This window comes from Protopterus annectens, chromosome 2.part0, assembly GCF_019279795.1.
Source record: "Protopterus annectens isolate FY-2018-M chromosome 2.part0, PAN1.0, whole genome shotgun sequence".
NCBI lineage: Eukaryota > Metazoa > Chordata > Ceratodontiformes > Protopteridae > Protopterus > Protopterus annectens.
The window spans coordinates 1602953444-1603025532 of NC_056728.1; positions in this window are offsets into that span (position 1 = coordinate 1602953444).

The following is a 72089-nucleotide window of genomic DNA, read 5'->3' on the forward strand; positions in this document are numbered from 1 at the left end:
AGATCATGGTCCCTTTACCAACACAGTAACCTGAATAGATAACTGTAAATGCACCCCAAAAGTTCCACCCAAATCTGACCTGCCTAACTGTGTACTTACCATATTAACTGTAAACACTGCATATGAAGGATAATTTCAATACCAAAATTTACAGAAGTCAATTAGTGATTTCTATACAACCTATAAACACTGTATGGGCCCAGTTAACTCCTATTTCAATGATCCTAAGAACATTTCCATAAACAAGCAATACAATAAAATCTCCATGCAATCAGTCTAACTCAAATAACAGTTTAAACATAAAGTCATATTTCTCTAAAACTGTGACCTTGGCAACCCCTCCAGTTTTCGGCTTGATCTGCAAATGGCTGTAACTATGACATTAACTACAAAGAATTCCAAAGACATGCATCTGGAGCATTTCTCCCCGGGCCTCCGCTGAAAACAGGCTCTGTGGAACCAAGTCGGACTTTCCCGGTCAACAAATGTTAAATAAAAAAAATAAAAATAAATAAATAAAAGAAACCTAAATACCTCCCTGCCCATACCTCTCAAGTATACCTCGCCTTGAGGAATGTCCCTCACCCGCATCATAAAGTCATGTTCCTCAAAGTTCCATATCGAAAAAAATCTGGCACCCATTCCATTCTAGATGTAAGAATTAAAATTTAGCTAGCTTACCAGTGGCCTCAGAGTACCCATGATCTTATTATGATTGGACTCCACCCCACCTGTGAAAACTCCAGTCTCCCCTTAAACAATCCCCCCTCCCTAGATTACCATGTCCCAACATGCCTCTCCTTCAACTTGCCCCTACACTGCCTTGATAAACTCCAACCCTGCTGTGCCATCAATAGCACAGACTTAGGATTACCTGCTAACCCACTATGTGGCACTCCCGTAATCAAACATCCCCACAATCCATTACCTTCCAAAACCATTTCTGACAAGGCACTGACCACTGCTCACTGTGTACTTCCTTGTCTGTGATCTCACTGTGCACCACTCCAAATGATTGGGGCATCCATGAACAGCCTCCATCACCTCCAAGTTCCCTTCCTTCAGGTCATCAACTGATGCCCACTCAGTTTTTGGACCTCTGCAATCTGCAAAAGAAAACAGATTAAGCACCTTGCCCTTACCAGAACTGAAACTAAGATGAGTCTCAAACCCTATACCTTGTGCTATATCCACCCATTTAACATCTAAATTAAGTTATCTGACAGATATAGAACCCCAAAGGTTTATGAAGGATCTCATCTGCCTCCTCAGGATAGCATAGTCCACTTCTGCAAAACAGCAGTTAAATACTTGCCTCTCAATTCCACAGAAACTCCACTCAATACCCTCTCAATTCCACTGAAGTAAATGTCTAAGCAAAGCTATAAGTAACAGCAGGACAACGACCCAGTATAAGGGGAATTTCTAAAATATTGCTCTTTATAAACCTAGAAAGTTGATAGACAACTGTTGTGACTTCAACATAAGTCCCCACTATTGCTATTATAAACTCCTGTCATCCCTATGTTAACACCCAGGAGTAAAGATTTGCCAGTATTTTGCCAAACAAACACAATTTTAAGAAAATGGATAAAATTATAAGGCAACCAACATATGAAAAACTGAAGGTTCAGCACATCCCTTGTAATGTACTGGAGCAGGCACCCAGGTAAAGCCAACGCAACAAACTGCCGATCCTAGCACCCCCTTCAAAATGGCCCCAGAAACATATAAGCTGTCTGAAGGGGACCAACGTTTGACTTATTTAAAGTCATATCCACTAATGAAGCAGGATCCCTACCTTGTAAGCAAGTTAGAAAATTAAAGTTATAAAACAACTAAAGCTAATACCTCCCAGATTTTTTTTTTATATTAGCCCAATCTAGTTGGCTTCTGAACATTCTGGGAAAATCTTGACCATCAAAAGACATGTCCGTACCAGCTACCCATACAATTCATGTGTACAAAAGCAGCTGCTAACTCACAGGTAATGAGAGACCACCTTTCCCATCCCCTCAATGATCATGTGTGACTGCTGGGCATCACTCGTGTGCCCCCCAGAAGCCCAGGAAAACTTCACAAACTGGGCACCCGCAAAAATGTACAGTCACATGGGTCACCTCTCACAGCTACCGAGCACCCTAATAAGAAGATGCCCACAACTATACTCCTCTACCTCTTACAGCAGAAAGCATGACAGTGCCCCAAATTAAAACAAAATGCCCTAAACTGGAGTGACTTTAAATATTTCTCCCACAGACTTAGAACATTGTTAGAATTAAAAGTTTGGCTCTAACATGAACACCCTGTAGAGCATGCATTCTCAAAACACCATCAATTTACTAAAAGGTTTTGCAGTTTTGTTACCAGTGTATTAGAATGTCCAGAGCACTCCATCTCCATTTTAACACATTAATTTTATACCTAAATTAAGAATGCATCCAGAATCACCAAAATAAAAACAATTAATACATAAAAGGAACCAAACTAATAACTCCATTATTAAAATTACACTGTAAAATACATTCTTGTTAACACACTATTAAAATCAGTTTAATAAATAGGCATTTTAAATGATGACCCCAAAATGAATTTTTCTACAAATAATAACTGTACAAAACATTTAAGCATAAATTATGTCTCACCCTTTTTACCACCAGCAAACTATTACTACATGACTCTGCCTCTATTAATGTTTTCATTCAACTACTGCCTTACCTGGTATTTATTTATTTATTTTTTTCTAGACTGAGCATGTGCACCACTGAACTGTCACCAGAGCATGCCTCAAGACTGAGAAAGCAGACAAAACACATATCAAATGACTGGCACACAGCAGGCACTGAAAGGAACATAACCCAACCGCCATGCCTAGCAAGCAACTGCTGCCCCAACAATTGCCATCTTTTTTTTTTTTTTTGCAGCTAACAAAATATGGCCAGACCTAAATGTTGCCTCCTAAGACTAGAAAGGTGATGAAGCAACAGGAAGGCACCCCCCACCCCGCGAAGAGTAACCTGCACAATTTAAAGCCCGTCTTGTATCAACTGCAAACTCAAGAAAATCACAAACTCTATGTGAGGAACCGCCCAAAACATGAGTTACACCTGGACACATACCTCTCAACTGTCCTGCTTTTGCTTCATATCCCTCGTCCATCCCCAGCAAAATCTTCAGTTTTCAGGCAAATCATCAAGATGACCTAAGGATTGAAGTCAGCAAGCAATGCCATACATTCCAGTTTCAGATCTCATTTCCTTCAGAAAATGCATGTTAAGACAAACACTGTTATTTGAGCACTCCGTAAGTCCCTCAGGGCACTATTTACAATCTATCCCTATCTTCGGACCTCTGTCTAGGCTCTGTCCAGATTTCTTGCTCAAATAGGTTGAAAGGTATGCCTGGACATTCTATAGAACTCAGTACCATTGAGAGACATGACGGCCACAATCCTCTGACTGTCACTGCCACCATGCATGCATGGCAACAGTCACACCAACTTATTCAAAGCCCGCGAAAACCATTCACAGCTTCACTGAGGAAAATACCTCAAAATGAGCATGGTAGATTAACCTCACCAGAGAATCCTGAACCCGAATGAAAGCCACAAAACCACCACGACTAATGAGTGGAGAACCTCCATCATAAAATAAATAACATAAATAACAGGTGATGGAATCACATCTCTTTTTTTTTTTTAATCAAGGTACACAGAGCATGCGTGCTTTCCCCACTGTCACAAGGGGGCACCTCAAAAAAAAAATGCACATGAAAGAAGTGCCGGCACAGATCAAGAACTAACAGGACAGCAGCCTGGAAACACATATCCACACACCACCAATGGAGGTGGTCATTTAAGCATCAGTATGGCGATAATAAAATTCTGCCCCCAAGACCCAAGAACCAGGACCCATTCACCTGCTTCTCTTACAAGGTTAGCAAACCAAATGAAATGCCTAAGCTTCTACAGAAAGTCAGTAAAATAACAGATCTGCATTAGCATTACTCTCCAGACAGATAACAGCTGAACCCATGAAACAGAAGTGCCCTTCTCTGCCCATCCTTACCCCTGAGAGGGATACTCTGCTCACTATCCCCCCAACTGCAACCCCAAAGGAGTTCTACACCAATGTAGACCACTCTCACCTCAGTCCCCTCTGAAGAGCCAGAAACAAAAGCAAATAAAAAAAAAAAAAAAAAATATATATATATATATATATATATATATATATATATATATATATATCAATACCACCAATCCCTGTCATTGAACATCACTCACCTCTTCCATACCCAACCATTCCAAGGCCTACCTGACCACTAATACCTGCAGGTTGTCATGGACAATGCACGTTCACGCCAAAAATGTGTTTCCTTAGCCAGTTTCACTTGCATAAATCACTTCAGCACCTCCCTGATCATATCTCATTTCCCCCCAATCATCTCTCCCTATTTAACCCTTACCTCTCCCCACCCTCTTTATTCCTACTAATATATTTAACTAACCCCACTCTGAAGATGTCCCAGGACAAATTGGTTTGTTACCAAACCTCATATGTCATTAGCTAGTGACTTCAATCCTTCGTGATATGCTGGAAAACCACAAATTATATGTGAAACAGACCAAAACTATTAGACTAAATCTGGACAATGGAGAGGTATGTTACAACACACACACACACACACACACACACACACACACACACACACACACACACACACACACACACACACACGCGTGCGCGCGCCCACACACACCTTCCCTTTCACACACCAATAAATGGTTGTTTAAGTTCCACAGTCACCTACTCACTCACACAGCAACACATGCACGCGCATCTTCCCGCACACATACAGCTTCTCTGAGACTTTGAGTCTGAAATCTATCTTTCAGTTGGGTAATGTGCCTGAAATGCCTGTTTCAGCAGCTGATTGCAGTTAACTTTCAGCTTTACTCCTGTCATATCCTTAAAGGCACAATACTGTCTGTGCTCAGACATTACCACTATGCAACAGTACATAGAATGGCACACACTTTTGCAATATTTTAAATAAAATAAAAGTAATGAGAGTGAAACAACAAATTATATGCCTATATATGATTACTATTTTGAAAATAGAATGAGATGGCCAGACGGCTGACACCAAATTTCTGCTTGTAATTCAGTTACCCTGAATCATTCAGAGAATTGAACAGTAGAGGGATACTACCATCCATCATTTCCTCCTTCTACCCATCATTCATTCCATCCATCCATCCATCCATCCATCCATCCATCCATCCATCCATCCATCCATCCAGCCAGCCATCCATCCAGCCAGCCATCCATTTATCCATCCATTTAAGACACTTTTGCTGGTGATAGTTGCAGTTGTAGCAAGTGGAGTAAAACAGACCAGTGATCTCTATCTCCAATAACTGCCTCCATCTCTTCCTGTGGAGCACCTAGGCTTGTTCAGTCCATTTTAGAGATAGACTCCCTCTAGTGTGTTCTGAGTCTGCTCTTGGAACTCTTCCAAGTGGGTTGAGCCTGGTGTATGTCTGAGGGGTGTGGTGACCAAGGATCTTTAGGTGTCGAAGTCACCTCAACTGGTTCTTCTCTTTCCAGAGAAGCATTGGCTGTACTCCCAGATTCTTCAGGACTGTTGAGGTTCTTACCCTGCCATGGAGAGGGATAAAGGGAATTTAATCCATTATCTCAATCTTGATTTAATCCTTTCATTCACTACTCCAAAGCTCCTGACTATAAGCGAGGATAGGGACACAGCTTAGTAAACTGAGAAGTTCATCTAGTAGTCAGCTCCTTCTTCAACATTATAATCCAGCACAATGCCAGATATTCTGATACCAGTACTCCCACCTACCCATCTAGTTTTCAATCTACTCTAAACTCACCCATGAACCTGACCCCATGGTATTTAATTATATCCACCTGTTGTGGTTGCTTCACCCTCACCCGTACAAAGCAATGTTCTATCTTCCAGGAAAGGATCATGACCTATCATCTGGAGGCACATATTCTCATTCTGACTGATTTTTGTTCAAAAGTGAGCCATTGCAGTGCACAATGAAACAATGGAAATCACAGTAAACTAATGCTAAGAAGATGAGGACACCATGTGCCATTTACTCCCTCTATTTGAAGAGTGATAGTTGTGCCACCATCATTGATATTAAGTCAGCTACATTCAAGGTGGGCATAGAACACTGCTAAGAGTGCATCTTGGCTCCATTCTTGTTTGTGTTTTTTCTGTGCAAGACATTAAGGTGAAGGCAAGGTTTGTAAAATACATGCATACATACATACAAATGTTTCAAACATGGTTGTTTAAGCCCATACAGCTTAGACTTTGAGTCTGAAACCTACCAAGCTGGAATGTCTCCTAATCCATCTTCAGATGCCCAAATGTCTTCTGATTTAATGTAATTTGGTAGTCAGAGAACCAATTAGTACACTTCTCATTCCTATAGAATCTTCTACATAGGTCGTCTGATGATTCTCTAGTACATTTTGTTAACCCCAAACATTCCAAGAGGTAGTTGTCCCTAAATGCCCTATATACCTGAATAAGATCTCCTCTTAAATATCTGTAAGAGACACTGTACAAGTTCAGATATTTTAGTCTTTCATAATAACTTGAATTTTCACATTCATGGATTCCCTTGGTATATTTCCGCTGTACTCTTTCCAGTTTACTCATGCTTGTTTTCTTACAGGGTTTTCATATTGTTATTCCATACTAAAGTTTGGGTCTAATGTAACTAACAAACAATGACTTCATTATTTTTGATTTCCTAGACTTTATAAATCTTTTTATACATCCTATAGTTCTATAACTATCATTAGCCAGTTGGATGATATGATTAGAAAAACTCATAGCTGAATCTACCCATATACCCAGGTCCTTAAATGAGTCTACAGTTTCAATCACTGTGTGCTGTATTAAATATTCACCTTTCAGTTTATGTTTCCCAAATCTCATATGCTTATTTTTTGATGTATTTATCAACATATTATTCTTCTTTGCCCAAATTGACAATTTAATCAAATTATTTTGCAGACATGCCTTATGTGTAACACTTGTAATCAGTTGACCCAATTTCAGGTCATCACATATAGACTGCAGAACATCTCAGATGAAAAAGTAAGGTCTGAAAGATACAATCTAAACAAGTAAGGGCCTAGTACAGAGCCCCGTGGGACACCTTGAATGTAACCAAGGATTTTGTTTGTCCAGTTGGTGTGGGGTATTTGCCATGTCCTATTTGTAAGCCATGCAGCTATCCATCTTATCAGCAGTACATCAATAGCTAGTTGTACTAATTTACTGATCAGTGTTTTGTGCATGACCCTGTCAAATGCTGAAGTTAAATCTATATAAATCACATCACAGCACAATTTTTCATTCATAGCTCTTATTATATTGTTATAGAACATCATGCCATGTGCTCAAGCTTAATGCCAAGAAATGTATAGTTATCACCTTTGGGAAAAAACATGTACCCATAAAATTATAACATAGGTGGCAGTACACTAAACACCGAAAATGTGATGAGAGACTTAGGGACACAGGTGGACAGTGGTCTCACCTTCGATAACCACATTGCCACAACAATCAGGAAATACTTCTATGTGGCACACCTCATCACTAAGGGCTTTTTATCCAGAAAAAAGGAGGTCATTGTCCCACTGTACTCATCCCTCATTAGACCCATTATAGAGTACAATGCCCCATTTGGTATGTACCTCACAGGACATCTGCAACAGCTGGAAAGGCCACAGAAATACCTCACTAAAAGCATCACAGGCCTAAAGCAGATGCCCTATGCTGACGTCTAAAAAAACTTCAGCTATACTCTGTGGCATATCGTCTACTCAGAGGAGATCTCTCCTTAACATATAAGGCCATGTCAAACCCTGAGCTGTTGGACATACTACACTTAAAGAAATCCTAATCCCTCAGAGCCACATTCTCCAGGGATCTAAACCTTGTCATCACAATGAACAAAACATGCTGGAGGGATAGGTTCCTGACTCAGAGACTCCTCATACTCTAGAACAGACTGCCCATACATGTCAAGCAGAGTGCCTCCTTGGACATCTTGAAAAAAAAACATGATGATTGGATGGGAGATAAGAAATTCACCCTGGGGATCACGTCAGTCGCCCTGCTAGACAGGTCCCGGGAAGTAAATATTGCGGGAAGAAATGTCCAGGGAATTGTTATGGCTAGGCTTGTATAGGCCATAGGGCCAATAGCGTAGTACCAACCTATGAACCTATGAACCTGTGTTACAGTTGGTAATAGATCTATTTTCAACATATGCATGCTGATATATTGTTTCAAGTCCCAACCTATCCAGTTCTGACAATAACTTATCCAGTATTACCTTCTCCATTATTTTTCCACAACATGAAAGTAGACTTAAGGGTCTATATGATTCTGGGTTTGTCCTACTCCCCTTTCCCTTAAAGACAGGTTTAATAAGTGCATGTCTCCAATCTTGAGGAATCTCCCCATATTTATATGACCTAGTGAATAATAGATGTAATGGCAGTGTAAGTTCTTGCTGAAGTGTTCTCAGGTCATTGTTACTTATTCCGTCTCCTCCCTGCACTTTGTTTGGATCCATTTTGCACAGTTCTTTTTCAATATAATCTAATCTGATTCCAGTATCTGGGGTTACCTGGATGTCACTAGGACAATTTACCACCCTTTTTGTGGAGCCAAACGGTTTTGCATAAGCTTTTGTAAATATATCTATAATCTGTTGTGTCTGAGAATAAATTTTAGAATCTGCACACACTTTATCACTTTGTGTATCTTTACTCCTTCCACATCTTATGTATCTATAAAAAGGTTTCCTATTATGCTCAATATCTTTATATAAATTTTCTTCAAATTTTTCTTGATCTTGTCTAACACTATGCTTAATCTGTTTGTCCAGCTCATTTATTCATTTATTTCATTTTTCAAAGTTGTAGTTTGACCTCTCTTCCATTTTTTATATTTTTTGTCTCTTACCTTAATCAGGTATCTTGTTCTTATGGAAATATACCCCCCTGATGTTGCGTGCCTAGCTCCTGATGTTAAACTTTTTTTTTTTACTTTTTGCACTCAGACAATTTTTCTTTCAAAACTTTTCACATTCCATCTGCAGTTTTTCCACTGAACACCTCACTCCATTTAGTTTTATATAGTAACTGTTTTGCTTCCTTATAACCTGTAATTAACCTTCTGTGCATTGGCTTAGATTTCAGTTTGGCAGAAATATCTAGCAATAAATTAACCTTTATGACCCCATGATCACTGCACATCAGTGGTGATAAAACTTGACTTGAAGTTTTAGTAATTTATTTGGGAACACAAACAATATCTAGTATATTCTGTCCCCTGGTAGGTTTTTTCACAATCTGAAGCATTTCTTGTTCCTGAATATAATCTGTGAATAATTTATTTACTAAAGTTGTTGAATCAATATTATTCCAGTCTGTTTCTGGTAAATTTAAGTCCCAGCTAATATTATTCTTCCCTCCTGTGTTTCATGTAAGAAATGTATAAATTCCTCTAGGTCACCTGCACTTGACTTTGGTGGTCTGTACACTCCAACAATTGTTATATGTTCCAGGGTTGTCTTTATTGTCACAGCACAGTCTATAGTATTGGTGTTATCACTGAACACATAATAATCACAAGTCTCATAGCTATCTTTAATCCTTATCATAACACCTCCACCTGATTTTTGTTAGAATGTCTGTTACAGTAAAAACATTTATAACCTGACAGAACTGGTTTCCAGTCATTGTTCTTTAACCATGTTTCGCAAACTATAACAACATCAATCTTGTGGGAACGTAGCAAAGTTTCTAATAAAAAAAAAACTTTATTATTAATGCTCCTAGCATTAACAACCATCAGAGATGCATCAAATGTTGCTATTTGTGAAATGTTACATTTTTGACTTGGCAAAAGTCCTGGCTAGTGTTTGTCAAATATTGCAAAATATCTGCTGCAAAAATTATCTTCCCTGATCTAGACAAATGCACACCATCCTGTCTGTGCCCAAAAGAAGGCTTGGATGCTCTACACATTTCCATTTTTTAAAACAGGACATTTTTTCCATGTAGGTGTTAAAATATTCATTTTTGGGATATGGTGGCTGCACGTTTGCAGACAAACATAACCTGCTCTCTGTAAATTAAAAAGGATGTTAATGAATAGACTAGACAACCAAGAGATTTACTGGAAATGCACATACTGTACACCTAAGCGCATGAGCTCTTTAAATAGTTGAACATTTGTAATATTGAATGTTTGTAATGCCAGCACAAGTGATCGAAAATTATATGATCATGTCTAATGGTATTAATGTGTGGGAGATTGCAGAGCAGCAGTGAGTGGGGATTTTATCTTACCCCTCACTTTTGTGATTTCAGAGTTGCTCTATACAGTTAGCAGAGGGTATGGGGGAAAGGCTACAGAATGCTTTTATGCAAAGATGTTCCTCCAGAGATTTCCACATATGGGGTGTAAAGATCTTGTCCCCCTGCAAAAATCATGAGTCTTTGTGTGTGTGTGTGTGTGTGTGTGTGTGTGTGTGTGTGTGTGTGTGTGTGTGTGTGTGTGTGTGTGTATGTGTGTTGAATTTTTTGGACTGGTGTTTTTAAGTTCAGTATGTTGATACATATTTCAAAGCACACCCCTGAGCATATATGGTTAGTGGCATAAACATGTACTGACATCACCTCATCATTCTTTTAATATAGTATTAAAGTATCAGTGAAACCAGCTTTTATTAGCTGAATGCATGTCTAAGCATGTGTCCTTTACATATAATGTTAACTAATAAGTAAAAGTGAACCTCAGTTTAAACCTATTTTTGGCTATTTTTAAATAATTTTCTTGTTTTTTAAAGCGCCGCATGTTTGCGCGGTGCTACGCTACCCTTAAACATCGGAGATCGGGGGAAAAAAGTTAGATTTTAATAATTTTAAACATTTATAAATGCCAATGGCCTTATATTTGGCCATTGACATGCTTCCGCAACTGTATGCATCCTTTATTTGGAGCTGTCATAGCTCCGTTTAGCTATTTGCAGAACGGTACACCGTTACCAAAGGAGTACATTTCTGTAGATAATACTAATCTTCCACAGACAGGTTAGTGTTTCCTAAATTACAAATTTACCTCATTTGCATAGCTTTCAGCAGCAAATTAGGTAATTTGCATACCATGATGCTGTCTGTGCAAGAATAGCATTAGCAGCTCGCTTGCACGCCCCTGCTGGCTGTACCTGGATCGCATGGCAGACATATTGCCTCTGTGAGCTCCTACACTCTTCTTGCACTCCGTGCAAGCTTTCGTAAATCCGGCCCATTGTAAAGACTTCAGAAAATTAAATAACTTGTCTAAAATTGATTCATATTCTATGTCCTGAGTTGGTGAACTGATTGAAAAATTAGACAAGGGTAGGTTTCTGTCCATTTTGGTTCTATCAATGGTATTGTCAAATTCAACTACACCCAGAAAGCAAGGAAAAATGTCATTTTCCTCACCAGATGAACTCTTCCACTGTAAAGACCTGCCTTTTCCTGGAAACACCTGCAATAGTCCAGAGGCTGACAGACAAAATTCTTAGACCTCACTGTAGATATACACCAGTGTGCTTGTAAAATGTAGTAAAATTTCATGAGGACTGTTAAAGACTTCTTCCCAAAATACAAGTCAGTATAATTTTGGTACATCAAGCTGGAATGTCTCCTAATCCATCTTAGTGTAACGTAAGTCTGTCAGATGCCCCCCTCCCCCCAATCTGGGATACATAATAGGCCAAGGATTAGTGAAACCACATGCTGAAAAAAGTGAGGTGGTTCAGAACTGGCCCACACCTACCACAAAAAAGCAGGTTAAAACTATTTTTAGGCCTGGAGGGTTACTATCACAAATTATAGGTTCATAGGTGTTTACTTGGCTAATGACCACAAGGGGCATTTTAAGTCTAGCCATGCATCCCAAATCTCTGACAGGTTCTGATACCCTTGATAAGTGTAAGCATGGGCCTGTTACATGAATTTTTTACATTACCTCTGTCCATTAGAGACATAGGGGCCAAACCAGGGATGAATTTCCAGTTCCCCACCCAACTGTCCTAGTTACACTTAAATTGGGTTATGGAGGAACTCTGCTTCACATGTATGGGGAGCCTGTTCCATAACTAGAATGCATACCTATACCTATCTCTTCAGCAGGTCCTATTTATATCACAGGAAATGTTTAAGTCTTTAGACTATGTATTTCTGGTGATGTTTGTTTTGTGGATATGCAGGAGGTCCATCAGAGTGGGGTTTGACAATGCTATGTATGCCAGGCATAGATCTCCTCTCAAAAGCATGTAGGAGGCAGAATACAGGGATAGGGCCTTGAGCCAGTCTGCATAGGACATATTACTTACACCCTGTATTCTTTTAGTGAGGAACCTCTGTGGACGTTCCAATTGTTGGACATGCCTGGTTAGTTACATACCAAAGGGGGCATTGTACTCACTGATAGGTCTGATGAATGCCAAATACAGTGGAATAATGACTTCCTTAGACTTAGATGCCATAACTTTGTTTATAAGTTCCGCAGCATAGAATGATTTTCTCACCAATGTAGACACATGATGATCCAAGGCTAAACTTTACTACTGACACTTGCCCCATGAGTGACCTATCCAAGGGTAAGTGTCCTTTGCAAGTTCTATGGACAGCTGAAGCTGAACAAAACATTTAGGGATCTAAGAATTCTGCAGTATTTGGAAGCTATATTGAAAGTTCTTGACTTCTGCAAGCATTCCATTGTATGCACCAATGTCTCTGAAGTGAAAATTGGTGCAATGTTATCATTGAAGGTAGAAGGGAGGAACATTCAATGTGCAACATTCATAGAGACCTCAGCAGTGTTAAATAATACAATTCAGTGATAGAAAGAGAGTGCTTAGAAATCAAATGAACCCTCACCCTGATCAAATACTATTTCCTAGGAAGAGAGACCATACTTGTTACAGACCATACCCCTCTTCAATGGCTTGACTGATAGATAAACAGTAACTTTAAGCTGTCTAACTGGGTATTAATTCTCCAGCACTATACCTGTAGAATTAAACATTGTCCAGGCTACAGCCAGCTTTATGTGGATCGGTTATCTCAAGAGTATTGTCCATCTGCTGAGATCAAACCTGTGGTTCTACACTAATGGGATGCATCATGTGACATAGTATTGGGTGCTGCCAGGCTACCCCACTTAATGTGGATCAGTTATTTCAAGATTAGAGTCCATCTGCTGGGATCAAACCAATGGTTCTACACTGGTGGGGTATATAATGTGACACAGTGGTGGGTGCTGAACATACACAGCACTAAGCCTTTTTTGTCAAAGACAGGGGTGAAGGAGGAAGGAAATGGGAATAGGCTACAACAAAAGGTGTTCCAGGCCAATTACCTTGTTATGAGGTGCATTTCAGATTCTAGATCTGAGGCTTCCAGCTTAGATATAGTCTGGTGAGGAGGTTGTGATAAACTGTATATGTGAGGCAAACTGTCCCTAATCCTGATGGAAAATTAAGTTTATTAACCTATGCTGAATCCTGCATGAAAAGCAGGAGTGTTACCACATGTTGATAGGTAAAAGAGCGATAGGACACTACCTTTGTATAGAAGGACTAGTGACTTTATCTTTCTTGTGGAAAGGGAAATAGACTTTGGGGCATAATTTGAACTGTGAAAATACTACCTTGGGCTTTGGAAATACCTTATAAAAAGAAATACTATAATTGTGAATGCTGGATGTTCTGATAATTATTAAGTTATATATTGTCTGCTACAAAAAAGGTATTATGATTAACATGAAAATGGGAAACACTGTCACAAATTTAAGTCTCTCCTCTTTCTTAGAAGAGATCCAATATCAGTTTGTATATATCAATGTACTTTAGAAGGGATTCTAGCCTCCTTTCTGTATTCATGGTATACAATGATATGAATGCATAAAAGACAAGAATGTTTTTTTCTGAGTACAAAGATTGCACTTTAGTTTGTTACAACAGAAGTAGGCCTGTGCCAGACTATGTCGTTTGTGACAATACTTACTGAATGGCCAATGTAGATCATACTGATAAAACAGGCAGCAAGCAATGAGTAGTAATTGTAAGCCCCTTGCTTTCTACCTCCTTATCCCTTGCTGCTCTGTCCCAAAGATTTTGACTGCACCTTTTAAGTCTAGCCTAACATAGCGTTCTCAGGAACACTGAACAATGCACATTCTCAAAAAAAAAACTGCTTGGAAAGTGTCTTGTATCTGAAATGTAAAATGTGCAGTTGTGCAAATATTCATTAACAAAAGAGACAAGAACAAAACTCTCTTTCAGAAAAGGCATGGACATTTTGCAATTCAAAATTATAATCAAACTGAAAAAGTTGTATAAGAAAAGATAGTGTTAAAAAGTTTGAATGCAGCATGTTTTCCTATGCCTTTCTATCTGTCTTGATGGCATTGTGAATGCAACTTATTCAGTTACAAAGATCACAGAAGGAAACTATAACACTGACACTAACAATAATCAGATCCTATATTTATAGAGGGTAGTTGGAAATAAAAGTGCACCTCACTTAAGAAAGGTAAGATGTGATATACAACCACCCCATCTACTAAGTGAACTTAAATCCAGAGACTTCACCAATTCAATTATGTGAGTAGAGAAAACATTTGCACAACATTTATGGTTCCTTCACATCAAAGAATGTGGCAGTCAGCTTCATGGTTTTGTAGAATTGTCATCTTTTTCTTAATTTTCAAAATATCCATGGCATTTTAGTGTTGTGTACCTGAAGCATGCAAAAACTAATCACCATTTTCTTTTCCTGGTACATGATTGCAATCATAAACTACTTCTGTTACTATTAGCTTTGTGTGTGTGTGTGTGTGTGTGTGTGTGTGTGTGTGTGTGTGTGTGTGTGTGCATGTGCGTGTGTGTGCATGTGTGTGTGTGTGTGTGTGTGTGTGTGTGTGTGTGTGTGTGTGTGTGTGTGTGTGTGTGTGTGTGTGTGTGCGCGTGCGTGCGTGTGTGTGTGTTGGATGATTTCTTCTATTTCTTTATTGCTATCTTTACCTATAGTTCTTGTGCTTGTATGTTTTTCAGGTTATTACAAGACCTAAATACAATGTTGTATCATAGTGTACTTTGGCATTGGTAGCAGATCCAGCAATCTTATCCTTGATACATTTTAAATGCCTTGAGTGCAACTTTAGTTACTTACATCTGCATGAATAGCTAGATCAAGTATTATCACCTTTTAAAATTATGCAAAATAAGTTTGGACAACATATCCTTTATTTGCTTACAAAAATCTGATAGTATGCTAAAACAAATGCATGGTTATAATTCTTCTCGTGGTCTTCCAAGCTCATCCTTCTGAAGTCACACTAAACTGCAAATAATGGAAACTGCAAAAATAAATTAAATTAATTTAAAAGCTAGGAAACAAGCAACAAATAAGTGAATAATTACTAATTTTCATACATATGCATGAATGTAACAATTTATGTACTCTGCAAATTCTAAATGCTGCCTACTTAAATTCATAATGCTGATTTAATGTTCAGTAATGATGTTAGGTGCTAATTTGCAACAGTGAAGTTTTCTGAAGTTAAAACTAAATATATTAGCAAACTTAGTTATGCAAGCATTACAGCTGCCCTTGAGTCTTAAAACTCAATAATGTGAACTGCTTTAACAAGATTTTACTATAGCCATTCTCTTACTTCATTTTGCAACGATATAGAATCCCATTAAAGTTTACAAAACTGAAGAGTTAAAATGTTACATTGCAAATATGTGTCTTGCTTGCTGCTTTGTAGCAAAATATCATTAGTATATACATGAATTTCTTCAAATTAAAGTAAAATGTTTAGCTGCCACACTAGACTCTGATGTACTGAAGAGATTTTGCTGCTCTTGGACCAGCTGACCAGACATTTCATCTTTAAATGCATTTTCTCACAAAATATGCAAGAAGTTGTATTAATAACAGAGACTCAATGCAGCTTTCTTATATGTGGCACTGCTAAACACATTGCACTAATGTGTTTATGTAATTCGCCTTAATCGATGGGAAATAGGAGGTGTCAAAAACTTGCCATTTTGGACTGGTCAGAATATTTTCTTTGCTCATGATATGGGTAGTAATTTTTAGATATTTAATATGAATACTGTAAATGTCATGAATGTGATTGTTGTTGAGAGTTGGTTGTTTACAACAAATAATTATAGGCTGGGTTTCATATGAAATGGACAGAGATATCACATGTTTGTAACTGACTTCTGTAAGAACTGAAATCATAATGTGGAAGGAGGATCTGGCAGTTAAGATTCTGTCAAATGTCAGCTCTATGGTCCTAAGAGGTAAGTTAATCACTGTGAAAAAGAATCTGAGTTTGATTAGCAACCTAGATACTGTAAGACCTGAAAAGGTGAGCATGGAATTCACTATCAAGGTGATTGTCTCCTAGTTATGCAGATTTTTGCAGAATGTCCAGATTTTTGCCTCATATTGTTGGTCCGTTTTTCATAAAATTGTGGTTTTATAACAATTTATTGGCAAAATCATTAAAGATTAAAGTTAGAAAATAGTGACAGACTGTTGAGTTTCAGACTTCATACCCTCCAGAAAAATATGTGCTAATGCATATCCTGTTGTTCTGTCAACTTTCTAAGTTTGTAAGAACAATATTTTAAAATTGTCCCTATTTTTGGGTCTTTGTCCCACTTTTATTTATGGCTTTGTCCAGATTTCTTGCTCTAAGAGGTTGAGAGGTATGACCTAGTGGATGCAGGGGATTCACCATGCAACAAGTTGTTCGCATCTCTGTACCCTCAGAACTGCACATTGTACAGTGGTTGCTTTAAGGGTAGCACACAGGAGTACATGTACACCACAGGGCAATGCCATTGGAACTTATGGAAGTGAGGTTGCAGTAAGCTCATACACATAGGCTAAGGGGGGGGGGCATTCATCATCAATGGCTACTGGGATGATCACAATCTCACATTTACTGCTGAGGGTAACACAACCAAGCAAACTTCAGTTGGAGACTAGGAATCCATCAAAAGATGATACATTGTAAAAAGGGATGAGGCAGGGGAACAAATGGGTTACAGCCTGCAAAGGAAGGGGCTTGTTTCTGAGCAGGAAAGAAGGGAGAGAAATTACTAAAATAACAAAAAGGGTTCAGTTCAATATTCAAACGGTGATCAAGGCTACGAATGCTTGAATCAGCAGGTTAAGCAGAAGATTATCTTTGGTAAGGGACATGGTGGTAAGATATCCAAAATGTAATGTAGCAAAATACCAAAGTAGAACACTAACTCAATAGCCAATGCTCTCTTGTATTTCCAATTTCAAGTTTTCTGTCAGCTTATTTCAGAAGAGAAACTATTGAGATTCACATGCATATGTGGTATGAGAAAATGGGGAAAAAGTACATTGCCAGCCTGATGGCAGCTTACTTGGCATACAGTGGAAGATCCTATAAATAAACCCTAGGGACATTGGGCAAATTTTCAAGGTAGAGGTGATGAGATGATAATTGACAAGGATACTGGAAGACCAGAACAGAATTCTTTACAGATTCTTAATTATTAATCTAGGCTGGATAAATTTGTCACTGTTTGCCACTTATTACCCATAGTTTCACAGTAATGTTCATATTATCATAACTGAGAGACCTACCAAATATTTCTAGACCCAAATTATATACAAACCAGAACAAAACAAAGCCCTGTAAGACTTATTGAATACATACTTATCCCCCCACTGGACTATTTCCATCTGAAAACAAAATGCTCCTCACTATCTACAAACCACACCTGCTGGCAGGAACCTGTCCCCCAGATTTAAGAAACTCCATGCAAGAATAAGAATATTCTTGCATGGAGTGGTTTGTGTCCGTTTAGAATAGCAGCGTGCCTTGAATATTCATGAAGGCATGCTGCTGTACTCCCTATATGGACACAAACCATGAACGAGTGCAGGGGCGTGTGCAAGTAGTGCACAGACATTAATCACACCCCCTGCACTCAGAAAGTGCTGTACAGCACTTTCTAAGCTGAACTGGCATAATATTAGAGCAAAGCTCTAATATTATGCCAGTATTTCAGTGTCCGCAGACACTGAAATGAGATAATTATCATTTCAGTATCTATGGACACTGAAATAAACATTGGCACCAGGAAAGCAATGCAGGGGGTGTGTGACAGATTCTCTGATACACCCCCTGCATTGCTAAAGTGCAGTACAACACTTCTGCAACCTGCTAAAGCAGGAAATGTGTGAAAATGCATGCACAATGGGGGCTAAAAACCCCAAAACTGACAAAACTGACATATAGCATTCAGAAACGTAGAACGTAGATAGAGAACAGGTCAGCAAATGTATGCCAATATCTCCTTACAGCACTGCATGTTAACAAAGGCACAAATGATGGGGGGAATAAATAATACATTAGGGGCATGCCTGAAATATGCCCTCACACACTTAGAAAGCTGATAGATAAAAGGATATGTACTAAAAGAAGTTCCTGAAGGATAGAAGCCTGAAAGCCAAATGAATGCAGAACACCACAAGACTCACTTATAAAACATAATAATATGAAAATAATATAAACTTTTTTTCCAAGCCTAAGGAATGTTTAACCTTAGCTAAGTGGGTGTGCGCATTATAGCTGTCTGCTTAGCATAGCTTGAACATCCCCTAGGAGATAAATGCAAATATACAGGTGAAAAAGTTCAAGCCAAATTAGTGTAGTGGTTGGAGTCATGGCTTTACATGCAGGCATTCATGATTTGAGTGCCAGAACAGGAAACTTACTTTTCTATGGTAAAGTAGTGTTAAAATTATTTTTGTAAACTTAAATTGTGTAGCAACTGTTTGTTGTCAACCAGGGTAGTGTAGCAGGTCCAAAAGTGAGAAGTCAGTCTAGAAAAGATGTAAAACCCCATATAAACACAAATGCCCTATACAGTATAGTCACACAGGAATATAATTTAATGAAAGCACATAGGGGGAATGTCATGGAATGTATACATAAAATTATAATATGTCAGTAATGAGGAATCAATCCCACAATCATGATACTTAATAAAATGAAATGTAAGCAATCCTAATTAGTGCTCAGTTTTGCTAGCTTGCTGTAGGCATTGCTTAAATGTAATTGCTAAGCAATAAGTTGCCCAGCTAAGTGGATTTGCACATTGGTAAACAGTGCTCAACATCGATCGCTTTAACCACTGCCAACCTTAGCTAAGCTGGTTTGCCCATCACTCAGCTTAGCTCAGCATATTCAAAATTGTCCAATCATGGCAAAGTGTGGGAATTCAGCCCTATTTAAACCTCACAGGTGGGAATACGGCCATAACCAGTTGTAGCTGATCACTGTAGGCAATATGGCTGGCATTGGTGAGGGTGCATGCTTTTGGGTGCATTGTTGGGGCATTCAGGAGTCCAGGGTCATGGTTGGACTCCTTGTGAAAGACCATGAAGGAAGACTGCTGCAGGGCCAGTACCAGGGCTCACAATACAAAGCAGAGGCCTGGGACCATCTCGAATGTGATCTCACCAGTGCTACTGTCATCCCTCAAACTGATGAGCAGGTCCGGCATCATTATGCTGACCTCAAGTGTAGGAAGAGGGAGCTCTTGGACCAGTGGAACCAAGATGCACGGGCACAGAATGTCCCAGAAGTGTGTAAGTATCAGTATCACTTATTGTTCCCCAAAGTCCAGCCTGCATATGTGATTGATTGGTATGCATAAATGTTTCTTTATCTCCTGTACAGCTGCAGATGAGAGGGCCACAAACATGGGCGCAAACACAAACCAGCTGCTAAGGCAGCTCCGGGAGGCTGATGAGTATAAATCTAGCTTGCAGTATTCAGGGAAAATAAATAGAAAGGTGAAGAATGTCAACTACCAGTAGGTAAAGTGTGTAGTGTGTGTAATTAATAAATGACCCTTAGCAGATTAGTAGTGATGTACAGGATATTTAACAATAAAGGTCTCCATAACTTTCAATAAAAGTAAAAACCCCAGAGTGTTGTGTTTACTTTTTTATGTTGTGGTAGGAATATAAATGTGTACAGGTTCTGCACAGCAACCCTGGCTCTGACAGCAAGAATGAAGTGAGGCTCATCTTGCAAATATTGTAGAGCTGTAAAACAGGTGAACATCTGTAGGAAATGTGCCATGCACCAAGATCTGAACCCTGAATAGTAAAATGTAAAATCTAATTTTTTATCCCATGCAGCAGTGATATGTGTTAACCATTGCTTTCCAGATTGTAACATGTCTAAATATGAATACACAGTACAAGAACTATCTGCCATGCACAAATATCAGAACTACAAGGTCAGATTGTGCAAACTAGGGAGAAATAAAGAGTAAAAAGTCAAGCAACCACTAGTAATTCCTCAATAGCTCATTGTTATGAAACACAAGTGTGGTGTACCTTTTTAGCACAAACTAGACATGGTTCAAATCCCAGCAGTGGTAATAAGCTGAATGCATATTGTCACACAAGAATATGTGAATATGTGTAGAAATTGTCAAGTACTGTTAACAGAAATGTCCTCCATGGGTCTGCCAAGTAAGGAAATGTTTGTAGTATCTGTAGGAAGGCTTTACTAATATACTGTGTGCAACACTTCCACTGTCCAACTCCAAGGCTGCAAATGAAAGCAAGATAAGTACATACAGCAAGTATTTTTGTCCGATACATTTCCCTCAGCTGTCACGCTGTCACTGCTAGTTGTCACTGCTGTCAGTAACCAGGGTAACAGATAAAAATCCCAGCAGACTGTGTCAGCAGCACACCCACACAGCATGAGTGCAGGACACCCCATTCAGTGTCACATATGTAACCCTGAATATGTGAATATGTGTAGAAAATGTCAGGTATTGTTAACAGAAATTTTATCCACAGGTCTGCCAAGTAAGGAAATGTTTGTAGTAGCCATAAGAAGGCATTACTAATATACTGTGTGTACAACGCTTCCACTGTCCAACCCCAGGCCATAGGTACATGTAAAGTGAGGTCAGACCTGGAAAGTAAAGAGTAGAGTACTGATCAGTATACTTGTAAAAAGTAGAGGCCTATGCAGTTGTTACTTGCCCTCTATCTCTCTGCCCCACCCCTATCTGCATCAATAATGAGTATGTATTTCTCCAAACCTACTGTTGGGACTTTGGTTTTATTGCTCTACAAATATTGAATTGCTTGAATATTAATGAACCTCATTCAAATACTATAATTGGTGGCCTGTTGCTGTCAATGTAACTTGCATGCCGTTATAATGCCTACTGTGGTTCCATATATGCATGTCTTCTGTTTGCTATGCAACTGTTTCAAAACTGTTTTATGGGATCAATTGAACACCCATGTATGCTGTTATAACTAATCTTCAAATTTGTTGTTCATGACTAACCAACATATTTTTTACAACCTGAACACCATAGCACTTCTGGGAAGGCAGATTCCAGCAGATCCGCCTGTCTTGCCTCATCTGGTCATGGCACCAGGGCCTAGCATGTCTGGGACCCAACATGGGTCTCCCTCTTCCATTGGTCCTGCACCACCTTTGGGTGGAACCATCTCAGGGGATGGGGCTCACCACCCCCCTGGGAGCGGAGAGGAGACTGTCACCCATAGTCAGGTCCAGGGATTGGTGCACAGCATCCTCTGATCGGAGTTTGGTGATCAGCTGTGCCAGCATGAGCGCCGCCTAGTGCAACTTGATGATCAGCCTGCCCATCTTGCTCAGCCCTCACCACAACCACCTTCAGGGCCATGAAAGTGCAGTGGTGACTGCCCATGGGTGGGGACCTAAGTCCCATTGTATCCATTTGGGGGCTCATGTACGTCCGATTCCCAACCACCCTCCCCGTCCAAGGTCTTTACCCTCCACATGTCATATACTGCTCCTGTCTGCTGTCTTTTCTGTCTTCCTTCCCAACTTACCTCCCCAAATGTATCTACTAACCTTCCCCAACATCCCCACTCACACCCTAAAAAAAAAAAAATTACACCCCATACATAGCTGTCCATTTTGCATGTGTCCACTGGACACATGTAATCTGGTCCATTTGGGATGACACCACATTACTGTTGTCCTCACCCCTCTCTCAGGGGTTTGAGTGTCTAACTCCACTTCCAAATTCTGTAGACATTCACAGCTGTTGCTGTAGAAGAAATGGACAGCTATGGACCTTTTCTACACAAGTCCTGCACATCCCTACCTACCTTTCATACTGTACTTCCCTCTGCATGCCCCTTTTTTACCACTTTCCTATCACCCCTTTTTCTTTTCTTTCAAAGAAATTAGTGGAGGGGTAAACAGGAATAAGCACCGCTAAGTGAAGCTAAAATGGATTAACCATGTTTTACCATCACTTAGCATCATGCAAACCTGCTTTCAACTGCTTAAACATGCCTTAATCACTCTATATCCAACAACCGTTGTTCTGCCCAGCAACAAAATAATCAGCACTGCTAAATCTCCAACCAGGGATGCTGTGATCTACAATCACAGCAACATACCACTACATCATCTGAGCTGTGGAAGTTGCTGTTGCTTTCTCAAACTTATCATGCAGTCTGGTCATTAAATAAGATTTAAAAATAAACATCAGTCCAAGTCTAGAACCTTGCACACTAGAGTCAGAGCAATGTACCACTACACCATCTGGGCTGTAGAAACTACTGTTGCTTTTTCAAACTTATCATGCAATAGAGGCAAACAACAATAGTGAGAAAGCTCTGTGGAATCATTCATGTGTTGTATATAGACATACACACACACACATACGCACACACACACACACACACACACACACACACACACACACACACACACACACACACATGCAACACACACACACATATATATATATATATATATATATATATATATATATATATATATATATATATCAAACCAGACAAAACACCCAACGAGTAAACGAATCACTATAGTAATACGGTAAGGCGGTCCAAACAAAAAGTGTGATAACAGTGAAATGAAACACAGCTCATTTTCTCATGTAAAACAAATCAAACCATTCAATAAAAGCTATCTTTTAATATTGGTTAACGCTTTCACCAATGAGCAAGTGACTTCATCAGACCATACAAATAAAACAAATAAAACAAACACTTTTTGTACTCACATTCTCATCATATCCACAAATGCTTCCAATCAGTATAATTGTGCTGTCCAATCTAATCGTGATACATAATACGTAGTCATTCTAATGCATAAAGAATGCATTCCAAAAACATCCCATTCATGTTTTAAAATGATGCATCAGTTATAATATTAAAGGCACTGCTTAAAAGTGGAAAATGCCCCTAACTACAAAAACATTATAACATCATAAAGCAATATATTAGAGTAATATTTTAAGCTCGATTCAATCACTGTCATATTCTCAATACTAGCACTCTAACACCGCTGGGCATCACCATATGTTTGACACAAAACAGCGTGGAGTGCTTTGAATCACTTAAAGTGAAATCAGTCATTCTTGCTATAGATAATACATATATTTTGCTCATTTATGGAGCTAAGCATCATTGATCTAGTTAATGATTCAATAAATCATGCAAAAAATGCATATTACATATGGATGGATTCAATAAAAATATAATAAAAGTATAGCTATATTATCTACTAACCTTTAGTACCTCTATTCTAATCACGAAATTCCCACATATTCGAAGCCTCTACCATATACAGTGTTACAAAGTTTACATCCTATCAAGCCAAAGCTATATAGTAGATGAACACTGAACAGTGAATCCTTAAATAAAATACATATATCAACACTAACTTGCAGGAATATATAACTTGTCCATATGTATAAGGAATGTACTTTCATCGTCATATTATGCAATTAATACACATTACCAAATATGGGTAATCATATGCATATAATATATAATAAGACAATTGTCTGTGCATATCAGAAAACTGTATTACCCATGCGAACACTAATGTCATAGGTATGAATATTTATATGTTGAAAATGTGTGTACACATAATAATCTACACTAATATATGTAAAAACTAATTATGAAAACATATATATGATGAAAGCATTAATACATTAAATACATGATATACAAATATGCTCATATATCCTAATTGTACTTTAAAGACATTTTAAAACTCATAAAAACATAAGATCTATTAGTGATATATAGTTGAACATATAAGTGCTCCATTCACTCATAAAATATGCTCATATGTGAAAAAGTAAGCACTAATTCACATGCACTCACTAACCCCATAACTGACTATAGTCAGTACCTAGATATTCCCCCAGCATCCAAAATCACATCGGCCACTATAAGTACATTTTAGCTAATCTATGGTCTAGATAGGCTAGATAAACTCATGGAAGTTCACAAGGAGTACAGAGTCTATTATCAATATATAATTGGGTATATACATACTCCAAATGCTTGCAAGAGATACTTTTCTGTAGAAAAGAGTTTTAATTCACAAGTCCTTACAAATGCCATAACTAGAAATAGTATTCATCTCGGTATCCCCCTAGCATCCAGGATCGGTTTGATGGATACTTTTCCATTTAGGCCAAAACCTCTGTCTGCCCTTAATTTTTGTATCCATCTAAGTTCACTCATCTCCGTCCTGTTTTTTAAGTCCCCCTTTCTATTTCCAACTTCCACCTGTTCTAAGACAAGAAATAGGAAATGGTGCATACTATCAGTCTGATTAACATACCTAGACAAGGCACTCATATTATCCTGTAGCCTAATGCTATTCATGCTCTCTCTTATCTTTTGTCAGAGGGCACGGTTTGTCATCCCCACATAGAAATGGGAACAACAACTCCATTGAGCTAAACAGATGATATTCCTACTAGTACAATCAGCCTTCACTCGTAGTTTATATTGTTTACCTGTTTCCGGATGGTGAAAAATGTTATCTGTTCTAATATAATTACATTGATTACTCTGGCCACAAGATGGTGTGTCAGTATTCTCTTCCTCTAGCTCAATATTCCCTTTGAGGTAGCAAAGCATCCTTTTCAGATTTGTCCTGTTCTTATAGCAGAATCTAGGATGCTTACCAGCAATTTTCTTAATTCTGTCATCAGTCATTAAACGTGACCAATGCTTATTAAATGCATCTGTTACTCCCCAATGTCACTAGTATATGGTATTGAAATATTCACTGTTTCCCTATTAGTTGGGGCAGCCCTCTGACTCATACTCATATTATATTTAGATGAAAAATATGGGTGTGCCCTCCCACTCCTTAGTTCCTTTACTTCTCTGAAGGTAGACATGACATCTCTTCTATCATAACCTCGTTATAATAAGTTCTGACCCAGAGATTATCCTTATATTCCCAATTATATATTGATAACAGGCTCTGTACTCCTTGTGAGCTTCCATGGGTTTATCTAGCCTATCTAGTCCATATATTATCTAACACGTACTTATAGTGGTCGATGTGATTTTGGATGATGGGGGAATATCTAGGTCCTGACTATAGTCAGTTATGGGGTTAGTGGGTACATGTGAATTAGTGCTTACTTTTTCACATGTGAGCATATTTTATGAGTGAATGGAGCACTTATATATTCAACTATGTATCACTAATAGATCTTATGTTTTTAAGAGTTTTAAAATGTATTTTCACTACAATTAGGATATATGAGCATATTTGTATGTAATGTATTTAATGATTTAATGTATTAATGCTTTCATCATATGTATGTTTTTATAATTAGTTTTTACATACATTAGTGTGGTTATTATGTGTACAAACATTTTCTACATATATATATATATATATATATATATATATATATATATATATATATATATATATATATATACTCATACCTATGGCATTAGTGTTCGCATGGGTAATACAGTTTTCTGATATGCACAGACAATTGTCTTATTATATATTACATGCATATGATTACCCATATTTGGTAATGTGTATTAATTGTATAATATGACGATGAAAGTACGTTCCTTATTCATATGGACAAGTTATATATTCCTGCAAGCTAGTGTTGATATTTGTATTTTATTTAAGGATTCACTGTTCAGTGTACATCTAATGTATTGCTTTGGCTTTATAGGATGTAAGCTTTGTAACACTATATATGGTAGAGGCTTGGAATATGTGAGAATTTTGTGATTAGAATAGAGGTACTAAAGGTTAGTAGATAATATAGTTATATTTTTATTCTAATTTTACTGAATCCATCCATATGTAATATGAATTTTTTGCATGACTTACTGAATCATTAACCAGATCAGTGATGCTTTAGATCCATACTTGAGTGAAAATATATGTATTATCTCTAGCAAGAATGACTGATTTCACTTTAAGTGATTCAAAGCACTCCACACTGTTTTGCATCAGACGTATGGTGACGCCCAGCAGTGTTAGAGTGCTAGTACTGAGAATATGACAGTGATTGAATCAAGCCTAAAATATTTCTCTAATATATTGCTTTATGATGTTCTAATGTTTTTGTAGTTAGGGGAATTTGTCTGCCTTTAAGCAGTGTCTTTAATATTATACCTGATGCATCATTTTAAAACCTGAATGGGAAGTTTTTGGAACGCATTCTTTATGTATTAGAAGACTACGTATTACGTATCATGCATTAGATTGGACAGCACAATTATACTGATTGAAGCATTTGTGGATATGATGAGAATGTGAGTACAAAAAGTGTTTGTTTTATTTGTATGGTCTGATGAAGCCACTTGCTCAGTGGTGAAAGCGCTAACCAATATTAAATAATTGCTTTTTATTGAATGGTTTGATTTGTTTTACATGAGAAAAAGGAGCCATGTTTTATTTCACTGTTATCACACTTTTTGTTTTGATATATATATATATATATATATATATATATATATATATATATATATATATATATATATATATATATATATATATATATATATATATATATATATATATATATGTATATACACACACTAGTTAGCATTGTCGCCTCACAGCAAGAAGCTCTCCGGTTCAATTCTCAGCTGGAGAGCATGTTCTGTGTGGTGTCTGCATGTCCTCCCTGTGGTCAAGTGATGTTTAAAGACATGCATGTAGGTGTGTGTATGAAGGGTGTGCCTTCTTTGAAGGTTGGGTGTCATGCTGTTACCTCAGCCCCATAAAAATCCACAGCTGACCATTAGCAGACCAGAGCTCTGCTGTGGCAGCCCATAACCAGGAAAAGCCAAAAGACATTAGTTTAATATATATATTTTTTGTTGAAACATACATATAAAAACATATGTAAATATATATATATATATATATATATATATATATATATATATATATATATATATATATATACACACACATATTAGGGACATATTCTAAATATTGCTGTCATAAGCAAACAGTTGTACAGCAACAGGGTGCATTTCAGCAGAAACATCTGAAGGATGTGAGGATGGAAACTGACATGTTATGTCATTATTCACTGACATAAATCCCTGGATCATCACAGTGATTTACCAGACAAATACAAATAAAATGTGAAACAGAACCAAAGCATGGGCCAAACATCTGGACAGTTTGTGAAAAGCCTGGCATTGGAGTGGTACACTCAGAACCCCTTAGTGCAATGAATGTGCACCAAGCCTGACAAAGTGGGGGGACAAAGGCATGACAATAGAGACATATCCAAAATACATGATAAGTAGTAAATAAGATGAGAAAGTTGTTTTACTGACAATGTTAGTCCTAGCATATATTGACCGAAATATCACAGGTCTGGGTCTCAATTGCTTCTCATTAGTTATTGATCCCAGTCCTCACATAATTTCAGTGATGCATCAGGAATACATAACAGTTATGGGGACCAGACCAAAGGTATCAGCCAGACAATGATACATCCTACGAATATGTGGACATAACACACCAGTAGGGAAACTGCACTGAGCTACTAAGCACTGTCCAAACTACAAGCAGACTGACATAACACTTCCAAAATCCAGCTCTGTAGCTGTACACATGTATTTGCAAATATAACAGGCACTACAGGGATATAACAGCATTGGAAAACAGACACTGGTGTGAAAGTGCATGCTGAAAAACAATTGCACCACAGTAACAGTGACATTCCAGTAAGCAAACTGAACACTGCACTATAATGACAGTGTGAACACACATATCCTGTTTCCGCTCACACATTGCCTCTACATATACTGCCCCAAGCCACAGTGTAGTGGGAATCTGGATGTGTTATGGGACATGTCACAGTCTGACTGTACAAACATCTAACAGCTGATAGGGAACCAGAAGCTGGAGTAGCATGCACAGTCAGTTAGAAAGGTGACATGACACTCACATGTTCTCCCCTCCTTACACAGCCCAAATAACATGTACACACCACACTTCTACGCAGTCCTGACAGTCTGCTAGAAATATGCAGACATACACAGACATCTCAAATGTATGGTTTACCTCAGAATGTACAGACTCAGGACTGCTATCTATGGCCTCTTCCCCATAACATGTCTGTGGGTCTACTACATCACTGGGATGGTAGCAGGAATAAAGGAAATCCATAATAATACTAAATACCTGTGAGCCTCTTAGTGCATGACATCTGGACAAAACCCAACATAATTTGGGGACAGAGGCCCAAACACAGGTGTATATTGGACATATTTCTGTTATACATTGAGATGGTTGCTGGTGTTACTGGGTTTGTTATAATATATCCTCTCTGAGGGATATGAAGTCAGTAATAGCAATGGATGTTAGTATTTAATGACTGCATTCCCCAGAGTCCCCTACTGATTTTCCAAGGACAACTACTGTCTGGGGAGCAAACCAAACATAACAGGCAAATGTCTGGCCAGTCTGTGGACAGCATGCCAGTTGAGAGGTATGTCAGAGACATATCACTGTCAGATCACTCAGTAAATGCATGTCCAGATGAACACTATTAAGCCAGCAACCCTCCATGTGTATAAAAGCACTACTGACCTACAATCTGTACCCAATTCTGGAGCTTTGTCCCCCATATTGTTGGGCTGTCCAGACATGTCCTTTACTGTGTAGTATTCCCACCTACTGTCTGTGAAGCTGTAGCCACCATACCTCTGTAATGTCCCTTGCACAGGCAAGGAAAAAGAGCAAGTCCCACGTGAAGGATATAGGCGACCGGCTGCCGACAGGTGATGTGTAAACATCACCCCCCTGTCCCCCATAGGTACACATGTACATGCACAGCACCTGCTCTCCTACTCTCATGATCACAAACAGGTCAGTAACGCCCTGTCAAAGGCAACACATAGAGGTCTTCATAGGCCTAATACCATTCCTGGCTGCATCCTACATAAACACAGGCATGGCTTCTCAGGCACATTCTGCAGTGTAGTTTACCACAGCCTGAGCACTGCTGTCATCCCATCTGCACAGAGGACAGACAGAAAGTAGACAGAAAACAGGTTATGCACTAGTATGAATGTTCTGAAGGATAGATGTCTGAAACTGAAATGTATTCCATTATTACATGACAACAGTCCTCAATGACATGGCCAAAAGCACAATACTCTGCAGTGAATATAATAATATGATATTAATATCCAATAGAAGATACATAAAATATATAGCTCTAATCTCCAGAACAGGATAGTGCAGTGCTCAGAGTCCCAACTTTGCATGCAGGCTTGTATGGTTGCCCTACTACAATAGGCAAGCAATCCTATTTTAATGGAAAAGCAGTGTTAAACATAATATTTTAATAGTGAAATATGTGGTAAATGCTTTTTGTCAATCAGGATACTGTAGCTGGTCTGTGAGCTGTGAGTGCATATAACATGTAAAATCACTCATGTATACCCAAGTGGCCCTTACATTATAGTCACACTCCTTGCTACTCTGATGACAGTGCATACAGGCATGTTATGTAAAGTAAATCATATACACTTACTACATGAAGTCATTATTCTGCTATTTTCTAAGAATAACATGTAAGCAATGGTTACTTATGCTCAGCTATTCTTAACAGGTTTAAACATGGCTCAAATGTGAATGCTAAGCAGCAGGTAGCTCAGATAAGTGGATTTGCACACTGGTCAGCTTCGCTAAGTGAAGCATACATGGGTTAAATGGCTATTAGTTTAACCATGTGTTGGCATCGCATAACATTGCACAAACCAGTGCAAACCTGCTTACAACTGCTTAAAAGTGCCTTAATCACACTGTCTCTATCAGCCTCTGTTCTGCCCAGCAACAAAATAAACAGCCCTTGCAGGTCTTGTACCCAAGACCCTGTACACAGTCACAACAATTTATTACTTGGCCAGCTTAGTCGTAGGATTTTACAATGTTTTGTCAAACATATCATGCAGTACAGTTAGTTTACCTTACAGAATGGACACTATGGAATCAGTAATGATTGGTATTTACAAATATATATATAAATAAAACACATATATAGAGAGAGATGGGTTCCTATTAGATGATTGAAGATGCATTCTTTCGAATGTGTCTTGGTCGAACTTGAAAAGACGAAAAGGTAAAATGACAAAGAAGCATATAAGCAAATTCTTTCCCTGGGAAAGAAATCGCTTGGCTGTGTCCATTACTTTGCAGTTTTCATCACATTACTGTGATCTTGGAGTTGGTATATTTAAGTAGGGGGTTGTGGGAGGGTGAATCCCCCCACTATATGTTATGTTTTAAGTGTTTTTTTTTTTTGAACAGGGATTATTTATCGACCCCATTCCTCGGGAAAAAAATTGCTGTTCTAAGCGTTCGAGTGTGTAAGCTTTCAGTTACATGGGATCAACAAATAATCATTCGCTTTTCTAAGCATTCAATGATTTAATATAGATTTGAGAGAGATAGATATGTATGGAGATATATATATATATATATATATATATATATATATATATATATATATATGAATATATATATATATATATATATATATATATATATATGTGTGTGTGTAACAATATATACATATATTAGCAAAAAAAAAAAATATATATATATATATATATATATATATGTATATATATATATATATATATATATATATATATATATATATGCATAACATTACAGATATATATATATATATATATATATATATATATATATATGTGTATGTATATATATATATATATATATATATATATATATATATATGAATCTACTTCATTTGCCCTAACTTCCAATTGACTGACACCCATTTGCCTGACCGCATTTGACTGAAATTTCATTTGACTGAAACTTCATTTGACTGACACTTCATTTGACTGACAAGTATTATTGTCAAGTAAATGGAATATGCCCCCTTCTCCACTGTATTGCATCCCTGGAGTTAGAATATATAGTTAGGGGGTGTGGGGGCAAAGCCCCCCACTTAATTTCATATTATATTATTTGGTTTTGATTTAATATTGCTTAGTAAAACAAAAAAAGTGGGTGGCTTCACCCCCACCCCACCCCATTGTGGGGGGCTGTGCCCCCCCACCCCCCTAACTATATATTCTAACTCCAGGGTCATACTACAGTGGGGAAGGGGCAAATTCCATTTTCTTGCCAATAATACTTGTCAGTCAAATGAAGTGTCAGTCAAATGAAGTATCAGTCAAATGAAATTTCAGTCATTTGCTCTCAGGCAAATGGGTGTCAGTCAATTGGAAGTTAGGGCAAATGAAGTATATATATATATATATATATATATATATATATATATATATATATATATATATATATATATATATATATATATATATTCTTTTATTATTTATTTATTTATTTTTGTTACAATTATACTATAACATGCAGTGCTGCCATACCTCAGAAAACCTTATTACAAGTAGTCTAGACCAAGCCAGGCAAAGTGGGGGGGACCAAGGTATGGAAATAGGGACACATAGGAAATAAATGGGTAGATAAACTGCGTAAGTTGCTGCAGTAACACTGTCCATCCTAACATATGTTGAATAGAATATCAGATGTCTGATAAATCAATTGCCTGTTATTATGTAGAGAGCACATTCTACACATCATCCCACTGAATTGTCAGCAATACACACCTGTTATGGGGACCAGACCAGACCAAATATATGAGACAGACAACTGCATGTCCTATGAACACCAGGAGGGTTGAGACCTATGACTGCAGCTATGTAACTTTAGGGAAAGTGCACTAAGCTGACAAGCATGTTGCCAAGTACCATCCAAAATACAGTTAGGACAACATATCAATACCCCAAAGTAGCTTTGGGGAATTACATATGCATTAGGTACGACAGTATGTACTACAGGGATAGAATTGTACTGAAAAACAAACACTAGTGTTAAAGTGCATACACACAACCAATTGCACAACAGTCACAGCTGCATACCAATAAGCCTACCAAATACAACAGTATAACAGGTGTGTGGACAGATATATCCTCAATAAGTGTCACACAATACCCCTACATATACTGTGCCAGGTCACAGTGTAGCCAGAATTCTGGGGTGGTATGGGCCATTTTTGAAAATGCTCATACAAACATATACTGCTGATATACCACCCATAACACATGTGACAACAATCTCCTGAATTCCCCATATGTCTGGCCTATGGGGTAGGGTTGCAAGATGGATGCCTCTCCTTACACAGAAAAACATCCAGGGCAGGACAAACATTGCCAAACACTACATCAAGTCTCCCAAAAGCATGTTGGACAATGTGTCATGGTCTGATGAGACCAAGGTTGAGAACCTTTGGCCCACATTTCCAAAAGGTATGTTTGGCCCAAAACAACACTTTGCATCACCAAAAGAACACCATTCCCCCGGTGAAGCATGGTGGTGGCAGTATCATGCTTTGGGGTTACTTTTCTTCAGCTGGAAATGGAGGTTTAGTCAAGGTGGAGGTAATTGTGAACAGTTCCAAATACCAATCAGTTTTGTCCCAAAACATTCAGTCATCTGTTAAAAAACTGAAGATGAAGAGGGATTTTACTGTCAACATGACAATGACCCCAAGCATATATCCAAATCAACAAAAGAATGGCTTCACCAGATGAAAATTACAATTTTGGAATGTCCTAGCCAGAACCCAGACCTAAATCCAATAGGAAATATGTGGCTTGAACTGAATAGGGCTGTGACAAGAGATCCCTTGCAAGTTGACAGATTTGGAGTGCTGTTGCAAGGAGGAGTGGGCAACTATTCCCAAGTAAAGATGTGCCATGCTGATAGACTCCGATCCAAGAAGACTCAATGTTGTAATTATTTCTACAGATGCTTCAACAAAATATTAGTTTAAGGGTGTGCACACTCATGCAATCAACTTATTGTACTTATATTAATTTGCATGTTTTCCCCTAACAGATTGTTATGTTTTTTAATTGAATTGTACACGCTGTAGGTCACATTAAAGGTAGGAATAGTTTTGAAATGAGTTATTGCGGTGTCATGTTTGGATAGCACAAAGACCATGCTTTGTAACAAGGGTGTGTAAATTTGATATATCCACTGTAGCTATAGGGACTCAGCAATACCTGACGTGTAAAACTCGCCTCCACCAAAGTACAGTAATCGCCTTTGATGGAAAGCAGCAATATATAAACCACATAATAGGTTGCTATATTGGCTGTACAGGGTAGCATAGGTACAGGCAACACCTTGGAAGCATGTCCACCTCTATCTGAACAAGTATATAAGGTCACAGGTGAATCACTGTAAGGCTAACTATGAGTACAAATCAGACGCTTCCACACCACCAAGGCCAATCATAAGGCTGTCTCTACATATGTTGTCAGTCTCAGAGGCAAAAACACAATTCACCACCAAGTACTCTTGGTCAATCACACCTATTACACTGCTCATATATCCCAGAGCTCCATATTGTTAGTTACATGTAGTAAAACTGCCTGCAATGCATGATGTTGAGGGCCGTGTGCCATGCATGTCACCATTTGGATAATGTGAGGTCTGTGTAATACATTTGTGCCACCTCACCTGTAAGTCTGTGTGTGTGTGTGTGTGTGTGTGTGTGTGTGTGTGTGTGTGTGTGTGTGTGTGTGTGTGTGTGCGTGTGTGTGTGCATGTACCAGCCAACCTCAAAGTGCAGGTATTAATGTACATATGTTGTCTTCCTCTCAAAAGTGGCAATTGGGTTTGGGGTCCTTCCGGCTTGGAAACTGATGCCATTGTCTCTGCAGACTCTTACAATGATGATAGGAATAGTGTGGTATAGGTGGGGTTGTCAGTGGCTGAACCTGTACCATTGGTTAGCATCCCACTCTTGTCCACACCATCCCCAGACACAGCGACAATGCCAACACATACCCCATCACCAATGGCCACAGATGATGGACAGTTGGCAGGTGGTGGCATGAAGCAGGCTAATGTGGTGACTATGGCAGGTGTGAGTGTAGACACTGTCCATAGTCAGAGTACAGATGAGGTCCCACATAGACGGATGGACAAGGGTGCTCACAGGTGGCCTGCTGCTCGACAAGCCACTGTCACAAGTGCCACAGCAGGTGTCACCAGATGCATGTTTCCAGCTGGCATGGATGCACAGGCATGTAATGAATGCTACACCAGACAAATACTCAGGGTGGAGGATGCAACTGTTCTTCATTTATGTGGCGACATACATGACCTTGTTGAGGTCACATGTTACAATACTGAAGTCATAAATAGATGGTGGAGTGAGACCTTGGCAATCCTTGACTGTGGTATATCTGTGCTGCAACGTGTGGTGGGAGATGGGCATCGGCCATGTGGATGTAGGTCATCACCAACAACAGCTGAGAGTCTATGGTGCCATGAACCTTCCATGCCAGTAGTGGTAGGGATACCATCACTACTTAAGGATGGATGCTGTCCACATCACACCAAAGCAGGCCATGGGCATGTGGTCTTGGCTGATCCTGTCAGAGGTATGGATCCAGCAGACATCAGTCACCATCAGAAAGCAGTACTGCATCTGGCCTTGTGCATGGTAGTGCCAGTGATACCCTGACAGGACCGGTTCCCATGCCTGTAGCCAGAGAAGGTGAACTGGACACCCTGTCATGTATGGTCCATAGCTGTCCAACATACTCCTGTATAGGGCAGCCACATGGTATGGCTGTGTGCATTCATACACACACACATCTGTATCACAGGCATGTCACCTCCAAACACACACACACACACACACACACACACACACACACACACACACACACACACACACACACACACACACACAGCACCTCTGTATAGCTCATCTATTTGATACCCCTCCAAACACACAGACATGATGTCAACCATATGGCCCAGCCTAGGCCTCTGGCAAACCCACACCACATCCTGTGCATATGGTGATACATGTGTCACATCCCTGTCATCCATAACATCAATGCAGGAACATGCTAATATGGGTCTACTGCACAGGGTGAATATAGTACAGTGTAACTATGTAATAGTATGCAAGATGCTGTCTGTTTGAATTTGTTATGGGTACACATACATGTGTATGTACCTTATTAGCCAGGCTGCATTATTGCTGTTAGTACCACTGACTGAATGTAGTCTAACATGCTGTATTCTGTTTGTGTTCCAGGTGTGTGTGTCTACAGGCTGTGGGCCTGCAGACATTCCCAAGAGGCAGTGTGGCAGATTGGGAATACACCAATCATGTCATAGGCAAGGTACATCTTTATATGTACATGTACCAGGTGTGTATGCATGCAACAGTTTGTGACGGATACTGTTGTCAGACAATGTGACCTTGCATACATACCCCTTGATACAGACAGGTAGCCTTCAGACATAGCACCTCAACATTGTGAAGTACCACAGGCTCATACATACAGAACAGGTTACTGCAGTACTGTCAGCAGGTCCCTCACAAACATAGCCATTACATTAACTGCGACAGATTCACCTGACAACACCTGTTGGCCCTGCCATTTCTTTTTCATACACTCAATCCTGATGCAGTTGATGAGGGCGTGCATGATACTGTGTATGACAGGTTTATGGTATGTATTCCTGAGTTCACCGGATGGAACAGGGAGATAAAATGGTATATCCTATGCATACACACATTAAGGACTGACACAGAGGATGTGCATACAGTAACACAAACACAGTTGGCAATGGACAGATTAGTAAACCGAGATTTCCACTTTGATATACTGTAGTACTACATACACATGACATGCCCCACATAGATTATATGCATGAGACATAACACACTATCTCTTACAACACACGTAATATTGTGAATGCCTTCATGGATGGTGAGATAACCCACCAGAAATATGTATGTGGAGTCATGTATTGCTCCTACAAGCCTAGACAAGTGATAGTGTAGCAGATGTTGTATCAGCATGATGTTTAGTCAGGTATGACACCTGATGTTGGGATGTGTATCACTACACTCACTGTGTTCAATTTGGAAACAATATCACATACATAGGTACCTAATCCCAAGGTACTTCTAAGGTGAATGACATCAGCATGCCTAGCAATGTAGGGTGATGGGAAGTTTACAGGGTGGTACACAAATCAAAATGATATAACCCACACAGTATATTACACACGCACACACACACACACACACACACACACACACACACACACACGACACGACGTGCACACACGCACACACACACACACACACACACACACACACACACACACACACACACACACACACACACACATGCACCCACACACCCACACGCACACACACGCACACACACACACACACAAGCACACACATACACTTACTCGCCAGTATTGAGATTAGAACCCCTGCCTATCTAGTTATTTGTACTATAGTGTTATGCAGTTATTGCATGTACTACAGAGTTCACTGGCATGACAACTGGCCAAAGGTGCTGATAACTGCACAGCTGAAGTAAACTATTACAGGTGCCAGTTTTTTTCTCATGGATGTTGCTAGTTCTTTCTTTCTTGACTTCAAATAGCCTAATAACTTTACACTTCAACAAGTTTTTATATCAATTATTCTAACACACATGAGAGCCATCAGCAGTAGTCATTCCTCACAGATTTAGCTCCAGTACTTAGTAGTTATGACCACCCCCCCAGCATGATTAAAGTACAGTTCTCTTCTTTTGCGCATTAACCTGGTGCACTTGGGCATTCTGGTGCACTGTTGCAACTGCCTCATGTACACAGACAACCCTCTCCTCTAAACTCCCAACACTCTGACTTGTGAGAGATACCCCTATATCACTGAATTGGGTATATATGCAGTCTCTAGCGAGGACTGGACTAGCTGATTATGAGATGAAAGGTCAGTAGATACGCACTCTCCAGTGAGGACTGGACTAGCTGATCAAGAGGAGAAGGGTCAACACCTGGACCACACCAAATGGAACACATACCTCTCCAGAACACACATTATCACAGCTCTGACATACAAATAAAAGCCACACACCAAACTTCACAGAGGCATTCAATAGACATTTACCCAATCAGCAGGCACCACCAAGACAGAAACCCACTTGACCACCACAACACAGCACAAACCACAGGTCACATATCTCACCTACACAGTGTGCCCCTCAACCTAATCCCATAAGGCTAACCACCTTGCCCAAAACAGTAATCAGAGGTGACTCAATAGTGAGGGAGGCACACAGTTGCCTCACTCACTAGGTTGAAAATGGAGACGGCAACAGTCAGCTGTCTATCAGGTACCAGAATCCAACAAATAACACACCCAGTCAGAACACTCCATAACACCTACAAGTATCAGTCTGTCATTGTCCATTTGTGTGTGAATGACCCGAGTCACACCTCCCTGGACTACATCAAAAGAGACATTGTGGGGCACTCAGATTATGTGGGCCAGGCTGGTATGACAGTAGCCCTGAGCAGTATACTACTGTCACCCAGAATTATACCACAGTACAAACAACAAATTAATCAACTTCAACAATTGGCTTAAGTATCTTGCATCATTCTTAGGGGATCCAGTATCTGTCTGCTTGGAATAACATGAATGACAGACTGCGATGGCTTGCCAGAGATTGCCTGGATCTGTCACCCCTGGGTTTCCATGTACTGGCTAAGTGTCTTGCCACCCCTATAATGCTTTTTTAGGTGGTGTTCCAAATCAAATTACCACTGTAACAGCTTTACATAGATGCAATCTGAGGGTCAAGCTGCTCAAGACTAGACTTCTACATCTCGAGATGCAGTTACTTGAAGCAGTCCTCAAAATGGAGAACACTGACATTTGTGCTGTAACAGAGACCTTGTTTACAGCAGCAGATGGCACCCCTGCACTACCAAGCTATGACTCATTCCACAGTAGAAACCAAATGCCTCGCAGATACGATATGCTCGGCCAAACCATTGCATAGTAAAACACTAGTGGCCAGCATTCGCAGTATATAAACACTTCTACACAAATAAGATGAAAATAATTATTTATTTAAGCATGAAATGCATCAAAATGCACTAAAATCAAATCAAACCGGTTTTGGCTAACCAGCCTTCTTCAGTGAAAAGCATTTGCGATGCCATATAATTCATGAATATTTATAGATAGTACCAACCAATGGAAACATGGTATAATCCATTTCAAACAAGAAGTTGCAATAACATTCAAATCACTATATAACAATAATATAGTCGAGGCATTGTAAAGTATACCATAGTAAGTCATTAAAGTATGTGATAGACTGATACAGATTCTTGCCAAAAATACAGAATATAATCATAATAAAATGATTACATTCTGTATTTTTGGCAAGAATCTGCATATATCTATAAATATTCATGAATTATATGGCATGACAAATGCTTTTCACTGATGAAGGCTGGTTAGCCGAAACTGGTTTGATTTGATTTTAGTGCATTTTGATGCATTTCATGCTTAAATAAATAATTATTTTCATCTTGTTTGTGTAGAAGTGTTTATATACTGCAAATGCTGGCCACTAGTGTTTTACTATGACTCATTTCACACCTGTCAGCCCCAAAATATGGACCATAGCTCCAAAGGCGGTGGTGTCTCCATATTCATACAAGATATGCATGCTTCCAGACTAGTATCCCAGCATAATGTACCTGAGATACTTCGGGTACAACTGACATTGGGCAATCCAGATCATAGCCTGCTATAGGTCCCCATCCATGTCCCTAGAGTCTCAATCCACATTCCTCAACACCCTGGAATCTATCAAGGTCCAGCTCAACACTATCAAACTAGGAGACTTCAACTACCCCTCCATCAACTGGGAAAGATACTCAAGTACCAGTACACTGGCCTAATGCTTCCTGGAATTCATCAGTTCTAATGGCCTGGACCAGCTTGTTCTGACACCCAGTAGAGGAAGCACCATCTTTGACCTGTGTTGATTACTAACATATGGGACCATTGACAACAGTAGTCAATCCCTACTTGGTCAGATCCAACACAGAGTAATTACCATGGAAATCCACATTTCACCCCCCCCCCCCCACAAAGGTAACCACCTTGAAAAACTTCTCCAAAGCTGACTTTGGACTCCTAGAAACAGAGGTGGCAAACTTCACAGCACCCACGACAATGGAAAATACTTGCAGAACTGCCAAATCATACACAAATGCACTGTACAAACATGTATAGCAATGCATGGAACTAGTCATACCTAACTGAACCATGACACTTTACTCTGAACACTGGAGGCCAATCTGGTGGTCCCCTGCCATTAATAACTCGTACAACAGAAGGAAGAAACTGTCACAGACAAAGGTGGAGTCCCAAGAGTAGTAAAACTCGCTGGTTACCCTGAACAACAACTTGAGATCCATCATGAAATCATCTAAAGCCCACTATGACAGCAGAATTGCAGCAGACACAGACAGCAATCACAAAGCCTTTAATAGTTATATCCATAACCTCCACAGCAATACCCAGAAGTGCTCTGAGTTACTGCACAATGCTGCCTCCTATACTGAGCCAAACGATATTGCCAAAATTCTTGCCAACACATTCAGTGTCAGATCTACCCCTCTCTCCCCCCCAGGCGAACAATCAGAATGCCAGATGAATGCCAGGCACCCAGGATTAGTGCTGGCCAGGTTAAATCTGCATTGTCCATGGGCAAGAATACAGCTTTCATGGGACTCAAAATATCCCTGGCTGTGTTCTACACGAACTACAAAGATACCTGGCACCACATCTGTGTGCCCTGTTCATTCACAGCCTCACCTTAGGCTTTAGTCCTCCCAAATGGTGCACTGCTACAGTCATCCCTCTCCATAAAAGGGTAGCGACTACAGACTCTGGGAATTATCGACCCATTAGCCTGATGAATCTGATATATACAGCTATGGAGCACATCATCAGGGACCTGATTGACAAACATATAGGTAATCTGCTAACTTTGGACCCCACACAGTTTGGCTTTGTGAAAGGAGATCGTGGCTGCTCAACCTGGTTGACTTCTTTGAGTCAGTCACCAGGGCTATGTATGACAGTAAGGCACTGCATATAGCCTACATCAATCTGGCCAAGGCTCTTGATGCCATTCCTCAGTCAGGAATTATTAATGAAACCACCAAACTAGGCATCACCTCTATATCACTAGGGGGGGGGGTTGCAAAATGTCTCATACATTGAACACATAGTGTGAAAGTAGCGGGCTCCAAGTCAGACTGCCAATCACTCACAATGGTAGTCCAACAGGGATCACTCCTGGGTATTCTCCTGTTCAGCATCTATGTCTCAGGAGTCCAGGCCAAAACAAAGGAACTCTGGCTGACCACGTTCACAGACAACTGCAAGCTGGGAGCCATCATTAACTCCACAAGTGATGCAGACATCCCACAGAAAGGCCTCACTAAGACCACAGACTGGTGTGGAAACCATGGCCTGAAGCTTAACACCACAAAGTGCATCATCAGCCCCTTTAGTTAAAACTAAGTTCCCACTAAGTACCACATCAACGGCAGCCCACTGAACACTGTAGGTGTTATAAGAGATCTGGGGACACAGGTTGACAGCAACCTCTCCTTTAACCATGACATTGCCACTGTGGTCAGGAAAACTTCTATGTACCACATCTCATTACCAAGGGTTTTACATTCAGGGAGAAAGAGGTCATTGTCTCTGTGTACTCTTCCCTCATTAGATCAATCATCAAGTATAATGGCCCATTTGGCATTTACCTCAGTAGACACCTGCAACAGCTGGAGAGGCTACAGAAGTACCTCACAAAAAGGATCCTAGGCATTAAACAGACGTGCTACACAGACAGATGCAAAAGACTCCAGCTATTCGCTATCTCATATCACCTACTTAAAGACAATCTCTGCTTGACTTGCAAAGCCATGTCTGACCCAGCTGTTTTAGAAATGCTACATCTAAAGACATCCCAATCCCTCTGCACCACACACTGCAGGGACCTCGGCCTCATTACCACAATCAACACAACATGGTAGAGAGATAGGTTCCTCACTCAGAGACTCCACATGCCCTGGAATACACTTCCCATACATGTTAAGCAAAACACCTAAATGACCCTGTTCCAGAGACATCTTGATGAGTAGATGGGTAATAGAAAGTTCATCCCAGGGATCACTCCAATGGCTCTACTTGATGGAGGCACTGGAAACAAACATCAGGTGGCACAATGACTGGGCACTTCTATGGGCTAGGCTTGTAAAAGCTCCAGGATGATTAGCCTAGAACACACCTATGAACCTATAAGGGGAGTGACACCAGCATGACTGATAAAGTAGGCCAGTTGGTGGGAAACTTATCAAAATATTTCTTCATACAAACATGCACACTCATATTTGCCAGATCTGAGAGTAGAACCCCTAGCTATCTAGTTATTTATTGCATGTGCTACAGACCTTACAGGGCTGACAACTGGCCAAAGGTGCTGATAAGGGGGATGACATCAGTAGGACTGATAAAGTAGAGCAGCGAGTGGGAAACTTATCAAAATACTTCTTCCTACAAACATACACACTTACACACACACATTTGCTTCATCTGAGGGTAGAACCCCTGTTGATCTAGTGATTTGCATTAGATCATTACACAGTTATTGCATGCCCTACAGAGATTACTGGGCTGACAACTGGCCAACGGTGCTGATAATGGGAATAATATCAGCAGGACTGATAAAGTGGGGCACTGGGAGTGTTGTGGGTGGGAATGGCCTAAAACTGTTTCACCTACAAACAAACAAACACACATGGCCTCACTCTTGCATACACAACTGTCACTCACACACACACACACACACACACACACACACACACACACACACACACACACACACACACACACACACACACACACAGTTACCAGTATTGTGATTAGAACCCCTACCTATATAGGTATTTGTACTATAATGTTACGCAGTTATCACACATGCTGCAGAGCTTATAGGGGTGATTGGTGTCCAATGGTACTTCTAAGGTGAATGAAAGCGGCAGATCTTGTGAAGTAGGGCAATATGAAGTGCACTGAGTGTGAACAGTCTCCTAATATGGACAGACACACACACACACACACACACACACACACACACACACACACACACACACACACACACACACACACGTGATGTGATATTATAAACTCAACCTCAATATTGTTACACAATGGGGCTCACCTTTATGCTGGCTCATGCAACTATTTCAACTGGTATGCCACTGTCCACAGTAGGACATCACTGTATGCCATTCAGGGTATGTGTGTGTGTGTGATTCACTCTGCCTGTGTCCCCCTGTGTCTCTCTATCTCTCTCTCTCTATCACTGCCTGTCTCTCAGTTCCCCACATCTATGTGTGTGCATGCTTGACATATGTTATCTGTTGTCCATATATATGTGTGTTCATTTCACACAACAGATGCAGATATATCACATATGGGCCACCTACAGCTAGCTTAGGGTAATCCTGTCAGATGTGTGTGTGTGGGGACAGTTGAGGTGTACATAGCTGTCTGTATGCACAGACATATATACACAATACATATATTCCAATGTGTGTTCCAACATGTTCTGTGATTCTCTAAGTAAAGGAGCATGCCCAGAATGACCTTTTTTAGTTAGAATGGGACTCCATTCCAGAGATAGGTGTACTCCAGTCCAGGGTTTTCTGTGTGACAGCCATACCACTCAGGAGTACACAGGACTTTCCTAAGGGTACTTGTTTTGTTTAGCAGATATTTTCTGACATATCTGTAGTCTGAAACTGCAATGTGTTGTGTCATTACTTAGTGCCGGACATCCTCAGATCATCAGAGTGCTTTACCAGAGGAATACTACTTTTATGATGTATAGACAAATATTATGAGGGCAGCTATGTAAATTCTTGCCCAACAAGGCCATTTGTGAGGTGTGGCTACAGCCAGTTTTGTGATGACATGGTTGTGTAAACAGTCCTGCAACCTGGTGATATACTGGCTGTGGATCTCCTCCTTGTGTGTTATCTTTCTAACCTGAGACATCATATCCTTGTGTGGACATACCTCTCACCTGTACATCTTTTGGCAGGTTGTCCAGGAGTTTGGCTATTTTTGTCATCCTTTCTATGTAAATTTGTGTTTTTATGGTAAGTTAGTTGCATATAATTGAAGAGTGATGTTACAAAATAATGACAGATATTAATGTTTCAGACTACACAAACTTCAGACAATTCCTGCTACTGCAAAACCCTCACCCTAGCAACTTTTTTCAGTATGTAAGGGTGATATTTATAACACATACCTATCATTGTGCCTTTGTTCCACTTTTATTTCTGCCCTTACCCAGACAACGTGCTGTTAAAGGTTGGGAGCTATGGGTGTGGGTACAGAGTGCATTCAACTGTGCAGGCATGTCCATTATATGTAAAAGCAAAAATAAGTAAAAAGGTTTACTGAGAATGACCACTGGCAGTAGAGCCAAAAAGCAGTTATATTCACAAAAGCATTGGCACCTCTGCTATACAGCCTTCCAGAAGTCCATTATATGTGTAGCATATTCCACATAGCACTGTGATTTCCAGGTATGTCAGTGGCAGAGCAGTAGGTGTCACTGACATGCATAACAGTTGGCACTGCAGTTATCTGCACATGACACTGTCAAAGACAGCACTGTACCTGGGGCACTACAAGACAACAGCCAGGAGAATGTGCTAGCCAGAGCCTGACAGTATTGACCACACATAAACATAGCTCACTGACCCTGCATATTGTGGACAGACAACATGTTTTAATGTGTATTGGTACAGCCCTGCCAATCTGTGCTCTTCTGCTATTTCCCTGCAAACATACATGTTACTGCATTTGTGTGGGCATATGGGGGGGGACACACCTGTCAACTGTACACATTTGCACGGACTGTGCTGATATCTGGTCTACATTTTGGTTCCATTTACCATACTATTGTGCCCTGTCTTGGAGACTAGAAGCATATCAGTAATGGGCACAGGTCAGATTGTAATGGTATACATTTCAGTTTCAGACTTCTTACCCCTTATAGCCTTACTGCAACTGCAGGTCTTGCTGTGCTATCACTGTGTGAGTCTGTAGGTGGGTATTTAAACATTGCCAACATTTGTGTGCCTTTACAAGACATTTCTCACTGGTGTTCTACAGCTGACGTGCTGTGTGGGTGTGAGGGGTAGGTATGGGACCCCACACTGACATCCATGCCTGTGACCTATGATCCCCCAATTAGATGTCCTCACACGTATACTGCAGTGGGATTTGCCACCTTGGAGTACTACTGCATAATGTGTGGAGGCCAGTTTTGGGCAGACATTTCCTGGTGTCCCACATAGCTGTCAGTTGTGTGCTGCTTTCCCAGTACGTCACCCCATTCCCTTGCATGAATTCAGCATTACCATATATATGCTAGCAAAACATACTACTCCTTCACTTATTGTTAAGAAGACTGACTTACCTTGTGCCTGCAGCAGTTGGGAGGATGGTGGTTGAGGGCTGCCTATGTTGGATGCACACAGTACACTGCCTATACATGGTAAGTTACAGGTAATGTGATGTGTGTGTCATCCATTTTATTGTGTGTGGAAGTCAGAGAGAGGTGTCAGTCCCTGGGGTCCCTAAAGTGTCAGTGTGTGTGCTATATGTTGCATCTTTGCCAAGGCCAGGGCATATTGGGCACGCCTCCATCTGCCTACAGGAGCAGGTTCAGGGGCCTCCTCCTGTGAGTCCCTCTGTGCCTGTGAAGACCTTGGCAATGGTGGGGAGCTGTGTGGCTCTTCTATTTGCTGTTCCTGCTGCAGCTGTTTCCACAGCTACATATTGTGTAGCATGGTACATACTATGAACTTGTGTGCACATGTGACTGGATAGTACTGCAAGGCTACACCAGATATGTCAAGGCAGCAGAACTGTGACTTGAGCATCCCAAATACACTCTCTATAATGATCCTGGCTTGTGCGTGTGCCTCATTATGGTGTTCTTGAGTGGGTGTGTGTGCATTTATGATGGGTGTTATCATCCAAGGCTCCAGTGTATAGCCAGCATCCCCCAACAGATGGCTATATGGGATGTTCCCACTGACAAATGCCTGGTACAGCTGTGATAAATGCCAGATGTGGGAGTTGTGATAGCTTCCAGGGCTGCCAGCACACACATTCATGATAATGCCCTGTTCATTGCACATGACCTGGCAGTTGATGGAGGGAAAGCCCTTGCGGTTTATGTAGACCCTGCCCTGTTCATTGCACTTGACCTGGCAGTTGATGGAGGGGAAGCCCTTGTGGTTTATGTAGACCCTACCCTGTTTAACAGGTGGTGCTTTGATGTGGATGTGCATGCAGTCTATGACCCGGTGAGCACTACGCAAACCCATTCAGCTTATGTAAACAGTAAGAAATGGCCCTCTCATGGGTGCGAACACACTCCTCAGTTCATGGAATAAGACAATATGGCCTCTGACACACCCCCTTGCTTAGCTAAGCTTATCTCTGCACCTTAGGGCTCCACTGTGCATACGACATGCCTTACACACCACCTTTTCATGTCTGCTGCTCCTTCTAGTTACACCATCATGCTAGAGCACCTACATGGTTAGGTGCAGTTTGAGACTTAAAAAATTATGTGATTCATAAATTTCCCCTCATTTGCATTATACTCCACTGCCTTAGTCCATAGTTACTGCACTTGCACAGACCCTTTCCCTTGACAGTGTTCCCTCGAATTGTTTTCATTCTGCATGCCATAGACTATCATGGCAAAATGCAGATTTCCCTTAGAATTGATTTTTCACCTTTTTTTTTTTTACCTAATCCCATTTGAGCGCCACTGCCCTCTGCTTAAGCAGCCAAGATCAGCCAAAAAAAGTTTGATTTTTATGAAAAATAATCAGTTTTCCATGCCAATGGCCATATATTTGGCCATCGGCATGCCTAACCACTGTAATACATGCTTTCTGAAAGCTGTCGTGCCTCCGTTTTGTTGTTTGCAGAAATGTATTCAGTTAGTAACCAAAAACATTTCTGCAAATAACACTGTTCCTGCAGGGATGCCTGCCTGCTTGGTGGATTGCTAATTCACCTTAAGCAAATGAGGTAATTAGCATTTTGCAGCCATATCCATGCAGGAACAGTGTAGGCATGCTCGTGCATCAGATCAGCTATTTGATGGATCGCTGGATGGCCATATTCCATGCAGAAGCAGCTACACTGTTCCTGCATGGGATTCTTGGCTTACTGAATCCTGGGGTCTCTCAATTCCAACTATGCAGCCCACTTCTGGGACTCTATCCCATTATCCTTTAAACAATCAAGCAACCTTTCCAATTTTAAGACTGGTTTAAAAATTTGATGCCAGGACCTGCTCTTGCCCAACCTGCATAACAAATGTATGATCGCCTCTTTAATATATATCTCTCAACTTCTTAGAGCAAAAACTCTTGACAAAGCCATAAATAATGAGGGGACAAAGACCCAAAAACAGGCACACTTTTTAAATATTGTTCTTAACAAACTTTGAAAGCTGATAGAAGAACAGGTTTTGTTTTAGCATGAGTTGTCTCAATGGTATGAAGTCTAAAACTCAAATGGCTGACATTATTTTCTGACTTCAAGCTTCAATGATTTGCCAAAAAAACACAATTTTATGATAAACAGACCAAAATATGAGCCATAAATCTGGACATTCTGCAAAAATCTGTACAACTGAGAGGTATAACTATGCTTTTCACATTCTAAATCACCAACATTTCCATAGCTTAACAGGTAGTAGTGGCCTAACACCACAAATAGCTCACAAAGGAGCAGAGCTTAGATGGCCAAGTAAAAGCAGCAACTTTTTAAAGCTCTGCAGTAAAACAAAAACAAACAGGAAAATATGTACTTCAAGGGAAAATTACTTCATACACTATTTTATAACAGTGCATGCTTACTTGATTCTGAATTTTGTGAAGCTTCAACTTTTTTCCTGTCAGAATCATTTGGACAGTTTGGACAGATAAGATCTTCTAGATTTAATATAAGAGAACACATATACATTTATAATCTTGTCTCTCCTTCTCATACCCAAATTGATTCAGTTGTCTCATCCACTTCTACTCTCATCATCTTCTCATTGGAAGAATGGATCTGTATAATTCATAGATGTCCATACCAAAAGATAGATAAGGCAAAAATCTGTAAATTCTGAGAAAATCCGTACAGTTGAGAGGTATGATAGTTATGTATATGGTCCAAACACAGTACAGGTCAATGTATACAGTGCAGAGTATGTGAAATCCCATCCCTGGCATTCCATACCAAAGTTGTGTAAATGATCTGTAAGGGTACATAAACTGCCATGTAAAATAAACAACCGGGAAAGTGTGTATATTGAATGAGGTGCACAGATGAATTGTAGGAATGAACACAGGTAAAGAGGGCAGGTGAAACAACCTAATGTACAGCAGATGAGAGCATGTCAATGGAAAAGAGGTGTAGCAACACCAATCACATATCAATATGGTACAGAATGGACTGGACAGTGAAAATATGTATTATGTGACTGTCACACAAGTTTACATAACAATGTGGAAGATGTCTGTTTGAGATAAGCATACTTACATAAACAATGCAGAAAGCATCTACCAGAGATGTTACATACAGTTTGGATAGAGTGCATATTTTGAAGTTGTGCAAACTGATTTGCCCGAATATGAGTATAATCTCAGCAGAAGTATCCAGCAAGTGGGACACAGGTAAAGGGTCATGGACAACACTAAATGAAAAAAGCACAGTCATGGACAATATCAGAATAATACCACCAGTAATCCCATGTCTCTGATATATGTGATTTGGAGTTTATATTAGATCAATGAATGATTAAATGTTCAAATCGAACATTTAATCATTCAAAAATGTTTAAAAATAAAAAAAAAATGAAGTGACAAAACCAAAAACCAAAGGGTGTAAGCAGGGGGGCAAGCCCCCCTGCACCCCCACACCCCCTACTTAAATATACCAACTCTAAGATTGGGCTACAGTGTAGGGAAGGGAAAATTTCCCATTTCCACACTGTAGTGCATTGATGTGCAATCTTGGAGTTGGTATATTTAAGTAGCGAGGGGTGTAGGGGGGCTTGCCCCCCTGCTTACACCCTTTGGTTTTACTTTTTTTTTGTTTAATTTTTTTTTACATCTTCGAACATTTAAATGTTCTATCTCTAAAGGTCGACCTTTAGAGATTCAAACATTTAATCATTCGTTGATGTAATATAGACCCGTGATTTAGAGTGATCAGAGATGTTTCTGCACAAACACACTTATACAACTATTATGACATGTCTGCACTCTATGAGGGTAATCATATACACTGTCCAGGCACTGTAACATCTGCTAGAGGTGTTAGTAGGGACACTGCTATACCTCTATGAGACATTATAGTTCATAGGTTCATAGAATGATATTAGGCTATTGGCCAGGAGGCCCGTATAAGCCTAGCTAAGAATTTCACCCATTTTCCCACAAAGTCAGCACCTGTTTTCCCTGTTCAGCAAGGACACAAGTGGGATCCCAGGGGTATATTTTCTGTTCCCAATCCAGTCCTCCAGGTTCCGCTTAAAGAGGGCTAGTGAGGTACTCTGCTTGACTTGGAGAGGGGGTCTATTCCACAGATGAGGGAGTCATTCAGACACAAATCTGTCCTGCCAACAAGTTCTATTAATGTCACAGACCAGGTTGAGGCCTTGCATGCGGGTTGCTAGTGGAGTCTGAATTATGGCTATGCAGCAACTCTATCATGGCTGAGTCTGAGAAGGCCTTGTATGCCAGACACAGGTCACCTCTAAGCAGTCTGTATGAGACTGAGTAGAGGGACAGGGGTTTTAGCCTATTTGTATAGGATAGGTGTTTGAGATCCTGGATTTTTCTGGTCGGGAACATTTGTGGCATCTCCAACTGCTGCATGTGCTTGGCAAGGTACATGCTAAAGATGGCATTGTACTCAATAATGGGTCTGATAAGGGAGGAGTACAGCGATTTTACAGCCTCCTTGTTCCTGGATGAAATACTCTTACTTATGAGGTAGGCCATGTAGAAAGTTTTCCGTACAACTGAGGCAACGTGGTGGTCAAAAGTCAGGTTGCTATCAACCTGGGTGCCTAAGTCCCTCACTACTGATTGCATGCTTAGTACATTGTTAATTAATGTGATAATTAGTGGAGAGACCATTTTCCCCAAAGGGGATAATGATGCATTTCTTGGCATCCAGTTTGAGGCCATACTTCTGCCAACAGTCATTAGTTTGGATAAGAACCTCTTGGAGGATATTCATATCACTAGGGACATTTATGACAGGGCCCAATTTGCAGTCATCTACAAGCTTGGTCAGCCACAGACCACTGATTTTGGCTTGCATATCAGAAATGTATATCCCAAACAGTAGAGGCCCTAAGACCAATCCTTTGGGTATGTTGCTTGTTACATGTCTACTACTAGAGGTAGGTTCCCCTATTTTGACTGAGTGGGTTATATCACTGAGCCAGTTAGCTACCCATCTGATAACATACGCGTTGATGCCTAGCTGGGAGAGTTTATCCATTATGTCTGAGTAGGGAGTAGTGTCAAAGGCTTTGGCTAGGTCAAGGTATGTGCTGTGTACCATCTTCCCCTCATCCATGGCTTTGGTGACTGCTTCAAAGAAGTCAGGTTTAACAGGCATGATCTCCCTTTGACAAAACCAAACTGTGTGGGGCCAAGCATTTGGAGGTCGCCAATGTCCTTGTTTATAAGGTCCATGATAATGCACTCCATGGCCTTGCAGATCAGGCTAATTAGGATGATGGGCCTATAACTGCATGGATCGGTGGATGCTCCACCTTTGTGTAGAGGGATGACAGTGGCTGTCCTCCATTCTCCTTGGATGAAGCACAGGCTTTGTTTGAATAGGTGCCTAGAGGTGCTGAGACCTCTTGCCTGCATCCATGTAGGACACAGCCAGGGATGTTGTTGGATCCCATGGAGGCTGTATATTCTGCTTTTGAGAGGGCATTAATGACCTGCATCCTGTTGATGAGTGGAGGTGGGCAGGTGCTGGTTTACTGATGTGAGGGGACAGGAGGGTGAGGTTTTCGCTGATCTTGGCTGCCAGCAGGTTGACTATATCTATGGCATTTGTGTATTTGGTATTCTTACCACCAGTTCAGAGCAGATTTGGGAGCTACCTTTGAGACTGTGGACATATGCAAAGAAGGCCTTGTGATTGTCCTTAGTGGATGTACCCAATTTGGACTCGAAGTTAGCCTTAGAGGATTTCAACAGTGACCTTATTTGCTTGTTCAGACAAAGGAGAGATTGCTTCCAACTTGGAACCTGCTCCTTCTTGGTCCTGGGCAGCAATCCTTTCCTTTTATTATACAGTATGTTTAATACTACTGTCCACCAGACAGGTTTATTCTTCCTTGAGGAAGAAAAAACATTTTGACGATTTGTTGATTTGTCAATTGATTTGACAATAAGACGATTTGGTCCTGTCAGGTATTGCTGAGTCCATGCAGCTATAGAGGAGGTCATATAGTTTATTGGTGTAGGCTTGGACATTAGTGCTTATTCCAAATGAAGGAATGGTGGCTGTGAAGCTGCTTAAACCTGCTCTCAGGAGTTTGTACTCAGCTTTGGAAAAGTGCTTTTGTTCAACCCTGGTAAGGGGGGGGGGGTCAGGGGAGATGGTGACTACAAAAGTGATTGCTTTATGGTCGGATCTTAACAAGGAGGATGACACTGTAGGTGTGCTGCAGTGGCTACTCATGATGGTTAGTACCAGGTCCAGTACATTTTCACCTCTTGTGGGGGTGTTGACCAGCTGTTTCAATGCATAACATTGATTAAGTCAAGAAATCTCTGGGTGTTTATGTTTGAGCTAAAATACATCTTCCACTCTATGGTTGGGTAGTTAAAGTTATCCAGAATCAGAGTAGAGGGTTGAATCTTGATGGATTCAAGTAAATCTAGATAGGTGGAGTGGGTTGCCTGAGTCATAGTTGGGGGGTCTGTAGCTAGTTATGATTTGAATAGGTGTTTTGTCAACAGTTAACTGCATCTGGAGTGTCTCCTGTGCGTCATACTGTTTGAGCAGCTTGCAGTTGTGTATGTCTTTGATAAATATTGAAACTCCACCTCCTCTGGCTTTGTAGCCCTCCATTTAGGGTCTCAAAGTATGTTGGGACAAATTACCTGGTAAGGCTGGGGTGTTCTCCATAGCTTTGAACAAGGTTTCAGTGACTGCACAAATGTCAGCATCTTCCAGGATGAGGAATGCATGCAATGAGAACAGTTTCATATTAAGACTCCTAGTGTTTAACAGCATGACCTTTAAATTTCATTTAGAAGAATTTTCATGTTAGTAATTTTGTCTTCATGACTTCACTCAAAAAGGCCCTAAAGGCACTATGGGAAAGGCAAGAGCCTTTGCCAGAAACCTGAAGCCCAGGGAAAAAGACAAAGGCCATCTCTGGCAAAGCATCATGGTCTGTCAATCATGTCTTCCCAGGCTGTCAGGTACTGGTTTCCTTTGGAATGACACCAGAAACTAAGCCAATTGTTAAAGTCAAACATTTTCTGTTTGTATTGAGGCATTGTTCTTGGTGAAGGTGGGATGCTGCTTAAGGCATGATAAATGATCAATACAGGCTAGTTGACTTTTATGCATAGCAGATATACATAGCACAATCCACATTGTCACAAATGTTACCCATGCCAGTAATGTTGTCAATGTTGTCAAACAGCTAGGTATGTAATGTGTGCATCACCGGAACAGTTAGCACACATGTATCTGGTGTAACATGTTCAGCAGCTGTGTTACATAGAAGGAAGTAGTCATCACTGTGACCACATGCTAGTGGATGTTTCACTTACCATCTACCCCAAGACACAGGTCACACACCTATTCATTTGATTATAGGGTGTGACGTCTATATTATACTTGGGTTGTGTGTTTGTTTTCCTGGCATAACAAATCCCCCCATGTTTTTGTGTTATTGCAGGTGTTATGTCTGTGTCAGCAATCTTTGGTGTGTGCTGATACTGTCTGTATTATACTAATATAACAGCTGAAGTCAACGATTGCCCATCAGAATGTGTTTAGACACAGGATGTGTATGTCATCTGTGATGTCTGTCATTTAAATAATGGACATGAAAGGGTCTAGCAATCAGCCTTGATGAGTGGACCTGATCACTGAACCTGAGATATAGGTTACTTTACACATTTCAACAAATTTAGATGCCACATATGTGATACAGTGGTCTTCCCACTTGGTGATATAAGTGTCTATGGCCACATCTGACAGTGCTGAGTTAAAACCTCAGTGTGGATTTGTGCCAAATGCCCTGGGCTTTTCAAGTTCAAAAGGATGACAATGTTGTCATCATGCATGCCCTCAGTGACCTCTTTGAGGACATCTAACAGATGTAGCAAACCTGATGTAACATTAGCAACTCACACAGGTCTGTTGCACACAGCCAGGATATTACTAGAGTCCATATAGCAAAGGTCCATGATGACATGCTGGTCTGCCTCACAGATGAGGAGTGTCAGGGTGTGTCTATACATGCATGCACTGGGTGCTGTCCTCCCCAAAACTTAGATGGGTGCATGCTGATGTACACCCTTTTACAGAAACATAGTCTGTGTGGAGGGTGTGTTAAAGTGTGTATTCAACTGTATCAGGAAGGTGTATGTGATGTGTCACATGATAGGTGATTTGTGATGTTGTCACAGGCCATTGATTTTGTGTGATAGACCTGGATGAAGGTAAGACAGTACATGCTGGCTATCCTGATCTGGCCTAGGTTTTGAACACAATCCCTTGTGCAGGTATCATTGAAAAACTCTCCCAGCTGCAGATTAACTCTTATGTCACTAGATGGGTAACCAATTAGCTCACAGACAGAGCATATACTGTGAAAGTTGGTGAATCAACCTGTACCAGTAGAGCTGTCACAATTAGGATACCCCAGGGATTAGTGTTCGGCCTTATACTATTTGTAATCTATTTCTCGACAGTTCAGGCTAAAGTATATGACATTTATCTTATCACGTTTGCTGATTCTGGCATACTGGGTGCAATCATTGAGTCCACCTATGATAACATACTACAGTAGGGGTTAACAACATAGACACATGATTGGGCACAAAGCAACACTGTCTACAAATAAATGCAAACAAGTATAAAATAAATGTTAAGAGAAAAAGTAAAATTGGCACTACACCACTTGATAAAACAAAGAACCTTCATTGACTTATTACTGTGGTAAGTCAAAACACACATACATAGCAATCTGAACTTCAACCACCAAGTGTCCACACTGGTATTGAAAATCTGTGCTGTGCACATCATAAGTCACACCATCATATTCAGATCTGAGGGTAATATTACAACACTGTACTCAAACCTCATCAGAACACTAATATAGAGTATAATGCTATTGTTTGCATTTACCTCAACAGACATATGCAGCAGCTGGAGAGATCACTGGGGTTTCTCACAAGCAAACATAGGGCCTACAAACCATGCCATGATGTATGTGGATAGACTGAAAGCCATGTCATTGTAATCTGTATTGTGTAGGATGAGGTGACTTCTGCCTAGCCTCCTTGCAAATCTCTGACCCTGCCCTGGTGGGAATAGTGCACATTCACAAATCAGATATAGCTGATGACATCAGCAGTGTCTGGTGAGGAGAATATGGCAATAACAGTGGCCCACACACTGGTGTAAAAGGCTGTCTCTAATGTCAAGCAAATGCACACACACACACACACACACACACACACACACACACACACACACACACACACACACACACACACAGACACACACCATTTGACTGCAGTGAGAATACGGCCCCTACTTTTCTATGTATGTAGACTACACAACTCAGTAATTTATGCAAGCACCATTGCACAAGTATAAATTTTACAAGGATGCAGACCAACTTATATCAGATGACATCAGCACTTGATGTATGAGAGAAACTATTGGGAGGCCTGCTTGAAATGGATGTGTAAGCATGTGCATGTATAAAATACTGTCACTCCATAATATTGGAGTGATAACTGTATAATACACACTTCTGATCTTTTTCCTAGACACACACACACACACACACACACACACACACACACACACACACACACACACACACACACACACACACACACACAGTTGACTACAGTGAGAATAGAACCCCTGCCTATCTAAATATATGGACTACAGAAATGTGTATTTAAAGCAAATCCACAGCTCAAGTCTGACCTGCAGTGTCTCAGACAGCACTTTATAGCTGAGGGCATCAGCAGTGTCTGCTGAGGAGAATAAGGCAATAAAAATGTCCCACATGCTGTTATAAAAGGCTCTTTCTAATGTAAAACAAGTTGAGTCACACCCTCCCCAGTTGACTGTAATGAGAATAGAACTTGTACCTCTCTACATATACAAACTATAGAACTCTGCCTTTATGGCAAGCACCACAGCTCAAGTCTGACTTGCACTGTCTCAGATAGCACTTTATAACTGATGACATCAGCAATGTCTGGTGAGGAAAATATGGCAGTAACAGTGTCCTACATGCTGGTGTAAAAAATCTCTCTAATGTCAAGCAAGTGCCCACACACACACACACACACACACACACACACACACACACACACGCATACATGCACACATGCACACTCACGCCCGCAAACACACACACATCCCAGTTGACTGCAATGAGAAAAGAACCCCTACCTAAGTATACAGCCTATAAAACTCTATAATTTAGGCAAGCACCACAGCACAAGTCTGACTTTTACAAGGCTGCAGGCCAACTTATAGTGGGTGACATCAGCACTGGATGTAGTAGCAAAGATGTTGGAAGGCCTACATGAATTGGATGTGTAGGCATGTGCAATTATCAAAATACTGTTAATCCATGGCATTGGAGCTTTAACTGTAAGATGCATGCTTCTGCTCTTCTGGCTACACATGCACACACAGTTGACTGCAGTGAGAACAGAACCCCTATATATCTAAGTACACAGACTAAAGAATTCAGTAATTTACATAAGTACCAAGGCATAAGTTTAACTTTTACAAGGCTGCAGGCCAACATATAGTGAATTACATCAGCACTGGATATAGGAGAGAAGATGTTGGAAGGCCTGCATGAAATGGATGTGTAGGCATGTACAAGTATCAAAATACTGTTAATCCATGGGATTGGAGTGGTAAGTGTAGGATACATATTTCTGCTCTTCTGGCTAGTCACACACACACACACACACACACACACACACACACACACACACACACACACACACACACACACACACACACACACACACACACACACAAGACTGCAGTGAAAACAAGAGCCCCTACCTATCTAATACACAGACTACAGAACTCAGTAATTTACTCAAGTGCCACAGCACAAGTCTGATTTTTTACAAGGCTGTAGAACAACTTATAGTGCTTGACATCGGCACTAGATATAGGACAGAAGATGATGGGAGGCCTGCATAAGTTCATAGCATCATAGGTTCCTGGAAGGCTACTAGGCTACTGGCCCTAGGGCCTTTATAAGCCTAGACATGTGAAAACCCAAGTACCCTAATTGAGAATAGTTAGATGTTCATTGTTAGCACAATGATTTTGTGATCAGTACTGACTGGTCCTGTCCATGAGGGCCATCGGTGCCACCCCTGGGGTGAATTTACAATCACCCATCCAGTTGTCAACTTTGCACTAGCATAGGGTCATTCAGGATTACTGCTTCACATGCAGTGGGAGCCTAATACAGAGGAGCAGCAATCACTGGGAGATATATTTCTCTCCAGCATGTTCTGTTCTTGTCACAGACTTGGTTGAGATCCCTGGAGAAAGTTAATTTTGTCCCATTTGATTTGTGGATGTCCAGCATTTACATTAGGGCAGGGTCCCAGACTGCTTTGTAGGCCAGGCCTAGGTCACTGCTCATCAAACTCTATGATACTGAGTAGAGTGGCATGGCTTTCAGTCTTTCCATGTATGTCATACTTTGGGGCCCTGGATTCACTTGGTCAGAAACCTGTGTGGTCTCTCCAGTTGCTGCTGGTGCCTGTTGAGGTACATAGAGAAGGGAGCATTGTAGTGATCTGTTAAAGGTTGAGTACAGTGGAGCTATGACCTCCCTGGTTTTGTATGGGATGCCCTTGGTTATGAAGTGGGCAATGCAAAATGTCTGTTGTACCACTATGGACACATAGTGATTGAAGTTTAGATTGCTATCAAACTGTGTTCCAAAGTCTCACCACCACTGATTTTGAGCTTAGAGGGGTGCTATGTATAATGTAAATTAGCAGAGCTACTTTTTTGCCAAAGGGGACAATGAGGCATTTTCTTGTGTTAGGTTTCAGTCAGTGAGTTTGGCACCAATCATTTGTCTGTGTCCAGCCTTTCTGTAATATGTTAACATTGTTAGGGTACTCTGTATGATTGCACAGTTGACAGTCCTCTGCAAACTTGGTAAGCCACAGGCTGTCTTCCTTCACCTGGATTACAGAAAAATAGTTTCCAAACAGTAGAGGACCCAGCACAAATCGGTGTGGTACTCCAATGGTAACTGGTCTGCTGAGAAGGTGGACTCCCCAACTTTGACAGTGTGCATTCTGTTGATGAGCTTGTGGGCTACTCATCTAATAATGTATGGGTTAATACCCAGATGGGAGAGTTTTTCTATGATACCTTAATGGGAGGTTGTGTCAAAGGGCTTGGCTAAATCAAGATAGGTGGTATATCCTCTTTTCCCTCATGCAGGGCTTTGGAGACACTATCAAAGAAATACACTAGGTTTAATAAGCAAGATATACCCGTGACAAAACCAATATGGGTCGAGTCAAGAATGTTGAAGGTCACTTATGTCCCTGTGTATAAGGTCCATGATCAATCTTTCCATAACCTTGCAGAAAAGGCTGGTTAGGCTTATGTGTCAATAGTTACCAGGGTCAGTTGATGGATGTGTAGGCATGCTCAACTGTGAAGATAGTTTTAGTTCTGCATGGTACCAGATTGACATGCATTGCATATCACACAACATTTGATATTAATTTGCATAGTGTAGTTGATATGTTTGTGAAAAATTACTGGGGACACAAGGGTTGCACTGCATGGGGGGAGACAACACATGTCTGCATTGTAAATATGCAACATATTGTACAGTTTGTTAAATTTCCACATCCAGTTTCATGGCATAAAGATTAAAATGGACAGTAAACATCACTGCTACTTGCTAAATGTGGCTTTACATAGCACAACAGTGAACAGCAGCTTTGCCCAATGGTTGGCAAAGTGTAAGTGCAAGTGAAATACGCATTTCCATTATTTGTGCATAGCTAAGCAGTACACAAATATGAGCTGCATTGCTAAAAGTCTGACAGTTGGTACTGAGTGTATGAAACACACCTACTGCTTAGTTGACTCTGTGGCAGGAGGTGTATATGCATTGATACATTTCTTTTTTTAGCCCATATGATACTGGGTTTGAATCCAGGTGGATCTAATACTTTTAAACAGTGATAATGCAATGACATCAGTTTTTTATAGTCCATGTGTTCTTGTGAATTGGCATAGTGCAAAGGGTTTAAGCAGCATTACATGGAGGTAATCACAGCATTGTAGAGCTGCTGTTACTTGGCACTGATGTGCGATGCTAAACTCTAAGCAAACACAGAGGCCAAAAAGTAAAGGGATCCGTTGCTTTTTCTGCTGCTTATTTGTGTTGTCTCTAATTCTATTTTTGACTAAATTATAGGTGATAAAATGGTGTAAATATGAAAGTGGTGAAACTGAGAGCAAGCAAGAGGAAGAGCAAAGGGAAAGCAATACAGGAATGCAGGGGGAGGTAGGAGAGAACCATAGCTATCCATTTCTTCAACAGCAAAAACTAATAATGTATGCAGAATATTAAATGAATTTGGGCTGTCACCTCCAGAGAGAGGGGTGACAACAGCATAATCACATTGTATAGTCAATTGGATCAAATGGAGTGTGTTCAGAAAACACATGTGCAAACTGGAGAGCTATGTATGGGACAATATTTTTTTGTGGCACAGGAGCGCAATTTTTTTTTTAATTCAGTAAGAGAGGAATGCTGGATAAGGAGCGTAGATATGTCTGGGTCAGGTAACTTGGGTAGGTGAGCAAGCAAATACAAACAAACAAGACAAGATACAGGGATGGTGAGGGACATGAAATGTTGGGGGGACAGGGGGACACCATGATTGGGGTGAGGGAGGGTTCAACCCAGGCTCATGGCCATCAAACTTGGAAACAAAATTGAGTCCTTCTCTACAGGACTGTCATCACTGACCCAATACTCCACTAGTGGCTGGAGTGCTTGATGTATTTTCCTTCTATGAAGCATGAGGTAGAACAGCCTCTATCTGGCATAGATGTACACCAATGGTGTGGTTCATAACCCTATACATAAACCCTGGCATCTCCTGGTGGGTGATGAAATACATACCTCTGCCATTTCTCCTGGAGGGTACCACTCCACCAGCTGCCAGGGCATTACTACCTAGGGGTGCAGGTAGTACTTGGGGAGCAGAGGCAGTGCTGCCAGGCTGGGTCCTAGACATTCTGGGCATTAGTGCTGGAGCTGGTGGAGTGGGGGCAGGCTGATCCTCTGGGGCTGGCTTCCTCACTGTGCTATGGAGCATTTAGTGATGTGGTACAGATAGATGACATGGAGACATTTTTAAGACACAATAGAAAATAAAAAAAGAGATAAGGGTAGGGGTGAGAGAAAAAAGAGATAACATTAGTACGATCATATGTATCATACAATGCATTAACACAATTATACAACTATTTTATTTGATGTGTGATATTTAAGTATACTGTACATCCTACCAAATGCACATTATAACCACAGATTGCTGACAGTCCTTGGAATGTGCATATATTGCACATATGTGTGTTCCACTAATACAGATTGCAGTTAACAGCAGGGCATTTGTGCCACTTGTATAGAGTTTAATTTACTGTAAATATTATTAAAGAAATACAGTATTGTATAGTAGTGATTCATGTTATTTGAACCCACAACCTCTAACTACAGTCTAACATTTGACTCTTAAAGTTGGTTTGTGCTACAGATTAATGCATACAGACTTGCTTTTAAAGTTAGGATATGCATGATCAATTTGCTACTACTGTATATAAAACCCAAACATTTAACTTTTAAAGCTACAATGGCACTTCTCTTGTGCTGTGTACATACCACTTGCTTCCCTCAGTCTCTCCATTTGAGCAACGTGAGCCTGTTTATTGAACTCACATTCAGTATTAGTTGGGAAAAAAACAGAAACGAAAAGAAAAACATTATGCATACCAGTCTTGCCTATATTTAGCTATCTAACTATTACAGGTACTCTCCTATGATCATGCTTGCACAGCTGTGGGATATCCACAGTCTCAAATACATTCAACCAATGGTTATAGAGTATCCCTTATACGTCCAAGTGCATGGGATTCCAATAGCACTGGATACAGCCTGTGCCAAACTATTCCACATCTCAGACTTGAACTGGGAGCCAAAATAGTCTTCCTGCAGAAGCCTTTGGCTGTGGTGATTTATCAGGTGTCCAATTAATATCCTGTACTTCTGGACACTCCACCTCTGCACACTAAACTCAGCAGTTTTCACACTAATACCAGACATGTCTAATATCCAAACTACAACAATGGCAACTGATGTTTTCCCACCAATTCTAGTTATTGTATAATGATGCCAACCACATTTGTATAAGTGGAGTGCAGCAGTAAGCAAGGAGGAAATAAATACTTGAAACTGGAAGGTTAATTTTATACTTGGCCTTACTTTAAGGGGTGTCTGGTGAAGTAGCTTGGAAATATATATTGGAAATTGTGAGGTAACTGTTAGGTGAGTTAAGTTTTCAGACAAGCACTGGGGACATATATGTCATGACCAGACACATTTGTGTTTGGCTTTATACACTGGTAAAAATTGATTTTTAAAGTGTGGAGTTAAAACCTTGGCATAAGGTACAAACCATTTTCTTCCACATCATTGCTCTTCCATCTTTGCCCAAGAAGTGCCGCTCAGACATAGGAATCATTCATAAATAAAGTGACAGTTTGAGGTGTTACACAAGTATGTGTGTGACTTGACAAGGTTCTAATATATAGATCCAGTTGTGTTTGTGTGTTAATTGTGAAGGCCATGCAAGTCAATATAGCACAATTATACTTATAGAAACATAGTAGACAGTACACCCTCAGTCATTCATGTGAAAACACAATAAGGGAGTCTTATCCCTCATACATATGATTCATATCATCGCCACTATCTAAATGTTAAAAGTGAGAGTGAATATAATGGGAAGTGGAACAAAAGTAAAAGTCTGTGGAACATCCTGTATTAGAACTCAGGATCATGTGTATGTCAGTCCTATACTTACACAGGTTGCCACAAGAATGTTGAAATACCATGTACCTACTTTTCAGCTTATTGCTATAAACTGCACTGTCACAACAGTAAAAATAGCTTGTATATCCTGTATTAGAACAAGTACCATCTGTACTCCATCCCTACACTTACACCTGCTGCCACAAGACTAGTTACATGATATTTTCATAATTTCCTACTCATTCTTAAGTTCTCTGTTAACCACCATGCAGCACCACTTAACATATTTGTGTGGTGCCCAACAGAATTAACTGAATGCTTCTATTTTCAATTATTGACTGTCTGAGTCCTGTCTGCAGGTGTTGGGGAACCTTGCTAGCCTTTACACAACACTGCACAATGCTGCTAAGAGAAATTGCATGAAAAAAGCAAACATTGCAACAATGTATTGTTTTTGACTTTTGCCCTTTTCAAGATGCCCTGTCTGCAAGTGTTCTGCAGGTGTTCTGTCTGCTTCCTGGATGGGCTACTAATCCAGGTTTGCACACTGCTAAGCTTAATGCAAACCACATAAGCACAGCCAAACTTAACATTCATTTTTCCCCACTTCCCTTGTTTGCACTAAGCCATGCACCATGCAAACACTGGCCAAAAATAATAAATAAATAAATAAATAAAACTAAAAGGAAATAGAGGAAAAGCAATCTATGATATTACAAAACATTAGTGCACATTAAATATTTATACATAGGTCTGGATTTGAAATCTCACTCCAATGAACCTTCAGAACACACTAAGGATGCCTTATCCTTCTTTGCCACACAAATACCTTTGCATCAGGGAACTGAAATCATTCTGCATACAACCAACTGCAGCATCATCTACAGTACTATGAAACCATATAACAGATGCTTGTCCATGTATTCATTTTGGATGTAATGCACTGAGTGATCACAAGACCATTTATGAGTATTGCTTGCAAATATGCAGCTCTGTTTTTCCTCTCTGTGTTTGTTGCTCATTCTTGTCTTATCTGACCAGTAATCACAGACATGCAGTCTGTAACCCATTCTATATCATTATTCTTAAAATGTGTGAGGACATTAAATGGAAATAATATAATATACAGTTGCCAAAACATGAAGGGAAGGTTGGATGTTAATGAATATTACCTGTGAATTGTGTGCTGGTTACTTACATTTCCAACCTTGGCAAAATTACTTCTAACAAGTCTATCTTGACACACCCACTGGATGTAGGGCCTTCTGCATTGTTGTTATGCTTTCCTTCTCTCTACCAGTAATCAGTCACAATTGCAATCCTTTATAAACAAACACTGAAGGAGTCCCTGCACTATGTTTACATCTATAAATACATCTGTATTTGGGATACAGGAATTCTAATGAGTTCACATCTCATTTGCATCTTCACCATGATGACAGTCCTGAATCTACACCTTAAAAAGGAAATTACACAAAAGTTCCTCACCAAAAGGATAAAGGGTCTCAAAAATCTGTCTTAGTTATATTCAGTCCCAGATTTGATATAAATATGCATCTCAAAAAAAAGAGATCCCTCAGAGCCACAAGGCGGGTGACTTAAAACCTCGACACGGTTATTAATAGGGCGTGCTGGAGGGATAGATTCATCACCCAAATACTCCTATGCTGTGGAACAAAATCCCGGTTTATGTGAGGCAGAGCACCTCGCTGGCCTTGTTCAAGAGGAATCTTGACCAATGGATGGGAGATTGCAGATACACCCAGGTTACCTCAGTGTGTGTCACTTTCGACAGAGCACAGCTAAATAATGGGCATAGTTTCTCCAACTAAACTGGTGGCGTAAGCCACAAAACTATGGCTAGGCTTATAAATGCCCTCGGGCAGATAGCCTAGTATGAACCTATGAACCTATGAACCTATGTAGCTAGGGAATCTGAAAGTGAGGAGACCTTTTTATGTGGAGAACACAGAAAAGAGACTATTGCTTTGGGATATATCTGCACAGAAGGTTATTGAACTTGAGAAGGTAGGCTTGTATTTTTCAGCTATATACTGCATATGCTGAAATGTCACTAAGGAAAATATGTTCAATATTTATATATATTTTGATTAGCAAATGCTGCACTTTTATCTGCATATATTAGAAGTCTATTGATGAAATGGGCATGTTTGTCAGGACATTTCATGGGTATACATGATTGGCAATACCAGTGGCGGCTGGTGACTTCAAATCAAAGGGGGGCTGCAGGAGACAGCTGAATGGGTGGGGTCAATGAGAAGGGGTGCGGCCAACTAGAAAGGGGAGGAGCTATGCTCAGAATCACAAGAACTAACCAAATACACTGCCCTGGGTGCCAAACCATCATTATGAGAGTGTAATCAAGACAAAATGAAATGTAGAAGAATAAAAATATTTCAGTGCATTGGCTGCATGACAGCTTACATAATATCTAGATGGTAACAGAAAGGTTGTGAGGCATGAAAAAATAAATTACTTTTTAAATACATTAATGGAATGCCAGTCAAAATCAAGTATAAGAAAAACAAGCAGCACTCAACTCAAACCACTTCTTGTACTGCAGTTCTAATTATAATTTATATTCAGCTTTAGTAAAGTACCAAGTAACATGCTGAAAGTAGAAATCTCTGATGCCCCCACTTCTAACAATGTTTCTTACGCAAAAAAAGACCTGCTGCCTGACAACTATCTACTGGTTTCATGGGGAAAACATAATCAAAGTAAAAAATGAAAAGCAAACAAGAAATAAGCTCAAGATACATTGCTTAAAAGGATTACTGTACAGGTTATGGACCACGCGATTGGTATTCTGTTTAGTTTACGGGTAAAGCCTGCAGAGATGACTGGAAGTCTCCAAGTGTAATGAGCTTCTTAAAATAATGTAATCTTGTCCTTTATTACAAATACTGTCATATGCATTTCAATACCCAAGGCTTATACATTATCTAGTTAAGTATTCTCTACATGGCAATTTACTTCTATGATGATTTGGACTTCATTTGAAAGTTTTATTTTGCATTTTACAGCACAAATATTATGACATATGCTAAACAAACTTAGCATTAAAACTTCTCTGCCCTTGAAACTCACATTCATTGAAACAGCATTGAAACCCACATTCAAAGAAAATACATTTTGCCAGTGGCAGATAAAGATTAATTCTGGGTTGTTTTCAAATCATAGGCCCATTGCATATGAAACATACATATGCTCTTTAATACACCTTCCTATTGCTTTGAACATTTTCCAGTAAACAATGAAACAAAACGCATGCACCAATAATGACAAAACTTCCCAGTTCAGAACATTTCCATCATAAAAGTCTACTCAAACTTCTACAGTCCACCATTATCAGTAAATATGCACAATTCTGCAGTCCACCATTATCAGTAAATATGCACAATCTCTGAAGTAAAAAAGTCATTAAATAATTCCACATTAAATAAATCTGTAACTAATGAAGAGGTTGCTGCAAGCAAACACCTTTCTGTTTCATGGTTTCATCGAAAAATAAAGCGTCCGATGCCCCTGAGGAATAAATTGCCTATATTACATTAAAAATGATAAGCTAGTAATATTGCAATAGGAAATGGATGGCAAACTGATAACAGGTTCATAGTATCTTAACATTCAGTACAGCAGCATTCACCCCTTGTGGGAGTAGAACCAACAACCTTCTGCATCAAATGCAAGTACACAATGTGTTGTGCTATTAACAATGTAAGTTGACTTAGCATAAGCAGCACTAAACTTCTCTTCCCCTGCAGCTCTCAGCTCCTTGTAAAATCTACTCAATACTCAACTGCATCTCAACTTCGCAGCACAAGAAATCTGGAAAAAGCCAAATTTATTGAGGGGGGTCAAAAGGCCAAAAAACTGGGACACATTAAACATTGCTTGTATAATCTTGGGAAGTTGCTAGAATAAAATGCTGTGTTACCACCATACATTTTACTGCCAAGGTCCCTGTGCAAAACAGTCAGAGCAACATACCACTATGCCAAATTGGCTGCTTTGTGAAAGAGAGGAAGACTGAAACTTAAATGGCTATCATTTAATGAATTCAGTTCTCATCATAGCCGTCAACCTCTTAGCACAAAACACCTGGACAAACCCAGTAATGAAGGAATACAGCCCTCAAACATATTAAGTGAATTCAGTTCTTGCCATAGCTGTCAACCTTAGCACAAAAACTGGACAAAGCCAATAATGGGGTAATACAGTCCCAAAAATAAGGACAAATTTCAAATATTCATCTTAGAAAATTGCAGGAATAAAAGATTGTGTAAAAGTTGTGTTACTATGCATTTTCTGAAGAATATAAAGTCTGAAATTCAATGTCAATTTTACTTCTGACGGAACAAAAACAATTTTCAGCAGAGGCCCAGGGAGAAATACTGCAGACACATGTCTATGTAAAATGGCAGGACATCAGAGCAAATCCACACAAACACAGGGATGAGATGCAGACTCCACACAGAGGGAACCCCAGCCAAGAATTAAACCAGAAAACCTATAGCTGCAAGGCAACAATACCACCACTGCACCATCAAATATGCAAGGAATTAAACATTCAGAAACCTGAAGTCTGAAATTCAAATGCCTGTCAATTTTATTTAACATTTGTTAATCAGGACAATCTGACTTGGAACAAAAAAACTATTTTCAGCAGAGGCCCAGGAAGAAATAATGCAGACATGTCTTTGTAACATGGGAGGACACAAAAGCAAACTCACACAAACACAGGAGAAGATGCAGACCCACACAGAAGGCACCCCAGCCAAGAATCAAACCTGAGAACCTGCAGCTGTGAGGCAACAATGTTACCACTGCACCATCAAATATCAAGCATTGCAATATTTAGAAACCACAAATATTGTGAGGAACAGATCAGATCACATATGAGGCAAAAATCTGCAATTTTTTTACAAATGGAGGTGGGTAGGGAATTCAGGTCCTTAACACCTGCATACAAGGTACAGGGTTCAAGCCTGAGTATCTCTACCCACCACCATTTGCTCTCTCTAGCCACCAGTACCATATGTATGATAAGAAGCTGCAGTATCAATATAAATAAAACCAGAGGCAACAGATATTTAGAAGAACGGATTGTAATTTCAGTGCTTCAGGAGCACAGACTAGCATACAGCAGTGCATAGCTTAAAAACATATGCATTACATGATATGAAAGCAGAGTTCTACAGATCTTTCATAATCTCTGAGTCTGTTTTCAAAATGACATCTGACAAAGATGGCTTGTGAAAGACTTGATATAAAATAAGAGATTTTGTCAAATGATAAGTCCTAAAGGAAGTTATAAATGTATTTTTAATCATTAAAAAGCTATTATAATTACCAACAAGTAATAAATGAATAATCTATAACACTTCTGGAAACTGATCTACTCCTCCATTCCAGACATTTTTTGGAAACATCTTCCCCCTTTCCAGGTCTTAATGACTATAACACAACATCAAATTAGCATTACTTCCATGATTAAGTCTTTAAACATATATCAAATGTTCTTTAAACTGACCCTTGGAAACCTATTATTATAGGTTCATAGGTTTATACTAGGCTATCTGCCCTAAGGCATTTATAAGCCTAGCCCAAAATTTTGTGGCTTACGCCACTCGTTATATGAAAAAATACTCTACCTATTAGTTTGTTGTGCCTCTGTCCAGCAGTCACACAGAGATGATTCCCAGGGTAAACCTACGATCTTCCATCCACAGGTCAAGATTTCTCTTGAACAGAGCCAGCGAGGTGCTCTGCCTCACATGGACCGGGATTTTATTCCACAGCATAGGGAGTCTCTGAGTGATAAATCTATCCCTCCAGCATGTCCTATTTATATCCGTGCTAAGGTTTATAAAGCTTGCTCTAGTGGTTTTGGTGGATTTGGATTTTTTGAGGTGGAGCATGTCCATTAATTCCGGGTTGGACATGGCCTTGTATGTCAGGCACATGTCACCTCTGTAAGCCATAAAACCTCCTAACACTATACAGTTTGGATTAGGCACACAACCAAACATGTGAAAAAGCAAAACCTTGGACATTTGCTATTGATAGACTTCCTGCTAGAATTCCTAAAGATCGATGACTAAAATATCAACATACAGTTTAGACAGCAGAGTAACTAAATTCTTGACAAGGCAAAAAAATGGATCTTTGCTACTGAGAGTCTTCTCTAGCAGTTCCTAAATATTCCTGTTCACATCATCTTCCATCCCATAAACATACTTATCAAAGGTCTAGCAGGGAAAATCAGGTGCCAACAGGCAGAAAGTAAGCCCTAATTGTCCTACTATACAAAGGAGTCTGATCTGTTACACAGATGAATTACAGGCCATTCTGCTCCCTCCTATCTCAAAAGTACCTCAGAAATGCACACTAAAACAACTCTTACATACTTACATAGTTCTGCACCCATCCTTCACTCTGTACTTTCTTCTTCTTTCTTCTTTCTTCTTCTTCTTTCTTCTTTCTTCTTCTTCCTTCTTCTTTCTTCTTCTTTCTTGAGCACTTCCGCTGTCCAAACAATAATAAATCCACCAAAAAAAAACGATTCCGAAATAGAAATGAAAAAAAAAAATACAATGATGATCACAATTAAGAAAGCTGAAGCTCGATTCCTAAGCCAAACTGAAATGACTGATTCTCGCTCTCTTCCCAGCACATAAAGCCGGAAGAGGCGACAACAATCAACACCATTTAGGCTTTAGCCCAGCAGGCGCGTCATGACTGGCGTGCTGCGCGCGTCGTAGTTGATCTGAGCCTTCCAAGTCTATGCGGTTTGGAACCGCTGCCGCATAGACTTCTGGGCATCACAATGATGCCTTATGTGTTCCTCCAGGCTGCAAACAAAAAAAAAAAAAGCTGTTTACGGAAGGTGCGCGCCGCATCGCGCACGCATACTTTCAAGGAAATTTAAACTAAAAAAGATTTCTTTTTTTTTTTACAGTTAATTAAAAAATATAAACAAGACCAAAACAACTGAGGGGGCTGCAGACCGGCAGTCCGATGCCATGAGCCGCCCCTGGGCAATACCTTAAAATGGAATGTTCTGTGTAAAATCTGTAGACATGTTTTGGGAACATTTAATTTGATAGCACTTTTAGCATTTCAATGATGGTTTGTTAGCAAAATGTGTCATTTGCCTGTTCTTTTGGGTTGGGAGAGCAAAGCTGTATTTCTGTTATGGGACAAACAAGGATATGTTGCTATTGTTACTTTTCCTTTTTTTGCATCCAGCCTGTTGTTCATGTTTCAAATTTATAGACTGTTTAATGTTCCTCTAGAGAGTAATACTGAAATGCTACCTTTTCTGTTTTGTCTGTAAACAGTTATTTTGTAGTTATGTGATACTTATTTTTATTATCCTTCTGTTGTATTTTAGGACACTTAGGACCATGGAACCCAGACATCGCAATTCCTGAAAATCACCTTTCGGTGACCCAGAGAATCAGGTTATTGTGGTAACTTTTAGGTGACATGGTGCCTTTCTGAATGTGATGGGACATAGAGATATGTCAGGCAGAATGCAAATTTGGCAGCAGATAGTTGCTGATGTGAATGCAGTAGGTTGCCACATTAGGGCATATGATCAGGTGCACCCCAAAGCCACTGACATGATTTAATCTGCACGGAGGACGACAGTTGTAGTGGCCAGTAATTAGATGGGTACTTGGGGGGGCAAGCTATAGGGCCACCACTAACACCAAATGAAGAGTTCCTGTCCACTGTCAGAGATCCAAACAGCTCCCAAGCAAGTGCAGAACAGCATGTTTTTGACATTGGTGCTACAGTTTCAGAGACAGCAAGTATGTTCCAGGAGGACCTTCCAGGTAGGCTTTTGTATTTCAACTGTTAAATACTATTGTATAGTAAAATATTTACATCAGTATTTTAGTTCTGTTTAACAAGAAATTGTTTAGAGGGATTGGAGATTGCTACAGGTAACAACACATTTTGAGTGATTACACATGGGGTTAGGTTGTGCTTGTCATCCAAGTTCTTGTTGAAAGTATAGTTAATTGACATATAAAGGGCAAACAGTTTTATCCCCCTGTGTTACTGTTAATTGTGATAATGTTGTCCTTACCTTTTGCTTAACTTCTTCTAGGACCATCTAGCCATAGGGAGCATATCCCATATCTGCACATGGTAAGCCAAGCATTTTTATGTCAGTATTGATGAACAGTTCAGTGAAATATGTTAGTGTATGATGTCATCCCTAAACATATGTCAGGACTATTGTGTGTATTGCTGTGCTGTCTGTAATAATACCACCACTGTTGGTTTGTTAGTATATACTGGACTATAGTAGTGTAGTTATTATTTTTTTTCCTGGGTTTGTTGCTTATTATCACAGGTGATCCTGACAGTGGAAGTGTGGGACTTCTACTACCTGATGTGAGAGTATCAGCAGACTCTTATAATGATGGTGACCAAACAGAGGCTCAGTCAGGGGGTGCAGAGGTTGAATTTGACACTAAGGTTGGCATACAGCCACCCCCTGAAATTACATCTGATACAGCCAGTAGGCCTACTCCTACCCATTCCGATGAGCTCACAGATATTGGACAGGTGGAGAGTGAGATACTCTATCAGGGAATTGTGGTAACTGTGGCTTCAGTACCTGTTGTCTGTAGCCATAGCTAAAGTGTGGGTGAGGTGCCACACAGGATGGTTGTTAGGGGTTCTTGAAGGAGACCTGCTGTCTGTCCACCACCTGATCCAGGTGTCTCTTCCTGTGCCACTCAACATATGTTTAGGGATGTCATTGAAGCACAGGCACATTCCCATAGGTCCTCCAGAAAAATGCTTAGGGTTATATATGTGGCAAAGGCTGACATGCATGACTGCCACCACCATGTTGCAGATTCAATGGATCAGATAAATGACACATTCATATGGGTGATGTCTCTGATGGAATGTATGCTTGGATGGAGACGACATCCTCAGGGGCGTAGGTCAGCCACATACTCTGCCATGCCTGATCATGCTCCCATAGAACCAGCACTTCAATTGCTCCATCAGTGGTTGAGCTGTCCACACCCAGAAATGGCAGACCATGGTGTCATGGTCCTGGGTATCCTCTTGAGAGGAGCTTGTCCAGCAGACATCAGTCACATTCAGGTAGCAGAAGGGCATCTGATCTTGGGTGTGGACATGCCAGTGCAACTGCTGGCAGAAACAGTTCTCATGGTTGTGTATAACAACAATAAACTGCCACCTCTACCATGCATGGCTCACAACTGTCTGACATACCAAAATGTAGATCTAGCACAGAGATTGGCTGTGTTCATGCAGGCACTCACATGCCAATTTCACCTGGGGGACCCATAAATACCCAAACACAACAATTACATGGTTCATCCCTGAAGCTTAAAACTCATTTTGTCTCACTGGCCATTTGTTACTTTATCCAAATGTCTACCTGCTTTTCTTTCTTACTCACACACATATGCACTGACCTTTTGTGTCAGCCTAGGCTGTCCCCCCAACACCCTCTGCAAGTGATGATAACTGTGCATTATCCCTGTTTCTATCTTTTGGATTCAGGGGTATATAAGGTTTGTGTCTGATACTCACTGTGCATAGCTTACTTAGTGCTTAGTATATCCGCAGTTCTGATGTTGAATTGTTAATTGTACCTTTGACTTATATTAGTCTTAGAAAATCAGACAGTTGATAGCATCAAACTTTTTTCCATTATTATTGTTAATAATCTTGAGCGGGTGATCTCGTGAGGATTGTGAAGTCTGAAACTGAAATGTGAATCATTACTTTCTAACTTCTCTCTTTAACAATTTTCCAGTACAAATGTATAGTGCTAAACTGAGGGCATGCAGTGCTATCACTACTTTTGAGAGGTATGATGGTGTGAATCCTTGATGCCTGAGGCCTACTACTTAATAATGGGCATATATAAGTCAAATAAGTCTCTAATGTCACATGTTAAGGTCATTTCTGTACAAATCACCCACCTTTTATTTGCTTACACTACCAAGTTACAATATGCAAGGATATGGCAGTCATTCATATTATTATACAATGCACTCTCGGTCCAGCAATTACCTTGTAAATCCAGTAGTTTCATGGTTTTATTTCAGGGCTGACTCTATCTGATGCAGCAGTACACATCCATTACATGGGTAGGTAAGGGTTGTGAGCATTGCCTGGCATCAATGCTACTACATGTTTTGTGTAGGAGGAAGGTTTTAGGCCCTTAGGTGGCGAGTTTGCTATACGTTGTCTCTTAGCCGATGTGAGACCATACTGAGCACACCTATGTCAACTTACACCCACAGCAGCTGCTGGTTCCCCTTCTGACTTCTCACCTGCGTGTGGCTGTGGTGACCTTGCCATTGATAGTGGATGTGTGCCCCTTCCCCTTGTTGATCCTGCTGAAGCTGTTTTCTCAGGGTGATGTTGTGTAGCATGGTACATACAGTAAATATTTCAGTACATGTATGTGGATTGTACTACAGTGCTCCCCCAGATGTATCTAGGCACCATAATTGTGAGTTTAAGAGCCCAAACACATGCTCTATATAATTTCTGGTTTGACGTGTGCCTCATTATGGCATTCTTCAGCAGGTATGTGTGTGCATTTCTGATGGGTGTCAACAGATACAGTTCCAGTGCATAACCTGCATCCCCCAGTAAATGACCCTGTGAGATATCTCCCCAGTGAATATCTGATACAGATGGGAGGTGTTCCAGATATGTGAGTTGTGGTAACTGCCTGATTTGCCAGCACATATGTTCAAAATCATTACCTTTTCATTACATACAACTTGGCAGTTAATAGAGTGGAAGCCCTTTCTATTTATGTAAAGCCTTCCCTGTTCCCCAGATGGTACCTTAATTTCTACATGTGTATTGAATATGGCACCCAGTACTTCATGGTAATGTTCTACAGGGTAGAACTCCTGCATCTTTCTGACCATATTTTGAGGAGTATGGGTAAAATATATGTTGGAGCATAGTATTCAGGAATTGATGGAGGCTTCTGAATGCTGATGCCTGTGATACCCACAGCATTTCCTCTTTTGATCTCTGAAAGGTACCTGTAGCTAAACT